Below are 72089 nucleotides of genomic sequence, written 5' to 3'. Positions count from 1 at the left end.
ATGTTGCAGAGCATGAATGGTTCCTGATGGCCAAAATATCAGAGAAAATTAGAGGGAATAAGACTCAGGGTCAATGAAGTGTTGAGAATCAGCCAGGGAGGCAGCTGTTGCCAGTAGCAAAATGTAAGGAAATGAAAACATTTCCGTTTTGCTGACGTTTATCGTACATCACATTTTCATCACTAGTACCCATCTCCACGGCAACAGCATAAAAAGTAGGTTATGGGAGGAGGGCGAGATAAGAGCCAAATGCACTAGTGTCTAATCTGTCCCTACAACACAAGATATAATGAACTTTTATTCTCTGTTTTATCCTCTTCCCCACTCCTCCCTCTATCTCACCTTCTCCTGTGACACAAATGATTGTAGAGAAAGACATTACATATGACCCTATAGAAGTGCATGATAAACACAACACATTGGGTCTGTTTTGGGTTATGTGTGGGGGGGGGGGGGGGGGGGGGGGGGGGGGGGCTGGTAGTGTCATTGGCCATTTATGTGCATTCAGCTGTCTGGGTTCAGCTGGCTGGAGAACAGGAAGTGGATTGTATTTGAAGTGCTAGATCTTTTGACGACAGTAACCCAGTATGCGTACTAAGCAGGGTCAAAACCACCTCATGCACTGACGTGTTACAGATCGTGCACGGCACGCATGCAGAAACAAAACACGGGTGCCATGGTATCGTCAGACTTTTTTTCTGCTGTGATTTCCTTAAATCTAGAAGTAATCTCACTCCTTATCTATTTTTTTATTTGAATGTGAGGGGTTTCTTTTTTATATATCTGTGTCCTGCATTAAACAGATCCCAAATACAGTCTGACATTGCGCTCAGTGATGACCTGGTAGTATCCACTGATTAATTTTGTTTCAGTCATCAAGAATTCTCCAAGGAACAGCTGGGAGTTTCTACAGAATGGAAGAGGGCACGCTGCTTACCCACCAGTGTTCTGTTGTTCCGGTCGCTGACGTGAGCTGAACATGACTTATGTGCATCATGGGTCCAGTGAGCAGGAATGAGAATGCCAAGTACTTCAGTTTATTGGTTAAATATAAACCAGACCAACACAGCTTAGAATATAGCAGAAGTATTTGCAGGAAGAATGGATTTATTAATGTGCATATATATGTAAAAAAAAAGAAATCTGTGCGTCTATTAGATGTTATTGGTGTTCAGAGCCTTATTCTGTGAGTGCCCTTGAGCCCAGAAAAGTCTGGTAAATTGAGAGGAATATTGTCCAGAACTTTGAAAAGAGAATGTCTGAATTACTTTTACAGTATATCAGATTATAAACCCTAAAGATAACTTTTTAAATGTAAAAAATAGCTATTTTACAATTGTATGCATATTTTTATGCAAACAGCTTTTTCTAAATGCATCTTCAGATAGCTAGGTTATATATATATATCACAGTAGTAGTAAGTATATTTTTTCAAAACAAAATATTTATCAGGAAAGTTGAATCTAAACAGAATGGTAACTGCAGGTTTATTTTTTTTTGTGCTATCTTATTTAATTTACTTTTTGGAGTAGGGGTTTTAGATGTTTTCAGAGGATGGGCAGGGAATGTGCTGGCTTTGACTAGGCTGAGTGGCCACTGATCCCGTGTAAGAGATGCAACTGCCAAGAGACTACTATTGTGTATATTTAATTATTTGTAAATAAGCAAAAGAGAAAAACAAGTGGCTGTTTATGCAAATATTTATTAAAGTAAATATGAAACAACTTAGCCAATATATAGATGTAAAACAATGTATAAAGGATATCCTAGAAATCAATAAAGTGACTTTAGAAGTCAATAGTCAACAACAAGAAAAACATTTGTAGTTCTGCTATGTTATAAACAAAATACAAGAATAAATATTTATGTCTGCAAAGGGATTTTTTTGTTTCTATCCTCAAGATGAGGTGTGAATACTGTTTGCTAGCTATGAAGATAAACACAGAAGTAAGAACTGTACCAATGCACAAGTACCTTCAATTACCATTGAATCACTATTCAGTACCTCACCTCACTCTTCAGTCCTTGGTCAATGTTTTCAGTTAGCCAGTCAAATCTGAATAAAAGTTGCCTCTTCTATCAAAAGACTCTGTTTGAATCAGAATTCATAAACAAATACAACATGGAAAAAAAACATTGTTTCCATCCTTTTAAAAAGGAAGGACAGACTTTCTCTTTTGAAAGCATCTCAAATTCAAAAGACCTCCTGTCCAGAAGTCTTCGGCAGTAGCAAAGGAATATATCTGAAGAAGAATATATCTAAAGTGATGGATTCAACACTGCGTCATAGCTCATGTTCTAAACTTAGCTTAGCTAGGAGGCGTGAGCAACATACTGTAACCAGCCAGTGCCTTTTATATTACTTGGTATAATTCTTTACAAAAGGCATCAAATGTATACTGTAGCCACATATGTATATATTTGTATGTAGACACATATTGTCAAGGAAAATGGCCTCTACGCACACAGGAGCAGCTTGGAAATCAGTCCAGTCCAGTTTAGTTCAATTAGCCCTGTGTTTAGCAGAATTGGAGGAAAAGGGGTGTATGCAAATGCCAGGAAGGGGCGTACATGTCTCTGCTTCTCCTCCGGCCCCGCCCCTCACTGGGCAGAGTCAGAGTCACTGGAGTCCAGGCTTTGCTGAGTGGAGGGAGTCGTGCGACTGACGGTCGTCGGGGAGTGGAGCGCTTGCGTGCTTCGGCGAAGGTTCTCCAGGGACTGCAGGAAAGACCGGCGTGCCCTCTCCTCCTCTAGGGGCGAGGCGCCCTCCTCTTCCACCTCGGCGATCTCGGCAAAGGTGACGGGCTGGGTCTTAAAGCGGGCCTCGCGGGGCCGGCGGGGGCGGCTCTTGCCCCTGGCAGGACCCTTTGGGACGGGCAGCTGCTGGGGGAACTCCTCCATGGCCGCCGAGAGCAGGTGGGCCGGCAGCATGTGGTGGAAGCCCTGGGTTGTCATGGGCATCTGGCGGACAGCAGCCATGAGAGAACAACTAGTACTTGAAGCAGGTGGGAAAAGCAGTTGTTCGCGCTTCACTTCCCAAAGTTTTTTTTCCTCTCTCTGTCGCCTCCTGTTCTGTCAGAGGCTCTTTCTCGCGGCTAAGGTCTAGAACACGCCAAACTGTCAATAAATCTCCCAATGTCCTGGATGGCGAAGCTTAGTGTCTGAAGCCTACGACTGAAAGAGCTGCTTTGTTAGGTGTTGGCTTTTCAAATTCACGAGACCTCCAGTCCTTGGCAGAGCTGCAGACCTGGTGTGAGGGGAGAAGGCTATATCTGGTCAGCTCGTGGCGTAATCCGCTCCTTGTTTCTCTCTGTATCCGTCTCAGTCAACAACAACTACTGACACAGACATCTCCGGCACTGGCTTTTATACCGCTGTCTCCCTACCCACTTAACATATCGAACCCTCCCTCCTTTCCTCTCTCATTCTTTATGTGTGCCATGATCAAATCCCTCCCTCCTTCCCTCTCAGTCGGGCTTCTATAGCAGTCAGTCGCCCTGAATAAACAGAGACTGAGTAAGAGAGGAGCGAGCGAGAGGGTGGTGTGAGGTTGAGAGAGAGAAAGGGAGAAAGGGGTGGAGAGAGGGAGCGAATTAGAGTAAAGTTTGAAACAAACAAAAATATTTAGAAGGTTCGGAAGATGCACAGGCAGAACTTCTCAAACTCAGGGAAACGTGTCTAGTTACCGGAGTTTGCCGTGTATACAGTGGACATAAAAAGTATACACACCCCTGTTAAAATGCCAGGTTCTTGTAATGTAAAGGAATGAGACAAAGATAAATCATGTCAGAACTTTTTCCACCTTTAATGTGACCTATAACGTGAACAATTCAATTGAAAAACAAACTGAAATCTTTGAGGGGGAAAAATAAAAAACTCACAAACATTATAGGTCACATTAAAAGTGGAAAAGGTTCTGACATGATTTATCTTTGTCTCATTCTTTTACATCACAAAAACCTGGCATTTTAACAGGGGTGTGTAGATTTTTTATATCCACTGTACATGCTAATACGTAAAGATGAACAGAGGCATTAGAAGCAAAGCTCAGGCTTTTTGCAATGAGGCTCTTTACTGTCTTTACCTTCAGGTGAACATCTGATCATTTTTATGTCTGTGTGTGCAATTTGACAAATGTTCAAAAAAATTATAATCTCAATTGCAAACTAGCTTCAGTTCAGTGGCAGAAGCTTTTTAGTCACAGACAGATTGTTAGCTGTTCTTATACACAGTGGTTGCACTAAGAGCAGAAAGCATTGGCTCGCAAAGCTACCAAGATTAGTATAGCGTTTAATTAGTTGGAATCCTTGTTGGTTATTGCACATGGAGCAATTACTCATCCCGGGGACAATAAAACAGAGACTGAGCACAGAACATTTACAGACAAGAAAGAAATACATTTAAAACAAAAAGATTGAAATTATATTTCACATACAGAGGGGAGAATTTGATACACTGCCGATTTTGCAGGTTTTCCCACTTACAACGCATGTAGAAGTCTGTAATTTTTTATCATAGGTACTCTTCAACTGTGAGTGATGGAATCTAAAATAAAAATCCAGAAAATCACATTGTATGATTTTTAAGTAATTAATTTGTATTTTATTGCATAAGTATTTGATACATCATAAAAGCAGAACTTAATATTTGGTACAGAAACCTTTGTTTGCAATTACAGCGATCATATGTTTCCTGTAGTTCTTGACCAGATTTGGACACACTGCAGCAGAAAGGCATAACTTAATATTTGGTTCTCCCCACTGTATGTTCTGGTCTATCAATGTGTGAGTGTTCTGTGGTTTCTTAAGTTCAGTGTTCTCTGTGGACCCTGTGGGGAGTGTTTCGGCAGGAGCTAATGGGGCCCAATTAAGCAAATAATCCCCACACTAAAGGCACGTTTGGATGTGTGGGACATGCAGAAGAGTGGGTGACAGAAACTGGCAGGGTCAGGGAAGTTCTTAGTACCAAATAGGAAAATATAGCCAAACAGTCACCATCTTTGCAGTCCACATTTGCAAAGCTGTCCTCATCCTCGTCATTATTACCATCACCAAAGTAACGCACTGGGGGTAAGAACAAAAATTATCTCACCTGGCTTTCGGTCAAGGAACGACATCACTAAGGCACGTTTGTCTGTGTCAACATGACAGTGGCCTCAAGAGGGTTATGGCTAAGATGTCATGCTAGAGTTACGGCACTGATGTTAGCATCTAAAACTGTTTCAATTTCATCATGTATTCTTAGAATGACATTTCAGGAAAACTGGACACAGTCCGGGTCGCCATGTATGAGTCCCCTCACACACGCCCGCCCGCACGCAGAGCCGACTCAGTGAGCACAAATCAAAGATATATAGCACTTGTCAAAAGTTTGGAACCACTTACCCATTCACTTGAATGTAAAGTTCAGGAGACACCCTCTACTCTGAGCTCTATTTATGGCAACAGTAGTAATGTCAATCTATCCAGCCACCAGCTGCCAGTCAAGTGACATCAAGTTCACATTACACTCTTGTTTGGTGGTAAGGATGTATGCTTGTGTGTGTGGGTTTTTGCATTAACGCGTTTTACTTTGGTTTACGTTTTACACTTTAGGGTAGAAGTTACAATTGACGTTAGGGTTAAGTTCAGGGTTAAGGTTTTTCAGGGTTGAAGTTAGGTTTAATGTTAGGAGTTAGGGAAAACAGGATTTTCAGTCCCCTCAAGGATAGATATAGGGAAAATGTGTATGTCTTAGCCTCTTATCATAGGTGTGTGTATGTCTTAGCCTCTGATCATAGGTGTGTGTATGTCTTAGCCTGTGATCATAAGTGTGTGTATGTCTTAGCCACTGATCATAGGTGTGTGTATGTCTTAGCCGCTGATCATAGGTGTGTGTATGTCTTAGCCTGTGATCATAGGTGTGTGTATGTCTTAGCCTGTGATCATAAGTGTGTGTATGTCTTAGCCACTGATCATAGGTGTGTGTATGTCTTAGCCGCTGATCATAGGTGTGTGTATGTCTTAGCCTGTGATCATAGGTGTGTGTATGTCTTAGCCTGTGATCATAAGTGTGTGTATGTCTTAGCCACTGATCATAGGTGTGTGTATGTCTTAGCCGCTGATCATAGGTGTGTGTATGTCTTAGCCTGTGATCATAGGTGTGTGTATGTCTTAGCCTGTGATCATAGGTGTGTGTATGTCTTAGCCTCTGATCATAGCTGTATGTTTTAGCCTCTGATCATAGGTGTGTTTGTCTTAGCCTGTGATCATAAGTGTGTGTATGTCTTAGCCTCTGATCACAAGTGTGTGTATGTCTTAGCCTGTGATCATAAGTGTGTGTATGTCTTAGCCTCTGATCATAGCTGTATGTTTTAGCCTCTGATCATAGGTGTGTGTATGTCTTAGCCTCTGATCATAAGTGTATGTATGTCTTAGCCTGTGATCATAGGTGTGTGTATGTGTGTACAAATGCATATGATTAACAGCTTTTATATCCACCCATAGTCGTGGACAAATAAGCAGTGTTGGGCAACATTGGCTGAGAGACAGGTCCGGTCTGGGGCAAGAGTTTATTTGTCCTCTGTGGCTTATATTTTTCCCTATTACGATCCATTACATGGTGCTGCTACATGAGGTTCTGTTGCCACACTGTAAAAACTAGGACTCTTAGGGCCTGCTCTGACCCATTCTCAAACCAAGTTCTGGTTGCGCAGTCATGAAACTTTATTTGTTAACAACAAGGCTGAAGGACAGATGGAAAACAAATGGCCTTGTTTTAATTAATGTGGAGGCTTGGCTTTCACTTTCCATTGGGCAGCTGTAGTGTTGCCAGTGGCCTGGAGTACAGGGGTCTATGGGGGAGTAATGTTTCAGTAGGAATGATGCTCAGCTCTGAGCAGAGGGGCTGCAGAGATGGAAAGGATTGTTTTCCACTCTAGGCTCATCAGTCAGTGAGTGGGTGTGTGTGTGTGTCATACTAACGAGGCCATGTTCACCAGAACTATTGCAGCTCCAAGTCAACGGATGCTGAACTGTGTCAAAGTAATTTCAAGGGGAAATGACAGGCCAAGGTGTGCTTTTTACAGAATGTTGTTTAGAGCCAAGACCCAACTGATGACCTTTCACCTGAGCTCCAGACGAAAACAAATCTCCAGACGAAAACGAAGAGGCAACCCTGTGCCATTGAAACGAATTGTGTGCTGTGAAAACAAAGTTGACATCACCACCCCTGACAGCCCTGGTCTGGTGACACCCCTTGTTTGGAGGCAATTGTTGGGTTTATTTTCAACTGGGGGAGATTACGGTCTACGCAGTTCTAGGCTAAATTAATAAAAATGCTTACAATGTATAATTGCCCAGCGACCTGGTTTTTAGTCCTGTTATTCTGTACAGTTCTAACCCCTCCGTCTAGAACATGGTAATGTAACAAACATTAATACATAGGTTGGTCAAGAAAAGACCAAAGAGGAGTGGAAACGTGCATGTGTAAATGTGAATGAGTTAAAACTATACGAGCACACACTGAGAGTGTTTCAAGACATAATCACCGCCCCAAACACCTATACATTACCGTACATGTTATCCCAGCCCTAATTTAACCAATAGCCACAACGGTAAACTTAACCCAACCTTAACCTCAGAAACCTAATATTTATGCCTAAACTTGATCTAGCCCTAAAGCCTAACACTGAACCTAACCCATCATGCCTAAACCTTAAAGTAACCTAAATTCTAAAACACTAGCCCTAATTGTAAGTTTGACCCTAAAACTAACCCCTAACCTTAGAATTGTGGGGACCAGTACTAAAAAGGGCAGGTTTCTGATTCTTTATTTCTGATCTGTTCAACCACAACACACACAGGTTCAGACAGAGACTTTGATCCAGACTGTGCGTGTGAAAAGCCTTAACCAACCAGGTTTGGTCCATAAGGTCATAGGTGAGGAACACACCACAGGCCATATTCTTGTTTCAGCAGTTCTCCCTGTACCCACCACATCAACAGAATCCATCGTCATGGTAACCCTGCAAATGTCAGCACACCAAGAAGTTGAGGGGATGGGAACAGTGGGGATGGTGAGACAGACAAACAGACAGAGAGAGAGAGAGAGACTGACAGGAAAAGGGACAGACAGAGAGCTAGAGAGGGAGGGAGGATCTAGCAAAACATATCTATGGAAGTAATCAGGACAGGAGAGCAATCATGTATATTATTTTTGTTTTGACCAAACTAAGTCATTTCAAAAGTATGGAGTTGATCTCCGGCAAATTCTTTTATTATAATATTTTTATTAAATGCGCACACACCCAGATTAGTTCCATCGGTTTTTAGCTAGCCGTACTAAATTTAACTTAAGCTCGTAATGGTGTTCCAAAGAAAAAGAATCATGACTTACAGTTTGTATTGACACCCTTTTTTAGAGCAAGAAGCTATGTGTGTAAAAAAATACTTTTCAACATTTTCCTTTAACGTTTCTCCATACCCTAGAATGGAGAAATGAAAGGACAGGGACTTGTGGGGAGAAATGATAAACAGTAGCGGCCCACTAGGGAGTAAGATTTAGTCCGGAGACCAGCCTCACCCTGGAAAACACCAGTGATGGACTATACTATTTAAAGACCAGGGCTCCATGCAGGGGAGGCATTCCCACGCTAGGCCAAATTTACCGAAATCATTCTAATAACATACTACCGTGCACTTACGTTAACCTTACAGTTAATTCTGGATCAGACGTCTGTCACTTGATTCTCGTCTGATCCACTAACAAGACTGTGAGTGTTGAGAAAATAACTAAATGGGAATGTATCACTCTAATATGATTTCTCTATCGAGTTGCAAAATCCTGTTAATTTCCCCAAAATCACGGTTTATTCCTTTCCGATGCCTAATGTTTTCCTAGTGTCATTTCTGTAAGAACATTTCTACCCTATTTCTTGGATATTCCTTTTGGTCATCCACACTGCTGGTGACTTCTCTCACCATTATCACTGAGATTAGCCAGGTGACAAGAAGAAATCACTTTTCTAGCCTTGAGGCCAAACAGAGTGGAGCTGTCTTCTATGAGAAAATCCTGGAGCTTGGAAGTCAACAGAATGTATACCACAAACATATGCATACCTATATACAATTTGACACAGTTAATGCATATTTACATTACCTGTCCCTTTTAACACACACGAGAGATCAACATTCTATCCTGAATGCAGGTTAAACCTAATCCTGGACTGACAAGCCTTTTCAAGAGATACAATGTAAACATTTACTTTTCATCCAGGGCTAGGCTTAATCTGTGTCTATGAAACTGCTCCCAAGAGCTATAATCTAGAATGTAGCTGAACCACACTCTTATGTAGCACCGTGCCCATTAAGCTCATCCAACATTGAAAGACTTTTAAGTGTTCACTGCAAAAGTTGGTTACATAACAAATAACTGTGTAATTCCATTTACAATACTGAGATGGCCCTGGGCTTCATGGTTCAAATGCTTACAGTTTGACGTAAGTTTTCATGGTCCCCTCAGTGGTTCTTAAAGTTCTCTCAGGGACCCGTAGACATCTCACCATGTTGTTGTAGACCTAAGCTAGCTCACCTGAATCAAGCAGTCAAAGGCTTGATATTTAGTTGAAAAGTTGATTTATGAGGGCTAGCTCTGAGATTCATCTAATACATTGAACGGCTTGGAGTCCCCAGGAGAGGTTTGAGAACCACTGCCCTATCGTAATATCAAACAGGAGGCTATTCAAGTTCACGGTTAATGAAAAGACCGGCCTTGGTTACCTTGTGAGGGACATGTCTGTCAGTGAAGGCTAATGATATATCTCAATAGAATGTAAAGTCCCTGTGGTGAGACCAGACAAGGTAGGAATCCTCTGGCTCCAGTGACCAAAGCTAAAAGGGGTCTGAGGAGAAACTGAGGAGGGGCAGCCCTGGTCTGATGTATCATGCAAAAACAAAATAAAAAGCTGACCCGTTTCCTGCTCGCAAAAACAGGTGTCAGGATTGGGACACTGTGACTAACGTAGGAATTCCCAGTACCAAGTTACCGTACGCATACCAAGAGGAAACATCCAAAACATGATAGGGCTAAACACCCACTAGAGGAACTGGAAGGCTTGATTAAAGTGTTCGGAGAAGTGAAATTAGATGGCCTTTCTTATGTTTATGATCAACTTCCTCTTCATGTATATTTTCCACAGTATATACCTAAATATACTCCATATTATTAGTATAACATAAACACAAAAAACAAAGGGGATGAATAATAAAATATCTCACTGGTTGAACATATTGGTTTTACACTAAACCCAATGGTGCTTCTGTTACACTTGCATTTTTCTTAATGGATAATTCCCTAGTACCCGTTTCATTCCCCAACAGCTCTTGTTGGGGAATGAACACTTAACCTTCCAGAACTGTACTGTGGTTTGGTGTATCTCTGTTAATTCGGTCAGAGTTCCACATGCTCATTACCACAAAAGGGCGGGGCCACAGTTTGCACCAAAACGCCACACACACTAATCATTCCACAAGGGATGTTAATTGCCAAGGTGGCGCCCACTGAACCCGTTAAACAGCAAGCGTCCGTCCCACAGGAGAGCACACAGCAATGCCTCTTCTCAGTCTCCCCTCTCCATCTCTTTCACTCTTTCCTCTCCGCCTCTCCCTTATCTTTAGGTCAGCCAAAAAGCAGGGTAGGCCAGGGGAGGGGCCCTGAGTACAGGGGAAGTGGTTTGGGTGCCACCTAAGAGAATTACGTGTTTGGGAACACATTATTACTTTCATTAAAAGCTTCAACAAATCACTGCGGGAGAATAACTCCGGGGACGACGGCTGGTGCCGGGCAGTTTACACAGGTACTGAATGATATTGAAAAGGCAACTGTTAGGCCACTGTCGGCCGTGCCTAGCAATGGTTGGAGTCACTAACAAAGTCCTTGATCACTGTCAAAATAACCTTTGGTTGTATCAGCCAAGTGTCTTATCGTGGCATAGTTTACAGGACTACTCAGGACAGGGTTTCTTTTATTATTCCAAACTGGCATCCTCTATCTGAAAAGCCCAAATATAAGAGAGGAGGGCCCAGTTCAGTTGGCAGAAAACTGAAGGACTGGAATGGGGGCAGTAAGCATGAAACTTTTTTGATAAGGAACACTAGTTTTGGATTTCTTTTTGCAACCATATGTCCTAATAACTTTTTTTGGATTAGATACCAAAACCAATAACAATAACAAAGGCAGAAATGGGCAAAGGTTTAGAATTTAAAAAAAACATTTTTAAACAGTCTTTTTAAAAGGTTACCATTACAAAGCATGTTGTTATTAAGGTAGTCCTTGGAAATCTATCTTCCTGCTACACATTTCTGTTTCTGTATTAATTACAACTCTGTTTCCAAAAACATTGGGATGCTGCGTGAAATGCAAATAAAAAGAGAATGCATTGATATGCAAATCATTTCATCCATATATTTAATTGAAAATAGTACCAAGACTACATATCAGATATTGAACCAAAGAAATGTTATTGTTTTTGGAAAAATATACACCCACTTTGATGCTAGCATTTATATAATTTAGGTTGAAATGATTTGCACATCTTTGCCTTCTGTTTTTATGTCCATTTTACACAGCGTCCCAAATCTTTTGGAAAGTTGAGTTAGGTAGTATTTCATTTTTTTTAGACATTTGATTTTATGTTATTTTGTTATTATAATTTGTGCTTATTTTTAGTTAGTTCTGACTTGAACTCCAGTAAGAAATGCTATATTGTGTTTTCAGTTGGAAAAATGTGTGTTTATGTTTAAACATATTGTAGCAAACCATGCATGCATATTGTTTTAAACATATTGTAGCCTACAGCCCTCAAAGCCACCCTGGCTTTTCTATAACACTTTTTGCTAGCCTTTGTTGAGTGTACACATAACAAAACAGATTTTTTTAAATTTTAATTTGTGAAAACTTAAATGTGGGACTATATAAAAGTGGACTAATCAATAATAATAATAACATTAAAAAATGGTTTGAGTGGAAACCTCCAAGAAAAGTATTATCTGGGATTCAATAATGTTCTATACATTAATATCTATTATCTATAACATACTAATAACTGCTGACATGAAGTAAATTATAGACACAGGTGTGGTTGGTGCCACATTTAGCACTCTGAGGGCAATTAGGGTTAACAACCTTGCTCATGGGCAGAACAATATGTATATTTTTTTGATGTTTAGTTACCAATTTGTGGCACAGGGGATAACTCTGGTGTCCAGGCTAAATTTTCTATTTTAGCTAGTAAAAATGTATAATGCATACTTTTGGAGTAGTTTTAGGTCATTAGAAGCACTTGAAAGTACTTTTTGGTACCCATTTGGGGTAATTCAGGTTTAGGGATTAGTATGACGCGTCTAAAATGAAACATTGTACTGAGGTGGTGTACCTAATGGAGAGGTAGTGCTCCAGGAGGACTGTTAAATGTTCCTGTGGTACTGAATACATGGTATTAGTTTTCAGCCCTTGAATATCTCAGCATCAGGTCCAAACTTTGACGTGTGCAAAGACGACAGGGTAATTCATCTCTACATAAAAACTTCCCAGGCACTCCAGTGGAACGGCCACATACTGAGGGTGAGTTGGCTATACTCAACTTACCACTCTGGAGTGGAATAAGGTTTCCCTGTTTATACAGGCAGTCGCATTATGATCATTGTTCCACTTACTGGTATGGAACTGCCTGTTTAAATGCAGTATAAGATATGGTCTCGGTACAATATTAATCCAGGACACACTGATAGGCAACTGTGCTCCTATCCAGCCAAACTGAGTTGGTTGATAACGCCTTATACAAAATAATAAAAATAATACCTTATAATTACAAAATGTCATGGAAATGGATGCAAACATAGGGCAAGACCTGCTACCAATGTGTATTTTCTTCAGATACATGTTGATAATGAAAGTTAAAAGGGATCTGATCACACAAGTCTGGAAGCTTCACATAATTCTCTTAATTCCAAGTTGGCTCAATTTTGTTTATTTACCAAACACTCAAAACATAAAAAATACAGTTTCATCTTTTAGCTTCAATAAACAAATAATCTTCTCTCCCAATGGGGCTAGCTGGACAAGTTTGCAACTTAAATTGTTCTTTCACATTTTGTATAGCTGGGATGTTCTCCCAAAAAGGCAACAAAACGAAGGTGCATAATAGTAAACAGAACAAACAATGTGATTAACAAAAAAAGTTTTTAAGCCAAATAAAGCAATAAAAAAAGGAAATAAGTAAGAAAGCCAAAACGGTTACACACTTTACTTGTCCTGAAGTGTCTTTTCAAATTGATAAACATTTGTAACCTTTTTTTTTATATTTCATATGGCCTTTTATACAACCTGACCATTGAGATTTTAGTCCACAGCAACAGCAGCAAATCTATTAAGTTATGGCTTAGGGCAAAACCTACAAAATGAGGCAATTTTAACAAAGTTGCTCTCCATGCATTTAATGAGCACATGTGAGCATGTCTAACTTTCATGTTGATAACACCTTACAAAGCTTGTCTAGTGGTTTTATCTTTTATTTTCTTCTCATTGTCCACTCCATGTGAACACAACTTCCTCACTTCCTTCCTTACAATAAAACTCATTTACACCCATCTATCACTATTTCGCAGTGGATAGTCTGGATTGTAGCCCTCTCCCTAGTTCTAGCTGCTTCTTTTTCTATTACCTTGGCTCTTTTCCTTACTATTAATTTCGACAGATTCGGGAGCTGTGCCAGTAACAGTGGCTGGTACAGTCTCCCTAGTCGGACAAGGCCGGAACCAGACGGACAGGGGAAGGAAGAAAGGTAACAGTGGCTTGACTTTGGCCTTCCGGGACTCTCCATTCCACACACTACCTGGGACCCCTGAAGGACTAGGGAAGATGCAAAGCTAGCAGCGACTTGCCCCAACAGTCGCAGACCCACCAGGCCACGGACCTCGATTCAAACCTACAGACCTGGAACCTCCTCACCAGGAGTCGGACTGGAAGCCTGAGGAGACGACAAGCCTCTACCTTGGCCTGCAGCCCCCTCCCTCCCTTTTCCATCTGCCCACCACAGGCTGCTCTTCCATTAACCCACCCTGGAAGCTGAACAAGGGACAGAGCCACATGCCAGCCAATCAGGCCAACAAGAGGAGAGAGGGACCCATGAACCCCCGCCAACACTAAGAGCAAGCAGAGCACAGGAAAGTGCCATCCAAGACCCCAGTTAGTCAGAATGCTCTCGATTGTGCAGCGGTAAAAGTTCACAAGGATCTTGGTGGACAGGGGGGCTTACTTCAGCCTCCTCAAAAAGTACAGATGCTGCTGCACCTTTTTGACCAGAGCTGAGGTGTTGACGGTCCAGGAGAGGTCCTCGGAGATGTGGACACTCAGGAATTTGAAGCTGGACTCATGCTCCACCTCAGTACCATCGATGAGGACTGGGACGAGGCTGCAGCCTTTAGATTTTCTGTAATCCACAATGAGCTCCATGGTTTTCTTTGCATTGAGGGCCAGATTGTTGTCAACACACCACGCCACCAGGCGCATGATCTCTTCCCTGCAGGCTGACTTGTCATTGTTACTGATCAGGCCTACCACGTGGTGTCGTCTGCGAACTTGACGATGGTGTTGGAACTGTGTACAGGAACGCAGTCTTGGGTGAAGAAGGAGAACAGGAGGGGGCTCAGCACACAGCCTTGTGGAACACCAGTGTTCAGGATCAGGGTGGAGGTGGTGAAGTTGTCTAACCTGACAGACTGGGGTCTGTTGGTTTGGAAGCCCAAAGTCCAGTTGCAGAGAGAGTGGCTGATCCCCAGGTCATGGAGGTTGTAGACAATTTGTGGTAATTTTTAGCCATCTTTATGCCACTTTTCAGGTTGGTCCTGGATGAGCTGTAGGCTTCCGCATCGCCGAATCTGAAAGTAGCGTTGTGTGCCTTAAGCAGTTGTCGGACCTGTCTGTTCATCCACAGCTTTTTGTTGGGGAAGGTCTTCATTAGTATATGGGTGGTGACACTGTTGGTGCAGATGTTGATGTAATCCATAACGGAGGAAGAATTTGTTTCAATGTCCGTATGGGAGTCAAGGGTGGCTTGAGTGGCGAACAAACTCCAGTCTGTGTGTTGAAACTGGTGCTGTAGAATTGAGTCTGACCCGTCTGGACAACCTTTGACTGTCCTCACTGATGGTTTCACATGTTTGATGAGGGGTAAATACTTGAGGAGTAGAAGAAGTGGAAGGTCAGACTGCCCCAGGTGGGGGAGGGGAATGGCTTTGTAAGCCTCTGGAATGTTTGTGTACACATGATCTAGTGTATTGTCTCCTCTGAATACTGGCTGGAGCAGCAGAAAATCAAACATACCAGTAAAATATGACACATAGAAGAGGATGAGAATACTTTTTCAAACACAAAAAATGCAAAAGAAAATTCAAAAAACAAACCATAGACTCACGGAAAGACCACACACAGATGTTACAAACTTATGAACATACCATCACTGGCATCATCACAGACTTCTATACTAACCTGTACTCAACCAAGAAGACAAACGACAACCTGACTGACAGAACACGTGGTCACATCAACCCAGTAACAGAAGAGGAGGTGGGGAACCTGTCACTGGAGGAACACACATGGGCTATCCTGGTGTACAAGACAGACCAATAAGATCATTTACATTTCATCTGGGGCAGCAGCCAGTAGCGGGTAAATCAACTGACGATGTGTAGAGCAGAAAACAGAAGGGGTTAAGGGATCCCAAACATCCCCCTCATAATGGCAGTGCAGGGCCTCGCCTACACCATCATTCATATCTGAAAACAGCACAATATAGCCAGAACCAACATTTTCTACCTCTCCACTGCAATAAGACCACTGGGGCTGTGCACCCTAGATCACAGGACTGCTTACTCATGGGACCCCCCAAAACACTACAAAAAATGGAAAACAGTTACATGCTCATACAAGTCAAGATTAGCAATTCAAAACACTTAGAAAACACATTACAGATAGGAACATAGTCACCTCAATTCCAACATTAACACAGAAAAATGCACAACAGTTTACCTTGCTTTACCCTAGTTTGTTCCATTTAATATGCATTTATTTCCTTTTAGGTTTTGTTTTCTTTGCTTTTACCAAACCCTTTTTCCATTAACTGTAAACCAACTGAATGAATGACTGGATGAATGTAAAACATCATGCCTTCACATGAACATGGCCCTTGTCCTGGCAATGTCACAAGGGAGGCTTCCTCTAGCCTTCCACCAGTTGTAAGAGATCATACACCTATCAATTACAACAGCTTCAAATGACCTGAATTGATGTAATAGAGATAATAAACCTATTAAGAATGACAGCTTCTAAAGACCCAAGGTGCTGGGCAATTAAAGAACTCTGTGATTTAATGATGAAGTAACATAGTAGCCAGTAATTGTTTATATATGAATATATTGTAGCAAACCATGCATGCATGTTGTTTTAAACATATTGCAGCCTACAGCAGTGGTTCCCAACCAGGGGTACTAGGACCCCTGGGGGTACTTGGCCTCTCCACAGGGGGTACTTGAAAACACTCATGACACCATAGACTTACTAGTGAAATGAACATGAGGGGGTACTTCAGGGGTACTGAAAGCAGTGCAAAAACATTTTGGGGGTACAGTAACTGAAAAAGGTTGGGAGACACTGGCCTACAGGACTCAAAGCCACCCTACCTTTTCCATAACACTTTCTGCTAGCTTTTTTGGAATTGTACACATAACAAAATAGATTGATTTTTGAAAAGGTAAATTAAAACTTAACTTGAAAACGTATATGTGGGACTATATAAAAGTGGACTAATCAATAATAATAATATGGAGAAGTTGTCTGAATGAAATCCTCCTTCAAGAAAAGTATTAATAATGATTCAATAATGTTCTATACATGAATTTCTATTATCTATAACGTACAAATAACTGCTGAAATGAAGTAAATTATAGACACACATTATGGAGGTGCTGCCACATTGAGTACCCTAAAGGCAATTAGGGTTAACAGCCTTGCTCATGGGCAGAACAATATGTATACACTCACCTAAAGGATTATTAGGAACACCATACTAATACTGTGTTTGACCCCCTTTCGCCTTCAGAACTGCATTAATTCTATGTGGCATTGATTCAACAAGGTGCTGAAAGCATTCTTTAGAAATATTGGCCCATATTGATAGGATAGCATCTTGCAGTTGATGGAGATTTGTGGGATGCACATCCAGGGCACGAAGCTCCTGTTCCACCACATCCCAAATATGCTCTATTGGGTTGAGATCTGGTGACTGTGGGGGCCATTTCAGTACAGTGAACTCATTGTCATGTTCAACAAGGTATGATGGATCTATGTTCTCATTCTGTTTACGCCAAATTCTGACTCTACCATCTGAATGTCTCAACAGAAATCGAGACTCATCAGACCAGGCAACATTTTTCCAGTCTTCAACTCTCCAATTTTGGTGAGCTTGTGCAAATTGTAGCCTCTTTTTCCTATTTGTAGTGGAGATGAGTGGTTCCCGGTGGGGTCTTCTGCTGTTGTAGCCCATCCGCCTCAAGGTTGTGCGTGTTGTGGCTTCACAAATGCTTTGCTGCATACCTCGGTTGTAACAAGTGGTTATTTCAGTCAAAGTTGCTCTTCTATCAGCTTGAATCAGTCGGCCCATTCTCCTCTGACCTCTAGCATCAACAAGGCATTTTCGCCCACAGGACTGGCGCATACTGGATGTTTTTCCCTTTTCACACCATTCTGTGTAAACCCTAGAAATGGTTATGCGTGAAAATCCCAGTAACTGAGCAGATTGTGAAATACTCAGACTGGCCCGTCTGGCACCAACAACCATGCCACGCTCAAAATTGCTTAAATCACCTTTCTTTCCCATTCTGAGATTCAGTTTGGAGTTCAGGAGATTGTCTTGACCAGGACCACACCCCTAAATGCATTGAAGCAACTGCCATGTGATTGGTTGATTAGATAATTGCATTAATGAGAAATTGAACAGGTGTCCCTAATAATCCTTTAAGTGAGTATATTTTAAGAATGTTTAGTTACCCATTTGTGGTACAGGGGATAACTCTGGTGTCCAGGCTGCCCCCCCCAAAATTTAATAAATAAATACATACTTCTGAAGTAGTTTTAGGTTGTTAGAAGAACATTTTCGCACCCATTTGGGGTAATTCTTGTTTGTTGGGGGCAATTAGTAGGACCCATCTAAAAAGAGACATTGTACTGAGGTGGTGTACCTAATGAAGAGGTAGTGCTCCATGAGGACTGTTGAATGTTCCCATGGTACTGAATACGTGGTATCAGCTTTGAGCCCTTGAAGATCTCAGCATCAGGTCCAATCTGTGAAGTGTGCAAAGACGTCATCTCTACATAAAAGGCACTCCAGTGGAAGGGCAACAGACCCAGTTTACCATAATCATAAATCACAGTCAATATCATCATTGTTACAGTATGTTATTGTTAATGTGAGTTGCATTAAAAATGCATCAGAGTTCTATATATTACAGCCTTGTTGCGTTGTTTTATCTCCATCCTTGCTCTGACGCAACATCACTTATCTTCCTCTCTTGACTTCCTTCAGCTGGACTTGGCTCAGTGTCTTCACCAGTGTCTTCACCATCGGAGTGTACAGAAGGTGCAGTTGCACCCAGGCTCGCAGTGGGCGTGGCATAGAAACACACAACATGAAATAAAAATACAAAATAATGACTGGACCTGTAAGAACATCTTGCACCTTGGCCCGGCGTCATCAAGCTACACCAGTGGTCTTCACGTTCATTTATATATATTGTTAGTCACTTCAATATGTTTATCAATATATTGCATATGCAGCTCCAGTTCCTCACTCAAAACTTTCCTTTTCAACTTTTTTGGAAAGGAAAGAAAAAGGTGCAGTGGACTCTTAATTTTTTCCAGAGCTGTATAATGTCATTGGGTACTGCAGCCTACATACCCTAAACTAATCGTCTTTTCACCAGTAATTTTCGTCTACCACATTTTATGTGGATGGATGCAGCGTACAACTCTCAAATGCAATTTTTTATATACAAACCTATCTGTAAATTGACCCACCCAAGTCCATTAACAATTGCCCAATTGCGGGGGAAACCTACCCATCTGGCAACACTGCCAATATGAAAAACGTTTCCTCCTACAGTCACATTTGGTGTCAGTATTTTGCTGGTAGGATACAGTACAAAATGTTTTACCATGCCAACACACAGAGGCGGTACGAAATTTTGGGAAGGCAGCCGCCTTGGAGTTTTAAATGCCGGAAACTCCCTGGATAGGCAACTGAGCTCTTATATTTTCAAACACAGGGTGATCACTACCCAAAAGTCAACTGAGTTGGTTGATAATTATACAAAATAATAAAAAAGAATACCTTACCCTTCCATAATGGCATGAAAGTGGATGCAAACATAGTGCAGAACTACTACCAATGTGTATTTTCTTCTGATAAATGTTAATGATGAAAGTTAAAAGGGATCCAATCCCACAGGTCTGAAAGCTTTACATGATTCTTGTAATTTCATTTTGGGTTGCATTTTGTTTATTTACCAAAATTCTGTTTCATATTTTAGTGTAAATAAATGAATAATCTCCTCTCCCAATGGGACTAATTGGCCAAGTTTGCAACTTAAGCTGTTCTTTCACATTTTGTATAGCTGGGATATTCTCCCTAAGACAACAAAACGAAGGTGCATAACTGTAAACAGAAAAACTATGTAATTAAGAAAATAAAGAAAAGGAAACAAGTGAGAAAGCCAAAACGGTTACACAATTTCTGTTGCTCCTTGTTCTTAGTGCTGCCTTTGACACTACTGATCCCTCCCTTCTCTTAGAGAGACTGGAAACCCATATTGGGCCACGTTCTAACCTGGTTTAAATAGTATTTTATGAAAGATATGAGTATGTATGTTAGGATGGCATGTCCTCAGACAACTCAAAGGTATGTTTTGGTGTTCCTCAAGGCTCGGATTTGGGCCCATTATTGTTTTCAGGCTACACCAGTGGTCTTCACGTTAATTAATTTATATTGTTAGTCACTTAAATATGTTAATCGGAAATTGTTACACTGTATATATTGCATACGCAGCTCCGGAAGAAATTAAGAGACGACTGCACCTTTTTGCTTCCTTTCAAAAGTTTTGACAGAAGCTTAATTTTTCTTAATTTTAACCCTTTTGTTCCTTACTCAAAACCTTCCTTTTCAACTTTTTTTGGAAAGAAAGAAAAAGGTGCAATGGTCTCTTAATTTTTTCCGGAGCTGTATATTCTGCCTCTGGGTGATGTAATCCAGAATCACAATGTCCATTTTCACTGTTATGCTGATGGCACACAGCTGTATATTTGGAGAAGACCCAAAATTAGCTACTGTGGAAGCATGCGTTTCAGATATGAGGCAAATGACGGAGAACTTCTTGTGGTTAAACTCCAGAAAAAACGAAATGGTTATTTTAAGACCCAAGATCATCTTACACTGAACCTCGACGGTTGTATGGTCATATCCCAAAAAACGGAGAAACCTTGGCGTTACCCTCAACCCTGACCTCTCCTTTGAAAAACATATAAAACATATTTCAAGAGCTGCTTTTTTCCATCTTCGGAAACATTGCAAAAAACTGAAACAGAGAGGTTTTTTTAATCAAAAACTGATGCAGAAAAACATATTCATGTTTTTGTTACTTCTAGATTAGATTACAGCAAGGCAGTACTCTCCAATAACCCTGATGGATCAAGAATCAAACTTCAATTAGTGCTGAACACGGCTGCTTTAATGTTAACAAATTTTTTGACACATAGCTCCAATATTGGCCTCTCTACACTGGCTGCCTGTTAAGGCTAGCACTGATTTTAAGGTTTTATTATTAATCTATAAAGCAATACATGGACTTGCTCCTACTTACCTCACTGAAATGATCCAGCCATACATACCTACACGTAACCTACGATCGCAAGATGCAGGCCTTCTCATTGTACCTAGAATTTATAAATAAACAGCTGGAGGCAAGGCTTTCTCTCATAGAGCTCCACTACAGTGGAATGATCTGCCAATTAAGGTTAGAAATGCAGACTCAGTGCAAACTTTCAAATGTCTACTAAAGACTCATCTCTACAGCATGGTCTATGATTACAAGTGTCATAAACATTCATTATTTCGTTTTTCAATCAAACTCCTGGATGGTATTGTGTCTCCGGGCTCTTTGGATCACTGAAATCAATCTCAGACACCTGTGATAATTCGTTTTCCAGGTGAGCCCAATTAAAAGCACACTATGTAAGAAGGATGTTCCACAGGTTTCAAGTGGCATGGGAAAGAAAAAGGACCTATCTGCTGTGGAAAAGCATCAAATAGTGCAATGCCTTGGACAAGGTATGAAAACATGAAATACTTGACCAAAACCTAAGCGTGATCATCATACTGTAAAGAGATTTGTGGCTGATTCAGAGCACAGACGGGTTCGTGCAGATAAACATTACATGTTGGTAACTCCTCATCCAGTGTTTTTAGGCTTTTATTTACTTCTCCATGTGAACATATCTTCCTTACAATATCATAAACAGTCTTTTGTAACGTCCATCAAGGGCCAAGGTCATTATATTTTCTTGTCCAAGAATCCACATCTTCCTTTTCCTTTTTTATTGGGAGCTGAGAAGGAAAGAGATTATGGCAACAAATTTTTTTTTCTCCATTCCCCAAAGACAGATAAACTTTTTATGGCTCCACGTCAGGCATTAAGTTAGAGGTAGTTTTTAAAGCCAATGCTTGGAATACTAGCAGTTCCAATTGATTTCCAGTCATTGTGCAAGTTTTAGTCAACAACTTTGCTAATACTAGTTAACAGCTTCCATCAAACCGAATGTGAAGACATTAAGAATTGCCTTTACAAGTTCACCTGACTCTTGGGAAGTAGATAATGGTGGATCGGCAAAAATACACAACTATCCCTTTAAGTTTAAAAGGTGCATGTGATGACTGCCGGCCTCTGGTTCTAGTGTCGGTATGGTGGTCTGATCCCTGGTCTTTGACTTTCAAGGCCTGAGTGCATGGTGCGGAAGGTCAAGTTGATACGAGGCCCTCGGTCGTGGTACTCTTTGGCCACCGAATGCTGTTGGAGACACCGATCAAATGAAGAGAGAAATTAAAGGTGTTGTATATTGCAAAGAAACTGGATTTATACTGAACAGTCATGTACTTTGGAACCTAGTCAATGTTACGTCATCTGATGTGGGAACCTTCCCTTTCACTTAGTTGTCATCACACGTGTAACGGAGCAAATTAACTTAAAGTTCCCACTAAGTACACTTGCCAGCCAGATGTGTCCTTTAACCCACTGCTCCTTTCCCCACTGTTCTGACCTCAGAGAAAACAGACAGTGACATCTCAACCACTTATGCAAAAAAAGGGCTTAAAATACATAACAGGCATAACAGACTAATAAATTAAATGAACACGCAGACAAACAGGCAGAGCACACACACACACTGTGCATGTCTGACTAGTGATTTTGGCAGACAGACGCACATTTCACCCACAAGATCCAAATCCGACACTGCTGTTTATCTAAAAACTGTCACCCGGGAACAGGTCCTGGCGAAGAAGACCTTTCAGTCCGGATTTAGACGGGAGAGTTAAAGCGCCAGTTGCACAACAAGCTCCACATTTCGGCCTAAATGTGTTGAAATAAACAGGCACTGGGCTGTTAGTGTGTAGAGCAGACTGAGTTTGTGGGAGCCAGGTGAGTTGTAGTGGACACGACTGTGTCATTCTCTATGAGTGGGAACTCCTGTGAGATGTCGCCATAAAACTCTGCTGACCTTTTTTGTCTCAGCTTGTTGTCTCTTTAAATTGAGCAGTGGGCTTTTAAAGTGACACTTCTTTAGGGCCTGGGAAACCATGGCACCTGACTGTGTAGTAAGTGCAAGAGAAAACACGGGGTCGATGGTAAGATTTCACGTCTGGCTGGATAATGACTTCTAATAGTCCGACTGACAGAGACAGGTGGTGAAACCCATCTCACACAGACACTATTCCCATTATATGTAAATCATGGTTAAGGCCATAATTCATTGCATGAACTTTTAGTGGACTAGGGACAGTTGATAGAGATGTGTCCCCTCTAAAGCCAATCCAACCAATGTGGTTCTGGTTCCTAACACACTGCAGGCTCAATCTGGAAGTCTAGACTGGGATCTTTGGGGGCCGGGGGGAACACATTATTTGGCCTTCTACATTGACTGAGGCGCCCAAAGCACCACAAGGGGTCGCTTGAGCCCCAGGAAGCAAGGCAAGCCAATCAGAATACAAAGCCCCAAAAACAGGGACGGTCCTGGCTACTTGCACTGCCCTCTGCAGTACCACCAGTCTAATCCCCAAGCAGGACTGAAACCCTCGTCTCACCCCTAACCCGCAGTAAAATCCTTATAGTAAGCCTAAAATAAATAAAAAATCTAGTGAGAACTGCCCAAAATTACCTCACTTTACATTACTTGGTTAGTCTCACACACACACAGTTTCCTTCAAATGGATACTCTCAGCCACTATCTGGTGCTTCAAGACCCTGCTACAACGACAACTCTGTTGCAATGCCAACCCTTTAAAAAAAAAAAAAATGTAATCACAACAACTCTGTTACAACAACACTAACACAGGCCTAACATAGGTCCCTGCCCATTTTCTTTTCTTACAGCACACACACACACACACTTTAGGAATCTATATCCTTCCAAGAAAGGTATTCCACCACCTATTTTCCCTCACCAAAATCCCAAATACGTTACATTAACCAACCCTAAACCTAAGCCAATTTTTGTACTTCTTACTCAAACTGGTGACTGGTGAAGGATTTTGGTCCCCATCAGGTTTGTAAAGCGTGAACACACACAGCTTGACAGTGTTAAAATGTAACTACAGTGCATCAAATTCAGTCGTGCACCGATATATTCCTTTATTCTCAAAGTGTATTGTCTGTCACCAAGGAACACAATCTCCCGTTCTTTGTTCACGCGAAACTCCCACTCATGTCAGTCATCCTTATCCAACAGAAAAGTCTGGAACGCCAGATAGAGACACAATGTTCTTTCCTTTAGAGTCGTTGTTGTTGGATACGTCTCGTTTCCCATAAGAACTTCAACCAGTGAGAGTAATACCAGCAAACACACAAAGTCACCTGGTGTGGGACATGTATGGTGTTGTTAGGGCATGTGTTTTATTGGCCAGTCTTACCTGCCAGTCATCCCTAGTGGGACATGTATGGGGTTGTTAGGGCATGTCCCTGTGTTTTATTGGCCAGTCATACCTGCCAGTCATCCCTAGTGGGACATGTATGGGGTTGTTAGGGCATGTCCCTGTGTTTTATTGGCCAGTCTTACCTGCCAGTCATCCCTAGTGGGACATGTATGGTGTTGTTAGGGCATGTCCCTGTGTTTTATTGGCCAGTCTTACCTGCCAGTCATCCCTAGTGGGACATGTATGGTGTTGTTAGGGCATGTCCCTGTGTTTTATTGGCCAGTCTTACCTGCCAGTCATCCCTAGTGGGACATGTATGGTGTTGTTAGGGCATGTCCCTGTGTTTTATTGGCCAGTCTTACCTGCCAGTCATCCCTAGTGGGACATGTATGGTGTTGTTAGGGCATGTCCCTGTGTTTTATTGGCCAGTCTTACCTGCCAGTCATCCCTAGTGGGACATGTATGGTGTTGTTAGGGCATGTCCCTGTGTTTTATTGGCCAGTCTTACCTGCCAGTCATCCCTAGTGGGACATGTATGGTGTTGTTAGGGCATGTCCCTGTGTTTTATTGGCCAGTCTTACCTGCCAGTCATCCTGTGTTGCTCCTTCCATCATCAGAAGAGTGCCATGAGTCAGAGGGATTCGCAGCCTTTCCACATAAGTGTAGTCGCCATTCTCCTCCTAACAAACAAAGACACACACACACACATATATATTTACATAGCTATGTAAACAGGGACACCAACTCATTGCCCTTAATCCTAACCCACATATTTTGACTTTTATTCCGAAACTTAACCTACCACTAACACCTAACCGGTAATGCTTAATCCTACAAGTAACTCCAATTCTAAATGTTTGTTTTTCCATAAACCTGCCAAAAAAACTTGTGGGGACCAATTTATCTGGTTTTACTGTCTTTGAGGGGACTTCATGGATCTCACAAACACAAACACACACACAAACCCACTCATTAAGTCTAGAGCAGAGTTTCTCAAGCATTTTTGTTCCAGGAAGTAGCAAAGCACAGCATTTTCCCTGTGGGCACCTCTATTATTTTTAAATACATTTCTATAAAACTTTCAACCACCTTTCATTTCAATTTCATCCGTATTTTTAAAACAGTCATTCCATGGCCCATCAAGCATTTTAATTTAGGGGAAACATGGCCTATTGGAAACAATTATGTACTTCAAAAAAAGTGTATTTGGCCGTCAGGCTTTTCCCATATCAAGCTAAACATAGCTAGATAATGCACAAATAATTGTAATAGTAGATTAACTACCGTTAAAAAGTTTGGGGTCACTTAGAAATGTCCTTGTTTTCCATGAAAACATACATGAAATGAGTTTGAATAGGAAATATTGCAAAATGAATAGGAAATAGACAAGATTAGAAATAATGATTTATATTTAAATAAGTGTCCTTCAAACTTTTCTTTCATTCGTTTTGTCAATTTGCAGCAAATACAGCTTTGCAGAACTTCGGCATACTAGTTGTCATTTGTTGAGGTAATCTGAAGAGATTTCACTCGATGCATCCTGAAGCTCCTCCCACAAGTTGGATTGGCTTGACGTAACATATGGTCAAGCTTCTCCCACAATAGTTCAATAGGGTTGAGATCCAGTGACTGCGCTGGCCACTCCATTACAGACAGAATACAAGCTGACTGCTTCTTCCCTAAAAAGTAGTTTTAATAGTTTGGAACTGCTTTGGGTCACAGTCCTGTTGTAGGAGAAAACTGTCTCCAATCAAGTGCCATCCACCGGGATTGGCATGGCGTTGCAAAATTTAGTGATAGACATCCTTCTTCAAGATCCCTTTTACTGTGTACAAATCTCCCACTTCACCGATACCAAACTACCCCCAGACCATTACACTGCCTCCACCACGACAGATGTTGTCAAACATTCCTCCAACGTCTCTTAATTTGGTCTGCGTGTCCCAAATGTTCCTCTTTGTGATCTGAACAACTCAAACTTAGATTAGTCTGTCCATAACTCTTCCTCTGTCCAATGTCTATGTTCTTTGCCCATCTTAATTTTTTTCTTTTCATTGGCCAGTCTGAGATATGGTGTTTTCTTTGCAACTCTGCCTAGAAGGCCAGCATCCCGAAGTCACCACTTCCCTGTTGACGTGGAGACTGGTTTTCGGTGGGTACTATTTAATGAAGCTGCCAGTTAAAGATCTGTGAGGCGTCTGTTTACTAGACACTAATGTATTTGTCCTCTTGCTCAGTTGTGCACCGTGGTCTCCCACTCCTCGTTCTATTCTGGTTACAGCTAGTCTTTGCTGTTCTGTGAAGAGAGTAGCACACAGCATTGTACAAGATCTTCAGTTTCTTTGCAATTTCTTACATGGAATAGCCTTCATTTCTCAGAACAAGAATAGACTGACGAGTTTCAGAAGAAAGTTATTTGTTTTTGCCCATTTTTAACCTGAAATTGAACCCACAATTGCTGATACTCCAGATACTCAACAAGTCTAATGAAAGCAAATTTAATTGCTTCTTTAATCAGCACAACATTTTATGCTGTGCTAACAAAATTGCAAAAAGGTTTTCTAATGATCAATTAGTCTTTTAAAGTAATAAACTTGGATCAGAAAACACAATGTGCCATTGGAACAATGGGCCTCTGTACGCGTAAGCCATTTCCACCTACAAAAGTCATTTATAACATTAACAATGTCTACACTGTATTTCTGATCAATTTGATGTCATTTTAATAGACAAACATTTTCAATCCATCTAAATGTTTTTAGGAAGTTCAAGAAAACATCAGGTAAGATCATCAGGTAATAATTGTGTAAAGAAAACTACATGTATTGCTTTCAATTGTGATATTGCCACAGACCCTTCGAATGTTTCCTTTAAATACTGTGACCATCATAGAAGGAAACAGAAGATGTTTGTCTTCCTTTCATTAGCCAATAGCTCAAAACTCTCAAAATCTAGAGTGAAACTTGAACTGCCACCTTAACGTGGTGGAGGGGTTTGAGTACCCGAGTGACCCTAGGAGCTATGTTGTCTGGGGCTATATGCCCCTGGTAGGGTTTCCCAAGGCAAACAGGTCCTAGGCGACGGGTCAGACTAAGAGCGGTTGAAAACCCCCTTAATGATAAAAATAATTATGAGTTCTGTGTCGTTGCCCGGTATGGCGCAGCCGGGGCCCCACCCTGGAGCCAGGCCCAGGGTTGGGGCTCGTACGCGAGCGCCTGGTGGCCGGGCCTTTCCCCATGGGGCCCGGCCGGGCTCAGCCCGAAGGAGCAACGTGGGGCCGCCTTCACATGGGCTCATCACCCACAGGAGGGACCATAAGGGGCCAGTGCGGAGAGGATCGGGCGGCAGTCGAAGGCGGGGGCCTAGACAACCCGATCCCTGGACACGGAAACTAGCTCTAGGGACGTGGAATGTCACCTCGCAGGCGGGGAAGGAGCCTGAGATCGTTCTACTGTTCGACTCGATCGTTCTACTGGGGGAATTCAACGCCCACGTGGGCAACGACAGTGACACCTGTAGGGGCGTGATTGGGAGGAACGGCCCCCCTGATCTGAACCCGAGCAGTGTTCAGTTATTGGACTTCTGTGCTAGTCACAGTTTGTCCATTACGAACACCATATTCAAGCATAAGGGTGTCCATCGGTGCACGTGGAACAAGGACACCCTAGGCCGCAGGTCGATGATCGACTTTGTTGTCGTTTCATCTGACCAGCGGCCGTATGTCCAAAGACACTCGGGTGAAGAGAGGGGCGGAGCTGTCAACTGATCACCACCTGGTGGTGAGTTGGATCCGATGGCGGGGGAGGAAGCTGGACAGACTCGGCAGGCCCAAGCGTACTGTAAGGTTCTGCTGGGAACGTTGGGTGAGTCTCCTGTCAGAGAGATCTTTAACTCCCACCTCCGGCAGGATCCCAAGGGAGGCTGGAGATATTGGGTCCGAGTGGACCATGTTCTCCACCGCCATTGTCGAAGCGGCCGCACAGAGCTGGGGCCATAAGGTCTCCGGTGCATGTCGAGGCGGCAATCCCCGAACCCGGTGGTGGACACCGGAAGTAAGGGATGCTGTCAAGCTGAAGAAGTTCCTGGTTGGCTTGTGGGACTCCTGAGGCAGCTGACGGGTACCGATAGGCCAAGCGGACTGCAGCCCGGGTGGTTGTGGAGGCAAAAACTTGGGCCTGGGAGGAGTTCGGGGAGGCCATGGAGAAGGACTATCGGCTGTCCTCGAAGAGATTCTGGCAAACCGTCCGGCGCCTCAGGAGAGGGAAACAGTGCCCTACCAACGCTGTTTACAGTAGAGGTGGGCAGCTGTTGACCTCAACTGGGGATGTCGTTGGGCGGTGGAAGGAGTACTTCCAGGATCTCCTCAATCACTGGACCACCTCTATACCCTCTACAGGGTGTTGGAGGGTTCATGGGAGTTTGCCCAACCAATCCACATGTGTTTTGCGGATTTGGAGAAGGCATTCGACTGTGTCCCTCACGGCATTCTGTGGAGAGTGCTTCGGGAATATGGGGTCCTGGGTCCCTTGCTAAGGGCTGTCAGGTCCCTGTACGACCGAAGCAGGAGCTTGGTCCGCATTGCCGGCAGTAAGTCAGACTTGTTCCCAGTGCATGTTGGACTCCGGCAGGGCTGCCCTTTGTCACCGGTTCTGTTCTTAATTTTTATGGATAGAATTTCTAGGGGCAGCCAGGGGCCGGAGGGTGTCAGGTTTGGGGACCACACGATTTCGTCTCTGCTCTTTGTGGATGATGTTGTCGTTTTGGCCCCTTCAAACCAGGACCTTCAGCATGCACTGGGACGGTTTGCAGCCGATTGTGAAGCGGTGGCGATGAGAATCAGTACCTCCAAATCCGAGGCCATGGTCCTCAGTCGGAAAAGTGTGGCTTGCCCACTTCAGGTTGGTGGAGAGTGCCTGCCTCAAGTGGAGGATTTTAAGTATCTAGGGGTCTTGTTCACGAGTGAGGGAAGGATGGAACGGGAGATTGACAGACGGATCGGTGCAGCTTCTGCAGTAATGCGGTCTATAAATCGGTCTGTCTTGGTGATTTACCGGTCAATCTACGTTCCTACTCTCACCAATGGTCATGAGCTTTGGGTCATGACCGAAAGGACAAGGTCCCGGATACAGGCGGACGAAATGAGCTTTCTCCGCAGGGTGGCTGGGCGATCCCTTAGAGATAGGGTGAGAAGCTTGGTCACCCGGGAGGAGCTCAGAGTAGAGCCGCTGCTCCTCCACATCAAGAGGGGTCAGCTGAGGTGGCTTGGGCATCAGTTTCGGATGCCTCCGGAACGCCTTCCCGGGAAGGTGTTCCGGTCCCGTCCCACCGGGAGGAGACCCCGGGGAAGACCTAGGACACACTGGAGGGACTGTCTCCCGTCTGGCCTGGGAATGCCTCGGTGTCCCCCCGGAAGAGCTGGAGGAAGTGTCTGGGGAGAGGGAAGTCTGGGCATCTCTGCTTAGACCACTGCCCCCGCGACCCGGCCCCGGATAAGCGGAAGATGATGGATGGAAAGCACTCAATATGTGGCAAGCGCTTAATAGCTGACATAACCTGTCATCACTTGTATAACTTAAGTTCTGTGAAGAAAGTGTCAATGCAATCAATTGGACTTTTGAGGGATATGTCATACAGCAGCAGGCATCCCTCTATGGACCGGCGCCTGCTGGCAGATCTGGGTTTGAGAAACACTGGTCTAGAATACATCCTGTAAGGCCACAGACTGCTACCAAAGAGTTACCAGGAACTACTCCATTATACTGTAGTCATATACACTCACCTAAAGGATAATTAGGAACACCATACTAATAATGTTTGACCCCCTTTCGCCTTCAGAACTGCCTTAATTCTAAGTGGCATTGATTCAACAAGGTGCTGAAAGCATTCTTTAGAAATGTTGGTCCATATTGATAGGATAGCATCTTGTAGTTGATGGAGATTTGTGGGATGCACATCCAGGGCACGAAGCTCCCGTTCCACCACATCCCAAAGATGCTCTATTGGGTTAAAATCTGGTGACTGTGGGGGCCATTTCAGTACAGTGAACTCATTGTCATGTTCAAGAAACCAATTTGAAATGATTCGAGCTTTGTGACATGGTGCATTATCCTGCTGGAAGTAGCCATCAGACAATGGGTGCATGGTGGTCATAAAGGGATGGACATGGTCAGAAACAATGCTCAGGTAGGCCGTGGCATTTAAACAATGCCCAATTGGCACTAAGGGGCCTAAAGTGCGCCAAGAAAACATCCCCCACACCATTACACCACCACCACCAGCGTGCACAGTGGTAACACAGCATAATGGATCGATGTTCTCAGTAACATTGTTCGTTAATTAACGAGTTCCCCGGACCACACCTAAGTCATTCATAACAGGACCCTTACTGTTTTTGTGAAATAGCGCCTCTTTCAACATGTGAGGAGTGATGGAAAACTGTTAATTTTAAGGCAATAGAAAAATTATAAAAACTGTTTCATTATATAATAAGTGCGTGAGTGGATGTGAATGTAATTAAATGAAATTGTCAACTGAGGATAAAGAAAAACATTATACAAGAAATAATTAAGAAAAAGTGTTCAAAATTAATGGTCACAAGTCTGAAAACCCACATTGTAGGCTACTGGTACTGTCTTTGACGTATAGGTGCTAGTGCCTCTACATTTATATATTCAGCTCTGAATGTTTGTTTTCTCTTGCCTTAAATTCTTTTTTCAAACAATAAGAATGGATTTTTCCAACTAGGCTTTATATTCCCAGTTAACCAAACGTGTTGATTGCTATGTGATTTAAGTAACATTTTTACATATATGATACATGCTTTTATATGCATACATGCTACTAGAGGAACTGAATTAGATTTCCAGAGTTATGACTTTGATTGGGGAAGCATCGTCAATCTCCATGGCAGAAGTCACTGAGGTAGTCAAACAACTCCACAGTGGCAAAGCTCCGGGGATTGACGAGATCTGTCCAGAAATGTCTTCAACATTGCGTGGGAGTCGGGGAAAGTGCCTAAGGAGTGGCGGACCGGGGTGGTAGTTCCCCTGTTCAAAAAGGGGGACCAGAGGGTGTGTGCCAATTACAGGGGTTTCACACTTCTAAGCCTCCCTGGGAAAGTCTACTCAAAGTCGAACCTCAGATTGAAGAGGAACAATGCGGATTCCGTCCTGGTCGCAGAACAACCAACCAGCTCTTTACTCTTGCAAGGATCCTGGAGGGGGCCTGGGAATATGCCCATCCTGTCTACATGTGTTTTGTGGATCTGGAGAAGGCGTATGACCGGGTCCCCCGGAAGATACTGTGGGAGGTGCTGCGGGTGTATGGGGTGAGGAGGTCCCTTCTGAGGGCTATCCAATCCCTGTACGTCCAAAGTGAGAGCTGTGTTCGGGTTCTTGGTAGTAAGTCGGACTCGTTCCAGGTGGGGGTTGGCCTCCGCCAGGGCTGCGCTTTGTCACCAATCCTGTTTGTAACGTTTATGGACAGGATATCGAGGCGTAGTCGGGGTGGAGAGGGGTTGCAGTTCGGTGGGCTGGGGATCTCATCGCTGCTTTTTGCGGATGATGTGGTCCTGATGGCATCATCGGTCTGTGACCTTCAGCACTCACTGGACCGATTTGCAGCTGAGTGCGAAGCGGTTGGGATGAGGATTAGCACCTCTAAATCTGAGGCCATGATTCTCAGCAGGAAACCGATGGAGTGCCTCCACTGGGTAGGGAATGAGGCGTTACCCCAAGTTAAGGAGTTCAAGTATCTCAGGGTCTTGTTCGCGAGTGAGGGGACAATGGAGATTGGCCAGAGAATCGGAGCAGCGGGGGCGGTATTGCATTCGCTTTACCGCACCGTTGTGACGAAAAGAGAGCTGAGCCGGAAGGCAAAGCTCTCGATATACCGGTCAATTTTCGTTCCTACCCTTACCTATGGTCATGAAGGCTGGGTCATGACCGAAAGAACAAGATCGCGAGTACAAGCGGCTGAAATGGGTTTTCTCAGAAGGGTGGCTGGCTTCTCCCTTAGGAATAGGGTGAGAAGCTCAGCCATCCGTGAGGAACTCGGAGTAGATCCGCTGCTCCTTTGCGTCGAAAGGAGCCAGCTGAGGTGGTTCGGGCATCTGGTAAGAATGCCCCCAGGACGTCTCCCTAGGGAGGTGTTCCAGGCACGTCCAGCTGGGAGGAGACCTCGGGGTAGGCCCAGGACTAGGTGGAGAGATTATATTTCGACACTGGCCTGGGAATGCCTCGGGATCCCCCAGTCAGAGCTGGCAAATGTGGCTTGGGAATGGGAAGTTTGGGGTCCCCTGCTGGAGCTGCTGCCCCCGTGACCCGATACCGGATAAGCGGATGAAGATGAGATGAGATGATGACTTTGATTGGCTGAAGTCCACCTAACTGGTTGGATATAATGTTTCATCCACCCTATAAATTTCACTACTTCTTTGAGTTTCCCATTTTCCTATTGATGCCTAAGTATGTGTAGAATACATCGCCAGTGATATTATATGCTTCTGGTAAGTAATCAAGCTCCATCGAAATGCAAGTCTATATTATAAAACGTATTCATGGCCTAATTCCATTCCAAACGACCGTAAGGTGGCACTTATGATGCATTTTATAAAGAGTGACGTACGTGATGGTTTGGGAAACAGGCATAAGTGTCGTAACAAAGTCCATTTTAAGGTTATGTGCATTGTTAAACCATTCTTAGTGCCACGTTATCGGGAAAACATAACGAAATTCAATAAAAAAAAATGGCAAAGACCTATTAGTGTCTATGGGAGACATTATTAGGATACTTTTTTTTGCAATTGCACTAATTCCTTTTGAATTTAGTTTATCAATTAAACGAATGATGTACTCTAATGCAACATACGGAATTGGTAACAATAAACCTATTATGTCAGATGGTTCTGATGAAATAAAATCTGATGCTGAACACAAAAAATAGATATAATTGCACATGGTGTTTCAAGTAGCACTTTATCTCTGTCTCTGTCTCACCGGTGGGGGCTTCTTGCGGAGGCTAAACACCCTTGTGTCCCCCAGGCTGAGGGAGGCGATTGTGGGCTGAAGGCCCAGCGCAGCCTCATCATCGCTGTGCCAGCCTATGCTGTCCTTGCAGTTCCTGTACAGGTTACACAGCAGGGAGTTGAAGTGGGGGCCACTCTCCTTCTCTACTGCAGTGCGCAGGGTGACAAGCAACGGGTGCCACTGAGGGAGGGAATGGGGGAGATGGTCAGACAAGGGAGAAGGTTTTCTGTGGTCTACCATTTCAAAGATTTTAGCACGCCTAATGTTTTGGATAGGATTCTGATTGATTTATTCAGATTTTATCTGCATCATGCTTGATTTGCACTGTCACTTCTTTGATCCTCATGTTGTCAGACATCAGCAACAGACTCCAAATGCCAAGCTTAGACTCAAAATAAGACATTAACAACTCTCTTGTACCTGCACTATTGATGCAAACACCGTTGCCTAACAAAATAATTGCTGTGACGCCTGATTTTAACTTCATGATCATTGTATAATTTTAAAGCCAATGTTCTGGAGTGCAGATCCAACATGTGTGTCACTGTCCAAATACTTATGAACTGTCCAACTCCAGGTTAATGTGTTGGGGTCGATGGCTTGTGGTCATGGTGAGTGGTTTTCAGTATGCACAAAAACATAGAACCATACAAACAGTAACAACCTACACCCACATGATTAAAGTTACAAGATACATTGACAAGACCTAAAGCTGTCAACAGATATACACTGAAGGTCAGAGATTAGATTAGACTCAACTTTATTGTGATTGAACAAGTACAGTACAGTGAAATCCATTTGTCATCTAACCAGCAGTGCAAATAGAAGAGGGCAGAAAAGTATTAAATATACAATGGATATAAAAAGTCCCCTGTTAAAATGACAGGATCTTGTAATGTAAAAGAATGAGACAAAGATAAACCTTTAATGTGACCTATAACGTGAACAATTGAATTGAAAAACAAACTGAAATCTTTGAGGGGGGAAAGAATAAATAAAATAAAAGCACAATAACCTGGTTGCATAAGTGTGCACACCCTTAAACTTGGTTGAAGCACCTTTTGATTTTATTTCAACACAGTCTTTTTGGGTAGGAGTCTATTAGACCGCCACATCTTGACGTGGCCATATTTGCCCACTCTTCTTTGCAAAAACGCTCCAAATATGTCAGATTGCGAGGACAACTCCTTTGCACAGCCCTCATCAGATCACCCTACAGATGTTCCGGTCTGGATTCAGGTCTGGGCTCTGGCTGGGCCATTCCAAAACATTGATCTTCTTCTGGTGAAGCCATGCTTTTGTGGATTTGGATGTGTGCTTTGGGTCGTTGTCATGCTGAAAGATGAACTTCCTCTTCAGTTTTCTAACGGACGCCTGAAGGTTTTGTGGCAAAACTGCCTGGTATTTGGAACGGTTCATAATTCCCTCCACCCTGACTGAGGCCCCGGTTCCAGCTGAAGAAAAACAACCCAAAAACTGCTTCACAGTGGGCATGGTGTTCTTTTGGTGATGTGCAGCGTTGTTTTTGCTCTAAACATACCTTTTGGAATTATGGCCAAAAGGTTCAACCTTGGTTTCAGACCATAACACATTTTCCCACATGCTTTTGGGGGACTTGATTTTTGTTTTTGCAAACTTCAGCCGGGCTTGGATGTTTTACTTTGTAAGAAAAGGCTTCCGTCTTGCCATGCTACTCCATAGCCCATTCATATGAAGAATACAAGAGATTGTTGTCACAGAGCACAAAATACAGCCGCATCCCCAGTTATAAGAGGGTGTGCACACTTATGCAACCAGGTTATTGTAAGGTTTTGATTTAAAAATGTTCCCCCTCAAAGATATTTGTTTTTCAATTGAATTGTTCACAGGTTCTGACATGATTTATCTTTGTCTCATTCTTTTACATTGCAAAAACCTGGCCTTTTCACAGGAGTGTGTAGACTTTTTACATCCACTGTATGTATGTTACATACAATGGAATATGTAACTAATACAGTTACATTCACTGGAATATGTAATTAAGTGAAATGTATACAGTGGGGAGAACAAGTATTTGATACGCTGCCGATTTTGCAGGTTTTCCCACTTACCAAGCATGTAGAAGTCTGTCATTGTATGATTTTTTAAGTAATTAAAATTGCATGACATAAGTATTTGATAAATCAGAAAAGCAGAACTTAATATTTGGTACAGAAACCTTTGTTTGCAATTACAGAGATCATACGTTTCCTGTAGTTCTTGACCAGGTTTACACACACTGTAGCAGGGATTTTGGCCCACTCCTCCATACAGACCTTCTCCAGATCCTTCAGGTTTCGGGGCTGTTGCTGGGCAATACAGACTTTCAGCTCCCTCCAAAGATGTTCTATTGGGTTCAGATCTGGAGACTGGCCAGGCCACTCCAGGACCTTGAGATGCTTCTTACGGAGCCAATCCTTAGTTGCCCTGGCTGTGTGTTTCAGCCACGACCCATCTTCAATGCTCTTCAATGCAATACATGGCCCCATCCATCCTCCCTTCAATACGGTGCAGTCGTCATGTCCCCTTAGCAGAAAAGCATCCCCAAAGAATGATGTTTCCACCTCCATGCTTCACGGTTGGGATGGTGTTCTTGGGGTTGTACTCATCCTTCTTCTTCCAAACACAGTGAGTGGAGTTTAGACCCAAACGCTCTATTTTTGTCTCATCAGACCACATTACCTTCTCCCATTCCTCCTCTGGATCATCCAGATGGTCATTGGCAAACTTCAGACGGGCCTGGACATGCGCTGGCTTGAGCAGGGGGACCTTGCGTGCGCTGCAGGATTTTGCAGGCTTAGTGTGTTACTAATGGTTTTCTTTGAGACTATGGTCCCAGCTCTCTTCAGGTCATTGACCAAGTCCTGCCGTGTAGTTCTGGACTGATCCCTCACCTTCCTCATGATCACTGATGCCCCACGAGGTGAGATCTTGCATGGAGCCCCAGACCGAGTGAGATTGACCGTCATCTTGAACATCTTCCATTTTCTAATAATTGCGCCAACAGTGGTTGCCTTCTCACCAAGCTGCTTGCCTATTGTCCTGTAGCCCATCCCAGCCTTGTGGAGGTCTACAATTTTATCCCTGATGTCCTTACACAGCTCTCTGGTCTTGGCCATTGTGGAGAGGTTGGAGTCTGTTCGATTGAGTGTGTGGATAGGTGTCTTTTATACAGGTAACGAGTTCAAACAGGTGCAGTTAATACAGGTAATGAGTGGAGAACAGGAGGGCTTCTTAAAGAAAAACGAACAGGTCTGAGAGAGCCGGAATTCTTACTGGTTGGTAGGTGATCGAACACTTATGTCATGCAATAAAATGCAAATTAATTATTTAAAAATCATACAATAGATTCAGTCTCTCACAGTTGAAGTGTACCTATGATAAAAATTACAGACCTCTACATGCTTTGTAAGTGGGAAAACCTGCAAAATCGGCAGTGTATCAAATACTTGTTCTCCCCACTGTAGATGTGCAAAGAAGGCAAATGCAGTTCAAATGGAAATACTAAATGTGCAATTAAGGCAAATAGGAGGGCAGAAAATGTACACGTATTAAGTACAGTGTATGTTACAAGTGAGATAAAGAGTTGTTCGGATACACAGCCTCTCTGGGGGGAGTTCAGCTTTAATGGCTGGCTCTATGTTGTCCCTGTCCAAGCGTGCGTAGAACCTGTTTAACTCGTCGGTGAAGGAGACATCGCTGGCTGTGAGGTTAGGGTTCTTTGGGCGGTTGTCAGTGATGGCTTGGATGCCCTGCAACATGAGTCAGGATTCTGAGTTGTAGAAGTGTTCCTCAATCCACAGTTTGTGGTCATTTTTAGCCATCTTGATGCCACTTTTCAGGTTGGTCCTGGATGAGCTGTAGGCCCCCACATAGCCGGATCTGAAAGCAGCGTTGTGTGCCTTTAGCAGTTGTCGGACCTGTCTGTTCATCCACAGCTTCTAGTTGGGGAAGGTCTTTATTAGTTTATGGGTGGTGACACTGTTGGTGCAGAGGCTTGAGTGGCGAACAAACTCCAGTCTGTGTGTTGAAAATGATGCTGTAGGTGTGTCTGACCCTTCTGGTGACACTTCGTCTTCACTGATGGTTCACTTCAGCTCTTCGCCTCTCTATTAATGTGCTTGGACACAGAGCTCTGTGAACAGCCAGCCTCTTTAGCTATGACCTTTTGTGTCTTGCCCTCCTTGTGCAAGGTGTCAATGGTCGTCTTTTGGACAGCTGTCAAGTCAGCAGTCTTCCCCATGATTGTGTAGCCTACAGAACTAGACTAAGAGACCATTTAAAGGCCTTCGCAGGTGTTTTGGGTTAATTAGCTGATTAGAGTGTAGCACCAGGTGTCTTCAATATTGAACCTTTTCGAAATATTCACATTTTCTGAGATACTGAATTTGGGGTTTTCATTAGTTGTCAGTTATAATCATCAAAATTAAAAGAAATAAACACTTGAAATATATCAGTCTGTGTGGAATGAATGTATACATTATACAAGTTTCACTTTTTGAATGGAATTACTGAAATAAATCAACTTTTTGATGATATTCAAATTTTATGACCAGCACCTGTACATGGTCTAATGTCTTGTCTCTAGTGGAGCAGGAGACATTTTGGTGGAATTTGGGAAAAACTTTTCAGATTTGAATGGCTGAAATCCGGGGGTATGCAGGCTGCAGGAACAACAATAGACGTACACTTCCAAGACAAGTAAAAAGGCCTGCACTTAATCATCATGTATTCCAGATTGGTGGAGCAGTGCCTCCTGGTTAAGTTAGTGTTTGAACACCATGTTTTGTTTACATCCATCCACAGCCCACCTCCTCTGATCAGTGTCCTCTGCCATCAGATGTCAAACCCTTCCAGCCCAGAGGTAAACAGCCTCCAATTGTCAAAGACTAAAAGCTGCTTTGGTGACACTGATAATGTCACTGCAATCTATTCTCAAAATACACATCTTTTTAACTAATTCAGCAACAGGTTTATATTTTCCTAAAGTACTTTAAGACAGCTATTGCTCCAAGGTAGTAATTTCATGTATGGGTTCTAGAGAATAGCATTTAGCTTTTCTTTGCATTCATTAAAAAATCTCAGTGATGTCTATAATACTTATACCTGACAGTCATTGAAAAAATGCTTGATTACATAGGGTGCAGGGGAGTGCTATCCCATCAGCATGTACTTCAACAAAATGCCACAGTACTTCCACAGTCATATATCTGCACAGTGTGAACAGTAAATTCAGCAAACAGAAATCATGCAGTACTCCTTAATGTACATCATTCTGATGGAAACACAGTCTGTGCCATCAAACAAAAAAAGCCTGCTCTTAGTGAAGCTGGTCACCTAATTAGACCTGGGTCCAGCTCATTGGCCCCTGAGTATTTCTTTGGGTCTATAGCAAGCCATCAAGGAAAAACCTTGACTATTATGTTGGAAGTTATGGTGCAAATAAAACCCTATCAGTGCTGGACCAGACATTTTAAAGATAGATGCCAAGCTGTTGGCTGAGGTACACATCATTACCAAACTACATCTAATGTAACATTTAAAAAACATCACGTCATGTTAAATACAGTATATACACAATGAACATCATGCAATTCCATACCTGGGTGTTGGCTTCCATAGTGGAGTGGGCATATGTGTACGGCACTTCTCCATACCAGCAGGTCAGCCTGGGTTCCTCATAGGCCTCACCTAAACACACACACATTCATGTAGGAACACCTTAGGCAGCCTGTGCCCTTGAATAGCCAAGTCATCGGCAGATATTACATACACACCTGTACAAAGACGCAGGCACTCACCCACAGAGCCACCCACTCGCTGTACGCCCAAACGCACAGCCACCACATGCCCAGTCCAACAGAGCCACCCACTCGCTGTACACCCAAACGCACAGCCACCACATGCCCATTCCAACAGAGCCACCCACTCGCTGCACACCCAAACGCACAGCCACCACATGCCCAGTCCAACAGAGCCACCCACTCACTGTACACCCAAACGCACAGCCACCACATGCCCAGTCCAACAGAGCCACCCACTCGCTGTACACCCAAACGCACAGCCACCACATGCCCATTCCAACAGAGCCACCCACTCGCTGCACACCCAAACGCACAGCCACCACATGCCCAGTCCAACAGAGCCACCCACTCACTGTACACCCAAACGCACAGCCACCACATGCCCAGTCCAACAGAGCCACCCACTCACTGTACACCCAAACGCACAGCCACCACATGCCCAGTCCAACAGAGCTGCTTCACAAGCTCTCAGCAGTCAGGGACTCAGCTGGCTATCGGTACAGTATTTGGATTGAGGCAATTGGACAAATTTGGAATGGTTTGGCTGTAACTAGAATAGTCCAGTGATATATAACCCAAATAAGGCCTGTAAACAAAAGCTATTTACTTTCAGATCTTAGGAACATCATTGGAATGGTGATGTTTGCGTGTAATCTATTTCCTGAATGTATTTGTCAGATATAAGTGCACTTTGCGTCATTCGATGCTACATGTACAATTTGTCCACCGATCCCCAAAGCAATTGTCAAGCAACAAAATCACTATTCAGCCATAAAAAGTGGATTGTGTGTGTAACAGATAACCCTACTCAGATGAAAAAGCCATGTGTGTGGATAGTGAATAGAATGATTGGGCAGAGCTTGTCGAAGTGAGGGTCTGCTGCATAGGATTAGATGGATTATTTATTCGGATTGTCCCTCCATAACTGGGTGCCAGCGGTTATGAGTCTGTAAAGCTGATTATTTAATGCATGTTTACTGAAGTATAGCAGTCCTGATCTTGCTCTGATAATGAACCGTAATAATCCAGAAAACACAGTGGAAAAACTCAAACGTTCCCCCACTGTCTTACTTACTAGATGCAATCAGGTTTATCGTTACTAGTTCTGTAACTATGGTGTACTGTGTTGGCTTGGTGATGTTTTATGCAACCATGACGCATGCCCATCCCCCGCTCCAAGCAATGTTTGTGACCACAGGAAAAGGGTCTGAAATGAACTTTAATCTCCAAGTCACTGTTTCATTTCAATGTGCTGTAGCACAGAGCTAAAACAACAAAACTTGTGTCACTGTCAAAATACTTAATGAGTGCATGGAAAATTATTTCACAGTAAATAAAAGACTGTATCGTTTCCATGGAAACAAGTCTTTTAAAAGAGTTCTGGTTGGGCATTTAACCAAACAGCCACAAAGCCAAATCGTCATCCCACTAGCCCATGAGTCGAGACTTCCCCGTTCCAAATCAGACCTAAAACAAATATTTACATGTGATTTCATTTATTACAGTTAAAATAAAGCCTTCGACTATACCCATAAACAGATGAGATCAGGAAATGAATAAACCAAACTCTTCTTAGTCACGGGGTGCAGGCCAATTGTTATCCCCTACCGGACACAGTGCACTCCATTTGACTGTGTACACAAGCCCATAATAGGGTGCATTTTGGAAGGCAGCCTCGGTGCAGTGCCCATTTATTTTTGGGTAGGAAAAAGTGAGTCAACATGCAGTAGTTGTGTTTGTCCACAACAGTTGGCTGCACACTCATTTGCACTTGAACCAAGATGGGTAAACCCAACACAAGACATTAACATTTTCATACACATTAGAGAATAATACAAATATTACACACAATCTTAGAATTTTTAGAGCTATCACATAACGAAAAAGCAATTCCTAAGATTGCAGAATGCATGCTGAAAACCTTTTATTCAGGAAGTAATGTTGGGAACCAAGCCAAACTGTTCACTAAAAAGCAAACTCTGATATACATGTCTTAAAATGTATACAAAATGTACAGTTAGGTCCATAGATATTTGGACACTGAAACGATTTTCATAATTTTGGCTCTGTACGCCACCACAATGGATTTGAAATGAAACAACCGAGATGCAATTGAAGTGCAGACTTTAAGCTTTAATTCAAGGGGTTGAACAAAAATATTGTATACAAATTTTATGGAATTGCAACCATTTTCAACACATGGACATCACCAAATGCTGGATTTCCTCCTATGAGATGCTTTGCCAGGCCTTTACTGCAGTTGTTTTCAGTTGTTTTTTGTTTGTGGGTCTTTCTGTCTTACGTTTTGTCTTCAGGAAGTGAAGTGCATGCTTGATCGGGCTGAGATCAGACGACTGACTCGGCCACTGCAGAATATTCCACATCTTTACATAAAAAAACTGGGTTGCTTTCGCAGTATGTTTTATGTCATTATCCATCTGTAATGCGAAGCGCCGTCCAATCAACTTCACTGAATTTGGCTGAATCGGAGCAGACAATATATCCCTATACACTTCTCTTATTTGCAGGCATTATTATTAGTTACTTGTCACTTGACCAATAAAAGTCAATAAAGGGATCTGAAAATGTAAAATACAGAAACTGTATGGTTTAGTAAAACAGCCCAACTTTGAATTCTAAAAAAGGTGACTTCCCCCAAATCAGAAAAAAATAGTTTCTAGGTGAAGATTTTTCACAGAAATATCCAATATAGGTATATATCTGGGAGGTGTAGTCTGTTGGAGATTCACACCAGTACTTCCCCTACCTCTGACTGTCCATTAAGTGATGCTGCTGGCAGCAAAGCTAGCTTGCTATCCAGTCAACAGTAGAATAGTAGTTCAATAATCCATAGGCTGTAAGGAGCACATGACAAGGCAAACAACAACCCAGGGGCTAACATTAGCCAGCACAAGCAAGCTAGTGTTAACCTGCTCAATAGGTTCTCTTAGTGAGGTTGACAAAGGCTAGCAGCATACTGTAGCTCCCTTCATCCCACTGATGAATAGCCTCTGAAGCTAAGTAGGGTCAGTCCCCAGACGGGAGTCTGCATACTGCTGGAAGTGGTGTTTTATGGCCAGCAGGGGGCAATCTTCCCTATGCTCTAACAATAAAATCCCAGCGCCCATCGTTATGGTCCCACTTACATATGTACAGAACATTCCAGACCAATAACCTCCAATGCCAACTTGGCACCCATAAAATAATAATCTGTTTGCCCACCACTACAGCTTAAACATTGTACATGTACAATATGTCTTTTGTGGTGCAACCCACAGAGGCATGAGTGTCAACCTACCCTGTCTGTAGTTGGTCTTCTGGGACCAGGGCAGCTCTGTTTGCAGTTTACTGAAGGCCCAGTCAGCCTCCTCTGTCGACAGGAAACCAGGGATCAGCCTCAGCCTAGGGGGTATTGTTGAACGGGGGTGCACGTAAAAGTTTTTTTTTTGTGCAACTGTTAACATCCTTTTGCCCAATCTGTAGTCAGATTTTCAAAACTCTAAACACAATTAGCACAACTTCCATATTTTGTTGGACCATACCATTAACACAATTCATGTTGTTTTCACAGAATATGCAGCCAATGAACACGTCTTTACACACAATCTTACCCAGTACTAAAATAATACATTGTCTTATTTACAGATGATTGCACACAGCATGCCAGAAATGAACACTTAATGTTCTAAACCCTGAATATAGTAAGGAGGCTCTACTTCTGCAAAAACAGCAGCTCAAAAGCTATATTGAAACAGATAAGCATTTTTGAATGAACAGATCATTAAAACATTAGAGAAATTGATAATTTATTGTAAGTTGTGCTTTTTTGGCAAATTCAGAACCAAAGGCCATGTATGTTGAATTTGTTTGTTGATTACTGGCAGTAATTTCATGTTGTTAAGTAAAGATGACTGATTCACTTTTAGATAGTATGTTGCCAAAAATGCACACAATCAACACTCAATCAAAATGTAAGAGTGGTTTACAGTAAAAGGAAACTGAATAATAAAAAACAATGGATTTCTTATTGTCTGTGGTATGCAGGTAAAACTGAAACATGACAAGTAATGCAGTTTTGTAATGCCATCAACAGTTAGTATTTTAAAAGTCGTAGTGCTTTGATTGACTATATGCTCCTTTTGGATAGAAAACATTTGCTAGCGTTTTGACAGAATTATCAGATATTGAGTTGAGTTTGCTGTGTTTTGATAGCGTTAGTGTATGCAGATAAATGTTTTTTGCATTTTGAAATGTAAAGTTGGCATCTAATGAACAAAATGTGGTTTTGAGCCGAAAATTAAGTATTTGGCTAATTTTGTGATATAGGTGTGTTGCTGTGCTAAGAATTTAGAAAAAGTATCTTAAGTGTAGGTAAATGCTTTTGTTAGAAATTGTAAAAAACTGTAAATGGGCGGGAAGCAGATTATGCTGTAATTTCTATACTTATTTTGGAGAGTATGCATTCGATAAACATGGTACCATCTAACACCATGCTCGTACTAAAAAACAATGCAGAACCACTCAGGTTAGAACTCACCTAGACACGCCTGATGGGCCTTTGCTGATGTCATAATCACCCCTCTTGCTGGGAACAAGTTTTAAAAAAAACATGTTATTATGCTGTGGCACATCCACTTGGCACAGTAAATGGAGTATTAATACAAGCTTGATGTCAACATGTCCTCGGAGGACTTGTTTGAGGACTTGTTTAAAACCACATTTTAATAAAGGTGGTTTTAATGATTTGGTTGTTGGAACAAGTGACTCACTCGATCACCTTCTCTGCAGGGACATCTCTGAGGGACTGAGTAGTGGCAGAGGGGAAGATGAGAGGAAAGGACGGGGAAGGAGAGTACAATTCAAATGACTCATGTCCGATAGAACCTCACTTGTAGGAGGTTGCATGCTCAACAACTTGTTTTAAGAAGATCTCTATTTGTAGCATTATAACTTTCTTTACCTTGTCAGGCTGTTGATACTCAAACATGCTCTGTCCAACTCCCCATGATGCAGATGGCGGACTGGCAGTTGGCCTCACAACACTGCTGGTGGGAACTGCTCCTGCCAAAGAACATGTACATGCCTCCATATCACTATTTTAAAACACTCTTATTATCATGATGGAACATCTCAAAATAACAGAGAGTGGGTTTGTTTTTACAAAGTGTGTCACAGAAGAACCCTAATTTGGTCCGTATGACAGAAAGATAACCTGTTGGGCGTGGTTGTTTGGGCAATGGTTTTGCCCAGGAACCCTGGACCCTGGCTCGTTGACGTTTATCCGACATCACATCTAGTTCAGAACAAGAATTAGAGGTCCAACGAGGGTTGAAACGGGTCTGAAATAAGCAGTCACTTTTAGCTTGCATATACCGCCACCAAGTGTAACAACGTCAAACTGCAGGTTCTGCGAAGCTTATTTGGTAATCATGTGCACGAACAAATCTTCCAACAAAGATACAAATCTTCCAATTAGACTAAAAGCATTTTATTAATTGCATGCTTTTACCAGCTAACTACCTATGTGCTTGCTTGCTAACAAGCTAGCTAGCAAAGACCATAAATAATAGAACACTGCTTTATATCTAAGGTTGACTCAGTAGGGGAACACTAGGAGTTCAGCTACTAGCTAGTAAGTTACTTACAAAACTTGAGTTAAATGTATGACTAAATCTGTACATACACTATTAAATGAGGCCGAGCTATCTGAAACATATTTTTATTTTCAATATCGCTTTATTACTTGTTTTTACTTACATAAAGGATTAGGGGAAAAGGTCACCGTTTGCTACATAGCTAACAAATTTTACAGACCTATCTCGCGTTACCAAAAAATATGTCCCCTTGGAACTTAACACATATTTATGGTTCCTATTTATTAATGCCGACAGAGCAGTTGAAATATTTTAGTGTAGTCTCGAAATAATATGGTATTTCATGCTGTAAATATTTTCAGAAGTATCAAAAGTACATAATAGGGAAAAGTGTAACTTATTCTGAGTGTGTGTTCAGCCTAGAGTACTCAAATTCAGTATGAGATTTGAAAACACATTGTAAAGGATCTTTAGACCAGTCCTCCATAAACAAATTGACTGTGCTAATCTGTGTTTGATTTGCACCCACTGTAAAATTATTCAAATACTCTGTGCTCCTTTATCACAGCTGATTCTGGCTTATGACCCATCTCCATAGCTGGGAGAGACTAATGAGGAACTTCAATCAACAATAATACAACGTTTCCTTTATCAGTAACTATGGATGCTGGCTTTTGCAAACCATAGAAACTATGGTTTCTTCTTTGCACTGAGAGTTTTAATTTGCATTTGTGGATGCAGCGATGTATGACCATCCAGTATTGTATTTTGGCTTTCTCCCTTGCATACAGAGATTTCTCCAGATTCTCTGAAACTGTTTATGATATTATGTACCATTTATGATGAGATCCCCAAACCCTTTGCAATTTTATGTTGAGAAACCTTATTCTTAAATTTGCTACTGCGCAGTTTTTCACAGAGAGAGCAAGACCTCTAAAGAAAAAAAGGGCTTTTAAACAAATCAGTAACACTCTTCGGGACATAGGTGCCAATGTGTGAGCCATTACCATCCACAGAAGACTTTACCAGTAGAACTACAGAGGCTGCATTAAAAAGTATAAACCTTTAGTTAGCTTTAACAAGATAAAACGGTTATAGTAGCCAAAAGAGCCTGCAGAGTTCTGGAAAGAAAGTATTGTGGACATTTGAGGCATAACGTGTATCAGTGTGATGAAAAGACACCCAGAATCTGGTGTGGTCATTACAAAAGTATGCAACCAAATATTAATTATAAGAGCATAATTTGGACATTATATTAATCGTTCTCAATACTTTGGTGGCCCGATATGGGGGACCTCGGTAAAGAGTGTCATAATTTTAAAATATTGTTGTGGCACATGAATCAATTAAAACACACAACACTGAATTGAAAATCAAAGCACCTTAAGTAAGAAAGAGTCATAATCTTTAATTATACATTAAAATAATATATATTTTATTTGTATTATGCATACAGTCCATTCATGGGTGATGTCGTATGTCAAGTTCCTATCTTGAGAAGTTCAAAATGCATTCTTTGTAAAACTAAATATTTTTAGCTGTTCCCTCCGGAGCATAAGGATCTAAGGAGAGAAGGGTGAAAGTAAAAAACAATATGTATATATCTATACACTCACCTAAAGGATTATTAGGAACACCATACTAATACTGTGTTTGACCCCCTTTCGCCTTCAGAACTGCCTTAATTCTACGTGGCATTGATTCAACAAGTTGCTGAAAGCATTCTTTAGAAATGTTGACCCATATTGATAGGATAGCATCTTGCAGTTGATGGAGATTTGTGCGATGCACATCCAGGGCACGAAGCTCCTGTTCCACCACATCCCAAAGATGCTCTATTGGGTTGAGATCTGGTGACTGTGGGGGCCATTTCAGTACAGTGAACTCATTGTCATGTTCAAGAAACCAATTTGAAATGATTCGAGCTTTGTGACATGGTGCATTATCCTGCTGGAAGTAGCCATCAGAGGATGGGTACATGGTGGTCATAAAGGGATGGACATGGTCAGAAACAATGCTCAGGTAGGCCGTGGCATTTAAACTATGCCCAATTGACACTAAGGGGCCTAAAGTGTGCCAGGAAAACATCCCACACCATTACACCACCACCACCAGCCTGCACAGTGGTAACAAGGCATGATGGATCCATGTTCTCATTCTGTTTACGCCAAATTCTGACTCTACCATCTGAATGTCTCAACAGAAATCGAGACTCATCAGACCAGGCAACATTCTTCCAGTCTTCAACTCTCCAATTTTGGTGAGCTCGTGCAAATTGTAGCCTCTTTTTCCTATTTGTAGTGGAGATGAGTGGTACCCGGTGGGGTCTTCTGCTGTTGTAGCCCATCCGCCTCAAGGTTGTGCGTGTTGTGGCTTCACAAATGCTTTGCTGCATACCTCGGTTGTAACGAGTGGTTATTTCAGTCAAAGTTGCTCTTCTATCAGCTTGAATCAGTCGGCCCATTCGGCCCATTCTCTATGCAGCAGTCCTGTGGGCGAAAATGCCTTGTTGATGCTAGAGGTCAGAGGAGAATGGGCCGACTGATTCAAGCTGATAGAAGAGCAACTTTGACTTAAATAACCACTCGTTACAACCGAGGTATGCAGCAAAGCATTTGTGAAGCCACAACACGCACAACCTTGAGGCGGATTGGCTACAACAGCAGAAGACCCCACCGGGTACCACTCATCTCCACTACAAATAGGAAAAAGATCCTCCCGTGTAGTTCTGGGCTGATTCCTCACCATTCTCATGATCATTGCAACTCCACGAGGTGAGAGCTTGCATGGAGCCTCAGACCGAGGGAGATTGACAGTTCTTTTGTGTTTCTTCCATTTTACGAATAATCGCACAGACTGTTGTCACCTTCTCACCAAGCTGCTTGCCGATGGTCTTTTAGCCCATTCCAGCCTTGTGTAGGTCTACAATCTTGTCCCTGAGATCCTTGGACAGCTCTTTGGTCATGGCCATGGTGGAGAGTTTGGAATCTAATTGATTGATTGCTTATGTGGACAGGTGTCTTTTATGCATTTTTCAAGATTTTCTTGTTGTTATTGTATCTCACTGTTCAAATAAACCTAGCATTAAAATTATAGACTGATAATTTCTTTGTCAGTGGGCAAATGTGCAAAATCCACAGGGATCAAATAATTGTTTCCCTCATTGTTTGTGTTTTGCCTGTATGCAGTGGGGAGAACAAGTATTGGATACACTGCCGATTTTGTAGGTTTTCCTGCTTACAAAGCAAGCTTAGTCTGTAATTAAAAAAATCCAGAAAATCACAATGTGTGATTTTTAAATAATCAATTTGCATTTTATTTCATGTGTGATGGTTATTCCATCGATCGACACTCTTAAAGGATTAAGAAACAGAGACAAAATTCTCTAGGCACAAGTTAACCATTTTAATATAATTTGCAAATAAGAGAGACGCGTCAACCGCTTACAAATGACATAAGTATTTTATCACCAACCAACCAGTAAGAACTACGGCTCTCATAGACCTGTTAGTTTTTGTTTAAGATGCCATCCTGTTCTCCACTCATTACCTGTATTAACTGCTCCTGTTTGAACTCGCTACATGTATAAAATACACCTGTCCACACACTCAATCAAACATACTCCAACCTCTCCACAATGGCCAAGACCAGAGAGCTGTGTAAGGACATCAGGGATCAAATTGTAGACCTGCACAAGGCTGGGATGGGCTACAGGACAATAGGCAAGCAGCTTGGTGAGATGGCAACAACTGTTGGCGCAATTATTAGAAAATGGAAGACGTTCAAGATCTCACCTCGTGGGGCATCAATGATCATGAGGAAGGTGAGGGATCAGCCCAGAACTACACGGCAGGATCTTGTCAATGACCTGAAGAGAGCTGGGACCACAGTCTCAAAGAAAACCACTAGTAACACAATACGCCATCATGGATTAAAATCCTGCAGCGCACGCAAGGTCCCCCTGCTCAAGCCAGCGCATGTCCAGGCCCGTCTGAAGTTTGCCAATGACCATCTGGATGATCCAGAGGAGGAATGGGAGAAGGTCATGTGGTCTGAATCTGATGAGACAAAAATAGAGCTTTTTGGTCTAAACTCCACTCTGTGTGTTTGGAGAAAGAAGAAGGATGAGTACAACCCCAAGAACACCATCCCAACCGTGAAGCATGGAGGTGAAAACATCATTCTTGGGGATGCTTTTCTGCAAAGGTGACAGGATGACTGCACTGTATTGAGGGGAAGATGAATGGGTCCATGTATCGCGAGATCTTGGTCAACAACCTCCTTCCCTCAGTAAGAGCATTGAAGATGGGTCGTGGCTGGGTGTGACGGTGAGGTGACGGACAGCCACGTCATCCCCCGCTTTCCCCGGTTTACTTTTCATTCACAAACACATCCCGGACTTGTCTTGTCTCTGATTATCACCCACACCTGGTCCCAATCCGGTCGTTAGTATGTGTCGTTAGTATGTGTTTAAATGTTGCTCCTCTGCTCCCGTCATTTGTCGGTAATTGTTGCTTGTCTACATTGGTTCATGTATGTGGTGAGTGGGCTGTTTTGGTTTATCCCTTTTGGTTTGTATGTTTTCGGTGCTCTGTGTTCTTTTTGATTAAAAACACATCATGGACTGCCACTCTGCCTGCGCCTGGTTCCTTCCTCTCCACCCCTACGCCAATCGTGACATTGGGTCTTCCAGCATGACAACGACCCGAAACACACAGCCAGGGCACACTGGCCTAGCCAGTCTCCAGACCTGAAAGTCTGTGTTGCCCAGTGACAGCCCCAAAACCTGAAGGTCTGTATGGAGGAGTGGGAAAAAATCCCTGCTGCAGTGTGTGCAAACCTGGTCAAGAACTACAGGAAACATATGATCGCTGTAATTGCAAACAAAGGTTTCTGTACCAAATATTAAGTTCTGCTTTTCAGATGTATCAAATACTTCTGTCATGCAATAAAATACAAATTAATTACTTAAATCATACAATGTGATTTTCTGGATTTTTGTTTTAGATTCCGTCACTCACGGTTGAAGAGTACCTATGATAAAAATGACAGACTTCTACATGCTTTGTAAGTGGGAAAACCTGCAAAATCGGCTGTGTGTCAAATACTTGCTCTCCCCACTGTGTATATATATAATGATATTTTAACTTGATGGGTGCTGCTGGAATAAATATCTCCTATCTGCTAAAACCTCCATTTTGCCTTGTCACTTTTCCTCTTGGACCCTATTGTCCTTCCTGTCCACATCCTAAGACTCTCACTGTACCCTATTCCCTGTACCCTATTCCCTGTACCCTATTCCCTGTACCCTATTCCCTGTACCCTATTCACTGTACCCTATTCACTGTAACCTATTCACTGTAACCTATTCACTGTACCCTATTCACTGTAACCTATTCACTGTACCCTATTCACTGTAACCTATTCACTGTACCCTATTCCCTGTACCCTATTCCCTGTACCCTATTCACTGTACCCTATTCACTGTACCCTATTCCTCTGCATATCGAGGCAGTAGAACTTAGCATCTGTACCAGGTGGGGCCCAGCTTGCCACAGCACAAATATCAGTCACCCATTTGAACAGTGTCTTATGGAGTGAGCGTGTACCCTGACACATGGCTGTCAAGTGATAGCCTCCAGTCATGTATATACTATTAAATTATGCCTTTCAAGGCAGCTGAATATATATTATAATGGCTCAGGCCTCCACAAATGAAACGTACTCTCTTCCACTCAACAAATGTCTCGCAGTTACCATTATCATTTTATAAGATGTCCACTTTTTCAAGAATTTGTTGGAAATAGTCAGGTGAAACATATTGGAGACATTGAAAGCGCAGTGGGCCTTCAAACCCACACTGCAGCAGAACATGTGCAAAGGAGATGGCAGCCTAGACCTCCAGTCAGATCAAGCTAATTAAGGCTTTTAAGGCGTATTCACATTCTAGGCTGTATTGTTTGTCATGCAGCTTTGTGGATTTCTTTTCTCCAGCTGTGCTCAGTTTCACTTGAGAGATGGACTGTGTTTGTGTAAAACTTGAAAACAGACATGGATGCCTCTGCCTTCCCCAAAGTTTGGCTTTGTTCTAGTCAGTGCTTTCAGTTGAGGCAGAAAATGGTCTAATATTCTAACATTGTCTTGGCCAGTAAGCAGTAAAACAGGCTAGTTGGATGACGTTCTCATTGGGCAGCCACCAAAACAATTTCTGTGACGTAGTCAGGGAATCTATTACTGCCTCATCACATATTTATAGATTTGCGCTACGTAGCAGAAGAGTCTTTGAAAGAGGAATGACTATCCCCCCTCAGCAAAAGCAGTGCAGATTCAGCTGGCTGCCCAAACAGTGTTGTCATGTTTCCTAATCTTATAGACAAGCTGAAGGTTACCTGGTCCTTTCCACACTATGGTAAGCTCAAGTGCCAGCCATATTCCTTAGAACTGGATGGTATGGTGGAGGCAGGTTTAAAATGCCTCATATAGACGAGAGGCTAGCTGGCTAGCAAGGGGCAAACCACTAATCATAGTCCTTACTCTCTACCGAACAGTGTTTGCATGTTTTTTGTTGGCAGGCCAGCTGCAACAGGTATCGCACTGCAACATGCTCCCTCAGACCATCACTGTGCCGACCTCATCATGTGTTGTACCAAAGTCACTGACTGAAAGGGATGAAGATGGATTAGACCAAATGGATTACAGGCTCTAAAAGAGTTGTTTTTGCAGCCAGCGGTCTAACAATTAATTACAGAACCTGTCATTGTGTAATTACATATAATAACACTGTAATAAGAGCCCATTAAACTTGTGTGACTGAAAATTTACTGCAAATGTACAGCTCTGTGGTGTAGTGGTCAATGTCACAGCCTTTCATGTGGGCGACCCGGGTTTGAATGTCGAGATGGCAGCACTTTCTATTGCTGGCTGGCTGAACTATGCTTGCCTGGTTTCTTGTTCAACAACATTTCTAGAGACCTTATGCAGGGACAATCGCCGGTTCCAGGTGTAAGCAACATAAGCGGTCGCTTAGGGCCCCTGACCGCTAGGGGGCCTCTGACTGCTAGGGAGCCCTTGACCAATAGGGGAGTGGGGGCCCAAAATAAAATGTTGCTTAGGGCCCCCAAAAGGCTAGAGCTGACACTGTGTAGAGACAAAATGTTTCACCACACAAATTCATTATGCATCAGTCGCTCTGGGAAGGGTTTTCGGTTCTGCTACATCGACTTTTCATGACATGCCAGATATTACCTCTATGAGGACGCTGTTGTTCCTACATGAAGCCTTTATAAGCTGCATTTAAAGTGACTGGATACAGCATCACATTGTCCCAATGCCATGGATTGTACTATTGGTTCTCTGTAATTGAATTTAATGTTCATTATATATAAAACATGTGCAATGCCATTGAGTGTATTTCTTATTTTGTGTAAATAGCATGTTGCCAAATGTTCCAGACAATTAATTTTTTAGTGCTTTATAAATTTTTTGAGGCACATGTGCACAAAAATGTGCACTGTTCTGAAAGAAACGTCTTCTTTATTTGGATGTGACGCGAGTCGTTCTTGTAATACAACTGTTTCTACATGTAGCCTGCTGCTAGAATTAAAAAAACTTCTGGGACTGAACACCTCTCTCTACTAGTGGACCTGGGAGATCCTGACTCAACATGTCCTCCACCCTGAGCACTTAGTCCCCTCCAGTATCAACACGAACACACATACAGCACTGAAGCACACGCACACAGACACACACACACACATACTTCCACTGCTACCCTAACCTATATGTACGGTATATTAACAACTAGTACCCATTTTTAGGGAAAAGTGTTTCAAGGTTAGTTGGCAGCTGTTTTTAACAAGGCACCTGAGAAATGCCATTTTATTTGATTCACTGCACCCTTATTATATAAAATTATGAATTATAGTTGTCATTATAACAATTTTCAAACAGTAATTTTAAAATGTACAAAAAAATTTACAAATCAGAAATACTTTCATTGGTTTAACAGAAAAACATAATACATTTTTTATTGAAACATAATAGTGGTCTAATGATTTTCGTCCTGCATAATTTCTGCACAAATTTCATATTAATCTGAATGTTGTGAAATTAGATAATGTAAATGTTGTGCCTAAGTGTTGTGAAATTTAGATAATTTTATATGAAGTTAATATAAATTAAAAACGAGACCTGTTCTTTTGGATCTCTTTTCCAACTTGACATTGAACAGGTTAACACTGTTTATTCACTCTGAGAAGTTAGATCATATGTGCAACAGTTTTTTAACTAGTGATTTTTTTTTTATACATTTTCCTCCTTTCCTTCATAGATGTGAGTTGTGAAGCTATAGAGATTCATGAGTCTGTGAAGGGTGAAAGGAGTTCCATAGAATAATGCATGTATGAAGTATGGCCACAAGCTACAGTTCGAGTGTAGCAATCCTAACCACCTTCTGAAGGGGGAAGCTGTTGTCTGTTTAGCCAACAGAAAGTGGTGCCACTCACTTCCACTTTTTGAAGGTAAATTATAATATAATAATAATAATAATAATATGATATCATATATTCCATTTAGCAGCTGCTTTCATCCAGTGTATACACATTGTAGTTCTTATTTAAATCATTGCAGATAAAAAATCATTCTTAAGGAATAACAGTTTGTCTTTACATTGTAGTTTGCTTTTGTCCATAGAGGGAATAACAAGATGGTTCCATTTCATCACTAATACTCATGTCCTCGATCGTGTCTTAGAACCCATGTGTGGACCGACTCCTCATCTCCTGGATGGAGACATGCTGAACAGTACAGTACCAGTGTACAGAAAATGTGAATCAGACGATTATGCATGCCAGCATTACTACACCCTTGCTGGGCCAAGATACAAGACATGTCATAACGGGATCTGGTTTGGAGAGATTACCTGCTTAAGTAAGTAATCTTTTCAAACTAACATTTGCCCTGATGCATATCCAAAACACATGCTCACTTCTTTGAACAGGTAAATGTGGGTCTTATGTGTTGAAGTCCATTTCAAGCTTACTAGGACTACTTACATTATTTTTGACAAGAGATTAAAAAAAGTAAAGGGCTGAAAATAAGAGTAAAACAGTATATTGGAAATACGGGTGTCACAATATACCAGTATTGATGTGTAATATTTTAAAAAGGAAATATTGATTCCCTGTTAATAATGCACATATGATAATATCGTATTAACTAGGTGAAAATGACATTATATTTATCCCCAAAAAAATTTCACCTATAGACAAACGATGCATGTCCTTAAACTATGAGTCTGGACCGATGCATGTCCTTAAACTACAAATCGGGAGCGATGCATGTCCTTAAACTTCGAGTCTGGACCAATGCATGTCCTTAAACTTCGAGTCTGGACCAATGCATGTCCTTAAACTACAAATCTGGACCGATGCATGTCCTTAAACTACGATTCTGGACCGATGCATGTCCTTAAACTACGATTCTGGACCGATGCATGTCCTTAAACTACGATTCTGGACCGATGCATGTCCTTAAACTATGAGTCTGGACCGATGCATGTCCATAAACTGAACAAACTTCACTTGCTTTTGGGGAAAAACAGAGACCTCTCCTTATCTTCCGCCTTGTGTTTCACGGAAGCGTTGCTGTGTGAACCTATCCCTGACTCAGCACTGCAATTGCCTGGTTTCTCAATCTTCCAAAATGAAGGGAGGAGGAATATGTTTCTACATTAACAACACCTGGAGCAATGTACTGTTCTACAGTACTGTTCTCCTGATCTGGAATAAATTATATTAACAATGTGACAGTCATACTACAGTACTGTTCTCCTGACCTGGAATACATTATATTAACGATGTGACAGTCATAATACAGTACTGTTCTCCTGACCTGGAATCAGTTATATCAATGATGTGACTGTCATACTACAGTACAGTACTGTTCCCTTGACCTGGAATCATTTATATCAATGATTTGACTGTCATATTACAGTACTGTTACCTTGACCTGGAATCAGTTATATCAATGATGTGACTGTTATACTACAGTACTGTTCTCCTGACCTGGAATCATTTTTTATGAACTCTACAGCCTGAGGGAATTCTCATAATTTATCCTGGTCGGTGTCTACAATACACTGTCAGCCAACATACATGACACATCGGCAACTGGCCGAACAGATTCTCCTGGCGTGCCAGTCACACCCACATTCCTTAGTAATTGTACTCAGCGACTTCAACAAAGGTAACCTAAGCCATGAACTCTCAAAAACAGTTTATTAAGGTCCCGACCAGGGAGGCAAACACTCTGGGTCACTGCTACATTACAGTCAACACGCTGTGCCCCGCTGTCGTGCGAAGGCCAAACATGTGGAGCAGGGAAGCAACAGAGGCTCTGGGTGTGTGTCTGGAATGCTCTGACTGGGACATTTTTAGGTCTGCTACTAATTGTGTGGATGAGTGCATTGTTGTTGTGACTTCATCAGCTTCTGTAAGGACAGCTGTGTACCAACTCGGACCAAGGTGAGCTACAACAATGACAATCCCTGGTTCATTGCCAAATTCAGATGGATGCGTTTGGAAAAGGAGGAGGTGTTCAAGACCAGGGACAGAGACAGGTACAGAGAGCCTAAAAGGCAGTGAAAGAAGTAAAGCACCTATATGGAGAGAAACTAAAACAGTTGTTTTTCAACCGGCAACTCTGCTTCTGTTTGCAGAGGCCTCCAACAGATTACCAATTACAAGCCTAAATCCCCCCACTCCATTAATAACCTGCAATTTGCCAATGACCAGAATGAGTTCTACTGCAGATTTGAAAGATAAAAGGGCAATCATGACAACATACCTTCTCCCATCCATTCCAGCCATCAACACCAACCCCCACCGTTGGGGCCCATTCACCTTCACCCACCCCTATCATCCCCACCATTGGATCAGCTTTCTGCTGTGTTTATGGACATCTTCAACACCTCACTGGAGACATGCTGCATCCCGGCTTGTTTCAAGTCCTTCATCATCATTCCAGTCCCGAAGAAGCCAAGGATCACAGGACTTAACGACTACAGACCAGTCGCCCTGACCTCTGTGGTTATGAAGTCATTTGAGCGCTGTGTGCTGTCCCACCTCAAGACCATCACTGACCCTCAACTAGACCCACTGCTTTGCCTACAGAGGCAACAGGTCAGTGGACAACGCGGTCAACATGGCTCTTCACTTCGTCCTCCAGCATCTGGACTCCCCTAGAACCTATGCATGTTTGTGGACATCAGTTCCACATTCAACACCATAATTCCCACTTTGCTCAAAGACAAGCTCTCCCATCTGGGGAGAGCTTGTCTTTGAGCAACGTTAATCTTCTTCTGGTGAAGCCATGCTTTTGTGGATTTGGATGTGTGCTTTGGGTCATTGTTGTGCTGAAAGGTGAACTCCCTCTTCATCTTCAGCTTTCGAACGGACGCCTGAAGGTTTTTGTGGCAAATGGCTGGTATTTGGAACTGTCCATAATTCCCTCCACCCTGACTAATGTCCCGGTTCCAGCTGGAAAAAAACTGCCCCTAAGCATGATGCTGCCACCACCATGCTTCACTATGGGTGTGGTGTTCTTTGGGTGATGTGCCGTGTTGTTTTTGTGTCAAACATACCTCTTGGAATTATGGCCAAAAAGTTCAACCTTGGTTTCATCAGACCATAACACATTTTCCCACATGCTTTTGGGGGACTTGATGTTTGTTTTTGCAAACTTCAGCCAGGCTTGGATGTTTTTCTTTGTAAGAAAAGGCTTCCGTCTTGCCACCCTAACCCATAGCCCATTCATATGAAGAATATGGGAGATTGTTGTCACATGTAGCACACAGCCAGTACTTGCCTGAAATTCCTGCAGTTCCTTTAATGTTGCTGTAGGCCTCTTGGAAGCCTCCCAGACCAGTTATCTTCTCGTCTTTTTCGTAAATTTTGGAGGGACGTCCAGTTCTTGGTAATGTCTCTGTTGTGCCATATTTTCTCCACCTGATGATGACTGTCTTCACTGTGTTCCATGGTATATCTAATGTTTAGGAAATTATTTTGTACCCTTCTCCTGACTGAGAAGGGTACAAAACAATGAGATCCCTCTGATGCTTTGGAAGCTCTCGGCGGACCATGGCTTTTGCTCTGAGATGCAGTCAGGAAAATCCTACTAGAACAGCTGAACTTTATTTGTGATTAATTAGAGTCACTTTAAATGATGACAGGTGTGTAATGACTTCTATTTAACATGAGTTTGAATGTGATTGGTTAATTCTGAACACAGCCATATCCACAGTTATAAGAGGGTGTGCACACTTGTGCAACCAGGTTATTGTAAGGTTTTTTTTTCATTTTTCATTTTTCCCCCTCGAAGATTTCATTTTGTTTTTCAATAGAATTGTTCACATTCTTAGGTCACATTAAAAGTGTAAAATGTTCTGACATGATTTGTCTTTGTCTCATTCTTTTACATCACAAAAACTTGGTTGCATTAGTGTGCACATCCTCTTATAACTGGGGATGTGGCTGTGTTCAGAATTAACCAATCTCATTCAAACTCATGTTTTGACAGGAGTGTGTAGACTTTTTATATCCACTGTATACAGAGTGAAATTAATGACAATTAATGGTGTCATGATTTTATATCATTTAACAAAGTACCTCTGGTTCAATGCAATCTACTGTTCCTTTTTTAGTAGTTTGTTTTGTGATGTCAAATTTGTGATTAATCAATCAATCACATTTATTTATAAAGCCCTTTTTACAAGAGCAGTTGTCACAAAGTGCTTTTACAGAAACACCCGGCCTTAAACCCCAAGGAGCAATCAACAGTAGTGTTGAATTAAGGCCCTGCTTCATCGCAGCAACTTTCAGTGAACTCAAAATAGTCGAGATGTGTCTTCAGAAGCACATCCAATACATTTCAGTTTTTATACAGTAGTTCGCTCAACCAGGAAGTAAATCCCAGGATTCTTAGGAGCAGGAAGGAACGCACCCCCCGGCATTCTACCTCGATTGAGATCTCAGGCACAAAAGCCACCACAAGGATTTGTTGAGTTGTGACAAGGCAAGGCAACCATATTCAATTGCCCCTGACACCTTCCAGAGGCTCATGCAGAGGTGTCTTTGAGGGGTGACTGAGAATTGTGTGAGTGAGAGACACCTGATACAGGCTTTACAGAAAATTTGTCACCATGGGCTGAAACTCCAGCTCCGTGAGTGCCATCGGTTCCAACGTGAGGTGACATAACTGGGCTAGCTACGCGTCTAAAACTGAAGTGGTGCGAAATGGCAGGTCCCCGAGACAGGAAAGTGAGTTTTTCATGGTTACTACTGATGCTTCATTCAGGCCTTCTCTATAGGTCGCTGCACAACACAATGCATTGTTACAGGGCAGGCCATCCGATGCAATCTTTTGTCTAGCGACTTGGACTACAGTATGACAAAGAGCCTTTGAGTGTTTGAATGAAACTCTGTTGAGCGCCCCCATCTTGGTTAATGACCACTTCTTTTTGACTTTACACAGACTAAAGCTTAGAAGGCCTTTGTGCTGTGCTGGAACAAGTTGAAGATGACCAAAAACGAATAATTGCTTATGCCCCAGTTTACATCCCACAGAGAGGAATGACCAGAACTCCAGCTCCTTCAAATTGAGTAACTACCTCTACAGATAACAACCTCTTGGTCCACTTGGGCACTGCCAATAATGCAATCCGTCAACTTCAGGTACAAACTCAAATACAGGCCAAGGGTAAATAACCGCAGTGCCAATGTTCTTTCTATGGTCTGTTATGTGCCAAACAGGTTGAGACTGGAAGAGTCATGGTGAGTAATGAACAGCCAGAGACTGGGCCCTGACTTTCTCACTGCTTTACTGAAGGGAAAAAACAGTATAGTCAGGGACACAACCAGCACCAAGCTCTAGTTGTTCTTGATAATTGTCTCATCGGCGGCCACAGGAGGAGTCAATGAAGAGCATCATGGTCACTGGAGTAGGGAGGGAACTTCACTGGAGTAGGGAGGGAACTTTACTGGAGTAGGGAGGGAACTTCACCGGAGTAGGGGAAGAACTTCACCAGAGTAGGGAGAGAACTTCACCGGAGTAGGGGGAGAACTTCACCAGAGTAGGGAGAGAACTTCACTGGAGTAGGGGGAGAACTTCACCGGAGTAGGGGGAGAACTTCACCAGAGTAGGGGGAGAACTTCACCGGAGTAGGGAGAGAACTTCACCGGAGTAGGGGGAGAGCTTCACCGGAGTAGGGAGAGAACTTCACCGGAGTAGGGAGAGAACTTCACCGGAGTAGGGGGAGAACTTCAACGGAGTAGGAGGTGAACTTCACTGGAGTAGGGGGAGAACTTCACTGGAGTAGGGGCAGAACTTCATCAGAGTAGGGAGAGAACTTCAATGGAGTAGGAGGAGAACTTCCCCAGAGTAGGGAAAGAACTTCAACGGAGTAGGGGGAGAACTTCACTGGAGTAGGTTAAGAACTTCACCAGAGTAGGGGGAAAACACCGTTGATGCTACTTCAATATTTTCTTCTTTGTGTTTTGATCTTTGCTTCCCTCTGCCTGTTCAACCCAGATTCTCAAGAACCTGTCATTTTCCCACCTAATTATGAAAGTTATGATAACTTTAGTATTTACACAGGCTTTCAGCTGGGTGATATAGTAAAGTTTTTGCTTGCTATGGATATCTATTAGAAGGAGCAATAAGTAAATTATTTTGAATTGTATTATCAGAAATATACAGTTGTATTTTCACCGTTCACCAAATGATTTTGAAATGCATCCTACAATGCAGATGGATGACAGAAGCAGTGAACTGGAAATCTGCACTCCCCTTACATTGCATCAGAGTCACTAAGAGTTGCGACCATCTCCTCCTCAAGCACATCGACAAGCAATGGCTGAACAAAATGCCTTTGAATTTCCTGTTTGCTCAAATTCCACACAGTTCACTCAATTTCTGTGTGAAAACAAGCATTCAATAATGCAATTGATCTAAATTATATAACATCAACAAAATGCATACATTCCTATAAAGTATTGTTATAATACATACAAAATATTGTATTTACAGCATAACCACAGTTACTATGAGGTTAAAGGATTTAACCTTTTTGGAAGTTATTTATTTAGATATTGTAATACGCACTTTGCTAGGGGAGAGGTAGTGGCTTTTGGTCCAGCCTCAGTCTGCCACTAAAGGTGGTGGCGCCCTCAAGTGGCTCAGCATAGTGGGTTATGCTGCCTCACTGTTGTAGCTTTCACTGAGTTCCCAAGTAGTTCTTCATATGTTTAAGCTCAATAGCAATGTTCTGTTGTCTCACTGTTGAAGTGATAACTTGGTTCCCAAAGCACTGCCCATATGGGTCGGCTGACTCAAGCCACCGCCTTCAGCATTCCGCCTCTCTGACTTATGATCAGACAGTTCCCTCTGAAGTGTCATACTGACTGACTGGAAGGGGACATTGCATTATATTATAGAATTATAGGGTTATAGATATAAGCTAACATTTTGAGGTATTTTTGCCTGAAGTCTCGCAACTGAAAGGCATGTTTAATTTGATTTATTTATTTAAGTCAAAAACATTCAACTTTTTGGCACTGAAAAACTAGTCATCAGTTGTATAATCAATGCAGGCAAGTGCCAGTACAATTTTTGGGTTATATTATAGATCAACATTCTTCAGTTATCCATTTTCTCCCACCAGGGCATTTGCAATTTGTAAATGGTAAAAGCAACATGTACACAAATAAAATACAATTTGAGAAGCAGTTGTTTAACCTCAAAATTACAATTAGATTTCAGATCTAAACTTTTGGAGTATATAAAAATTAAATATCGAATCAGCCAAAACCTATGAATTAAATGTATTTTACTATAATGACTCATTTCTATAGACTTGCAGTGAAAAATCATTACATTAAAAATGTTTTGTTAATGGCTGATCAGTCTGTCCACCACTTTAGAACCTCTCTGTGGAACTGGGTGAATTTCAAAGTGCAAGGAAGTCAGTTTAGAATATCGAGTATGCCTTCAAAATAATATGCTCATATGAACTTTATTTCTTCTTTTTTTATACTGAAATGTTTTTTCTTCAGATGTCTACAAGATGAAATAAACCAAAAAACCTAAAACCCAATGTCTTGCTCCACAACCCTGGTAAACAAGTGTGGAGTGAAGAAAAAGGGTTTACTCTACCTAAAGCTATTCACCTTAAGCAGATCATTGAGCAAGTGAGATGTTTTTTATGCAATGAGACAATGATGAATACATACAGATATGTTGCCAGGAGAGGCACATTTTATGTAATAGACGTTTCGTAAGGCCTCAGTTATTACGTCATTATGGAAATGTCACGGCATTGTGTGTAGAAAAGATGACGTGGAAAAGCTTGTGAATCTCCCCTTTAATAGCCTGTGATTTAGCCTATTAGTTACACCCCCACGCCCCACCCTTGGACTCATTGACCTCTTTGCTAGCCTGGCTGAAACTTGGCTGACGATTGACTTTAAATTCTTTCTGAGTCTGGAAAAGGTGTTTTTATGTTGTTGGCATGAGGTGTTGCTAATGAGGGGAATGTGTCCCACTGGTTGGATATCCCTGTTTCAAATTGAATGAATCATAATGTTATACTAAAGCACTAACACACAAAGCCAAACTGTCATGTTTATTGCCAAAATCTCTGCCGTGGAAAAGATGAGGAAGCTTGCTTGTGTTAACTCTACAAAAATATATTTTGTATATATTTACCAAATATGGATAAAAGTGATAAAAAGTATCTCAAATATTTACACGGTTATGAAAATGGCAAGGTTGTTGAAGCCTACAAAGAACATAGACCTTATTTGAAGTGTATCAAAAATTCTCCTGTGCAAGAAATTAATGGGGTAAGAACTCAGACGTTTTTCAGTTTTAGTGCAAGGTTTTATGGGGATTATGAGTCATACTATTTCAGTCAATTGCAGTAACAATAGGTTCCTGTCCAGACCAGTGAGTTACAGTTCTCCCCGGACTGTGATTCAGGTAGGCCGTGTCAACAAGGCTTACTCTTTACAGCACTGCTGATCAATTAGAAGGATATCTATATTGAAACAGCCTATACGACATCATATTCCATGTTCCATTTAAGAGTTTAGAACACTTAATTGCCAAGGTAGTTGAACCTCTGTTGGCGGTAATCATATAGTAGTCTTGTGTTTCCAGATCATGTTACCGACTGATTCCTTTTATCATTATCAACCCAACATAATATACAAACAGTATAGGCTATGCTGACTCTACTGACCCCTGCTACCTCCTGAAATGAATTTGCTTCTTTCAAATGAATGATGCATTCCAGTAAGTTTTTTACACTGGTGGTAAGGTTGGTGCAGTACCAGAAATGTTGTGCCCTGTCATGTGTGTGACAAACATGCACCGTGTCATTAAAACCACTTGCTTTCAAACTTGGAATTTCATGAGGTACGAGTCTTCTGGGATGTTATTATTCACAAAAGTCATAGGGTGCATTTTAAAGTAGCACCAACATAGTTGGTTTCATTAAAACCAGGCAACTAGTTTTAACTTCAAGAGTTATTTCTAATTTCTCTCCTGCCAATTCTGCTAATTTATGAAATCCAATTGTTGCTTATGGCCATCAAAGTTATTCCTAGCCAGGTTTGGAGATACAACCATAAATATATGACCTCCAAAGAACATCTCGCCAAGCTCTTCTGCTTATCACACATATTGCTTAACGAGGAAGTACTCTCCAGCACCTATGCACATGGAGGAGTCTTGAAACAATTTCTACAACACCAGTGGAATCAAATCAAATAAATAATTTTATAAAGCCTTTTAAACATAAGCAGTGCTTATACAAACACCCAGCCAACAGGCTAGGAAAAACGACCTAGTAACGCCAGAATCTAGGTACAAAACTAGAGAGGAGGGAGTTACGGCTGTAACTTGCATGTTCAGACCAGTCTGGTTTACCACTGGTTCGCAACCTAATAAATGTCCCGGTTTGTGGGTTCCGGTGCAGACTCCCGACTGCAATGTTGTGGTTGGCACTGTCCATTATAGCTTTTGTTTGCCGGTGTGTCTGTGTGAAGAGGGGGTGCGTGGGGGTGTAGGTGTGCATGCATTTAAAAGAACGGAGCTGAAATTATGCTAATATATTTAGACTTTTTTTTTAGATAATGTCTGCTTGATCACAGCTGATGGGGAGTGACAGAAGCTAGATCTGCAACACAACTAGGTGGACTTAAGACAGGGGCCGCAATGAGTCTCCTGGCTGAAGCCCTAAGATAACAAGACCAGAGGAATTAGAGGGAGCATTCATTAGACGCCAAAAAGGACAGAATTCAGACAGACCGTAGTTCCCCAGCACAAACTAATACAGTGTAACGACTAGGGACCGATACACTGTTGTTTCATCCAAATGGGCGTGATGGTGACAGATTAGCTTGGAGGCATCCTCCCCTGGGTTTGGTCTAGGGGACAGTCCTCACAGCGAAGTAAAGGAACCACAGACTACACTTAGACTATTGCAATATATAAAACCTAGGGACAAAGACATGGATAGGGGATCTGCAGACACTGCTGCCCTGTCCGAAGGGTAGCTGTAGGAAACCAGGAGCCGTCCTTCCAGCTGAACATGTAAACCCCAAAGATACACTTAATCATGAACCCACTGAAGAGATGCGTTCAGTAAGTCAGGTTGAGACAGCCTGCATCTCACGTGGATCGGTAGATCATTCCACACTAATGGTGCTATGGGAGAAAGCCACACCTCCAGCTGTTAATTGAAAAATTTTAGGTATAGCCAGGCAGTCTGCATCATGATCTTAGCGCAGTGATATTCAAATCAGGCCTACAAACACAGCCACCCCCCCACTGCAACCCCCAATCAGGGACTTAGACTTGGGACACCAGGTGGGTGCAATTAATGATGAGCAAGAACAGAAGATGTCCCTGCGTGTTGCAATGGAAAACATTTAGTGTAACTGGCTCCAAGGGCCAGATTGGAATGCAGCTGCATGTACAGTAGGACCAATTCAGAGAGAAGCAGGTCATAGGAACCCATGATGTGGTGTCAGTCACTAAAATGTCTTGCCCCACAAGTCACTGTAAGGATACAATATAGTACACATTCTTTATCATACAGTATTTATTATCAAATTATAAAAAGCTCACATACAGGTGCAAAGCAACGAGAGCGACAGCAGTACATGGCAATTCCTTGCTCGAAATTCCTGATATTATAAAACTGTTACAGCTTCACACCTGAGAATTTTTCATAGGGCAATGTAAACACTGGACATTGGTCAGAACAAGTCATACAGAGATCCAAGGCACACGTAGACCAACACCCAGATAAACAGTTGTACATCGTTGGAAAGATCCCCCAGCAACCCAAAAGACCATTGTGCACAGTATACTGAAAGATACTGAGTCAGTATATAGTATACAATCTTCGGCATCCACGTCACAGCATGAACATAAGGCAACAGGTGTATCTTCAGTTTCTCAATGAAACTTATGGGTCTTTAGCTGGTTCACTGGTCCATATAAAAATCCCCTCATTGCACATAACCAATACCAATGTGAACTGGAAGGAAGGTGGATAAGACATAAGGGAATAATATGCATTTTTTTGGAACAAACAAATACAAAAGCAACTTAAAAAAAAAATGAAAACAAAGCATCAAGTCAGTGCAACAAATCCCACCACATTTTTCCATACACAAATACATATGCACAAAATGCCAACAGTCATGATTGAAAACACAGCGAAACAAGTCTAGACCAACAAGCTGGGGTGGAAGAGCGCTCCCCCTTAGAAAGGCCGTATGAAGTGGACATTCCATCAAAGCTTTGATTTCTCAATCCCTTCCTCTCAAAGCACATTGAGAGCCAATGGGGAGGAACGGTGGAGGGTCGCCTCCAATCAGCGGAGACGCTTCCAGACACAGCCGACACGTGAACAGCACTTCATACTGTGCATGGGCAGCTGAAGATTGTGTGGCTCGGTTGTACGTACATAAAAAAATAAATAAGAGATAATTGGCCAGCCACCATTTCCCTGCTTACAACAGCAGAGTCAACGAAAATCACCGTGGTTAAAGATTCTTCTCACCAATTATTTGTGTCACAGACAAATTAGGATTTTCTGTTCAGAGTCCTTTGCCTGACACACACACACACACACGCGCACACACACACCGTACGGTAGTTCCATTTCAGTTTCTATCCTCTATCCCTCTTAATGGGGACTCTTATTCACGCTTGAGCCCCTCACTCTTCCCGTTGCTTTGATTGGCCAGCTCCCTCATCTTCCTCCTCTTCAGGTATCCAGTACGCTGGGCTCGGTTCATTCTGGCCCCGAAGTATATGACCAGGTTGATGGGCACCAGGACCGTGGTGAGCCAACCCTACGAAGGGCAGAGTTTAAATTACAGTTAGTGCTCAGGTCACACATACAGCGGAGAGTAAATCTATTGAAAAGTACACAGAATTTCAACACCAATCTGTAAAGATAACCTAGAAGGTCCCCCGATGAATCAACAGCAGATGTTGCCCCCCTTCGACCAACACAAATTCATGTAGGCCCATTTGCAAGGCTGTTGGCCCTCAGACTGATAAGGAATTTTCGTTCCAGAACTGTATCTAGTGGGCGCATGTGGCCTCCCTCTAAGCAATTGTCTTTATAATCTCCATTTTACACCGTTCTTTCTCCACCCGTCTCATCTTTTGTGACGTCCAATTCCGAAACACACTGCGGTCTCATTGCAGCAAACACCAGTGGGTCCACTAAAGCCTGATGGCACATTACACTGCCTCCAGGCACTGCTGGGTAAGACTCAGCCAAACGCAACCAGAAACTGATCCAGGGAACATTCCTTTCAGCTGTAAAACATGGGTTCACATTCCCCTAAAATAATTCTGGTTCAAAGATGGCAAGCTGTCCGTGCTTTAGTCCGAGGAGGCAAAACAGGCCCGAACTACAAACAATTTCTCAGAATTAGCTTGGAAGTGGTTCCATGACCCCTTCCATAAGCATCAATCTATGGGCCTTGGATAGCTCTACTGGCATGTGCCAAATTGGTCGAAAATTTAACTTTAGGTGTTCTAGCTGCCTCCTCACAACCCTGGACACATACAGGATGCATTCACCCTTCAGTCAAACACATTTGAACAGATAACATCCACAACTTGCTTTCGCCAGAATGTTCTACACCAAAAGGCAAGAACAAGACAAACCGGAACAGGCCATGTGGACTCGCCCAACAGAAAACAGTCATTTTGTGGACAAACTTCTTTAACAAAAGCAAAAGAATGAAAACAGGTGAATGACAGGCACGTACCATGATGGCGTGGGGGAAGTAGCCGTTGGTCTGATCCTGTAGTCCAATCGTGCTCAGCTCAGCGGCCACGTAGCGCTCAGGCGTGGGCTTGTCCAGGGTTGGCTTCCTGATCCGGGTCATCTTGGTGGCGACAAAAAACGGCAGCACACTCTAGAGGAGAACATGAGGTCAGCAGGATTAAAACCAGTAAGGTGTACCATATACAGTGACACAATCCATGCTGACATATGTACTGGAACAGGTCACTAAGAACAGGCCTGATTCGCTACACCGAACTGTAAAAGAGCCAACATGACCATATTGTGAATAAGGCCTTATGAAGTCATACATATGTGGAGCTGACAGACATCATAATACAAAGCATTAAGCAGTGACCAGCAGGGCCATGTTCAGGAAACGTTGCAAGATAGAGATGTCATTAGAAGCGCTGACGATGATGATTCTCTCCTATAGGTTTTCCAAGTTTGTCCAAAATGATACAATTCTAAACAATGGCCAAGTCTGAGTCCTGCAGACAGACGCCCAAGGAAGAAGCTTCCCACCTGGACAATGATTCCCTTGGCTTTGTACTCTTCCTGAAGTCCACGAGAGAAGAAGTCCACAAAAGCCTAAAAGGGAAATAGGGATATCGACTATTATTACCTAGTAGAAGAGCAAGAGCTTTACCTAGGGCGCGTCCGGCTTTTACATGACAATCAGAACTCACAGCTTCGCTAAAAACAAATACACAATATCTATGACAAACAAATCCTAGCATGAACCATTTCCATATACAGGCACAAATCAATTTAGAACCACATGAGTGCATTTATTAATGGCATCAAACATTTTTAAAAACAATCTTGTCAGACAACCATCCAACAGAAACACAGCTAAACTGTTTGCAAGAATGAAGCGACCCTTGGCTTGCGAGTGTCTGTATGGTGGTCAGTAAGAACTTGCCTTGGAAGAAGAATATACAGTCAGGAGGGGTACAGGGTACATGCCACTGGCAGAGGAGATGTTGAGAACCACACCCTTCGACCTGAAACACACAAAAAAAACTGTAAAGGCACAGTGTGCCAAAAGGGCTGCCTGCCTGTCACATCGTACAAGCTGCCTAGTGCCACTGTAGATAGACAGTTGCCATGGCAGCCGCTCGCTCACGCAGTTAGCGCCCCTGTTGCTGCAGTGATGTAGTGAAGACGGGGTTGGTCGCTTCACACGGTACTAATGGGCCCGCCTTCCACTAAATTGGCTCAGAGATCCCATGTGACTCGCCTGAGCCAGTCAGAAGGTGCACTGTGTGAATTGAAAAGCACCTCGTCTGATCAAAGAGCAGAGTGGGACAGGCAAAAGGAAGGGAGGTGGAGTAGGTAAATTGCACCCTCTGTCAATCATTGTGGAACTCCCATTCCAAACCTCTCCTACATACACTACATAAACACTGCCGGCCATTTGTTTTCAACAAGGTCAATGTCTCCATATCAGGGACATTCATGGAGGACATTTAGTCTTTTCCCCTTTAGTTTAGCGATTAGGGGATAGACTTAATCACAGACTGTCTTAAGGATACTTGTGATCACTGTGATGGGCTTGGCACGCCCTTGACTTTTCCTCAATATTAGCACTATGTTGCATTGCTACGGCGTCTTAAAGCCAAGTGGGGTCGTTGTCAAGTCAGTGTGGCTCGTTTGCAATGCCAGGACTGTGGGTTCGATTACCAAAAGAAAGTTGATTCAATGGTAATGCACCAATGTGGCAAAGGCCTTTGGAAAACACTCACCTCTCCACCATTCTGGGCAGAACTAGACGAGTCATCTGCAAAGGAAATAAGAAAAGGGTCAGCTCCTGAAGGGACAGGTCAATGACCTGTGCTGGCATGTTGATACACAGCTTAAATTAAAAGAACAGGACAACTCGCATGCACACTTGTCATTTCCACAAATTATTCCTTAGACAAACACATCTTTAATTTTTTTAGATTTTTTTTGAAAAAGCATGAATTCGAATGGCAAGAGAATATAGGCAGGAAAGTCAAACTGGTTCCGCTACAGATGCATCCCACGGGCATGATGGGGCATGCATGGCACACGGGTACATCTCCACCATGTGGGAGGCAAGGGCGAGGGAGAGAAAGGACAGAGAGAACGGGAGAGAAAGCGGGGGAAGTAAAGGTTGTGCGTGGGTGGGGAACAGACAGCGTTGGTGTAGTTCACCGTTGCTCTGGGAACCACTGGAAAACAGCAGGTAGCATAGCAGCAACTAAGGAGGAGGAGAGGCGAGGAAGAGTGAAAGACAGACACCAATAAAAATGCCATCTGTGGTGGCGGTGCCGTCAGTACGTTGTACCAATGAAACCACCTGAACGTGTGGCTCGGGAAAGACAAAGAGCACACTTACTGGAAAGAGAACTATTCATGGATTTTTATGGTATTGATACAGACATGCAGAGAACTGCTCCTGAGGTGAGAGGACCCTTACCTGGCAAACTGAAGTTATGTTCACGTTGATCATGTTGGTTATGAACTAGAATAAAAAGGTAAGATTTGACACTAAACTCATCAATAATAATCTCAAAAATCAAGTGAGTGGCTGTCTGTTGTATGCAACAGTTCAGGTGGAGTATAGCAAGGAACACTGTAGCACTCAATTCATTTCTACAGAGCAGAAGCAATTTCAGAAACACTCACATTGTCCAGGTCTGGGATATGCAGGAAATATTCCGGGTAGGGATAGGAGATTCCCACATTGTTTACTGTTAAATCAAATTAAAAAAGACAAGAATGAGAGCATTGTCTCCCTCAATAAGGCAATTTAAACTGTGCTGCTGTTACACATCTTAACCACCAGGAGGCGGTAGAACCTTAGAAATGAGAGGCGATCATTAAAAGGGGCACAACCACACCTTAAACTGGAAGAGCCAGCCAGACAGGCAGCACTTACTGGCTCTCACAAAGAACAATGGGTTCCTGGATCTGACAGTCACTCACCAAGAATGTGGACAGATGGTACAGAAAGTGGTGTCCTAACACAGAAACCTGTGATACTTTTTCTTTACTAAGGCACACTAGGTGTGATTATAAATGACAACATTTAACCAACGGATTACCACTTGTATTACTTAAGATTAGAGTTGCTTCAGATCATCTTAAAACACCCAAATTGCGACAGCGTGAGATTTGTGGGGATCTATTGTGAAAGGAGTTACTTGTGGAGACATTACCCAGCACTCCAATTTCCAGGCCTGCCAGTCCAGCTTCAATCTTGGGGTAGATGTCCGATAGGCCAAAGTCCACTGCAATAGTCTTGGTCTCAACCCTGTACTGCTCCTCTTTGGAAAGTTAGAGGGGAGACTTTGTTAGCAACGGGAGGGTAACAATGTCACTACAAAGTCAACAGGGAACAAGACAGTGGTCCACATTCAAGGACAGACTAGCGTGTTTGTCTGACCCAGGTAAAGCTAGCCCAAACTGAGACAGTCAAACACTTCCCAAAATCTACACAGCAGTTCACACACACCAAAACGTACAATGTTATCACTCAGCACGTTCACCGGCTGCACTTAATTCCGGTCCATGCTTCCTTACCGGCGATCCCCATTTCAAAACCAGAAATGCCATAGAAAGTATTGGTGTGAAAGAGCACAACTTCCCTTCTTAAACGAGACTACACAGACACCCCTGTTGAGGCACGACAGGTACATTTGCAGCCTATGTGAAAGCGGAGATGGGAGCCTAGTCATTAATACAGCAGCTAATAGATGGCCAGAAATCAAAGAATAAGCACCACAAAAAATCGAGGACCGGCTTTTCACCTGAGCATTGACTCACATGAGTAAATATGAGTTTCAGCCACACTCCTCAATATAAAAAAACTATAGCCCCTTTAAATCAGTGTGCTGGGATTGTTCCAGCATAACATTTGTTAGACGCAGGTCCTGATGAATAGAAAAAAAACAGCTCTTCATTTCCACCATAATCCCCAAAGACAAGAGTTGGGAGTGAAACGGATCTCATGGACACACCTGAAACTTAACAGCATTCCATCACACACAGGCTAGCCTTCAGCTTAGGCCAGAGATATTTTGCCATGGCTATATCAGGGGAGCTGGAGACTTTGCTGACAAGGAGCAAATACACTGAGCATGGATCCCGAACTGCCAACCTTCAGGCCGGAAAGCCACGCGCATAGGCCACTGGGTCAGTCAATTTCTGCCCTTATAAACCAGGGCCTCTAGTCACTACACTGCACAACATTTTAGTAATGTTTTGACAAACAATTACATGGGGGTGACTCGCACACTTACCAAGCTGTCTGGCGACATCATCCAGCTTGTCCTGTGAGCGGCTGATTAGCATCATGGCAAACCCCTTTCGAGCGAGCTGTGAGAGGATGAGAGCTTGATGAGCACACCTGAACGCCATTAGCCCTACTGTTGCATAGATCTGCCATGTCTTGACTTGGACCTTTCGCTAAACACGACCCAGTGACAAGGGTACTCACATTCAGAATGAAACACTGTAGGGAACCTAGTGGTGGCATTGCTCGTGGGCAGTTCTACATGGAGAAAATGTTGTGAATAAATGGAACCTCCCTTGACTCACCTCCTCTGCATAGACCTTCCCAATTCCATCTGTGGCTCCAGTCACAACTAGAGACAGAAAGAGACAGAGTTAATTACATGTTCTCTTTACATTGACAGTTTAGAATAAAGCCAGAGTACATCACACCTGAAACACTGGTGTTGACTGCAAACAGTGGTAAATACAATACAAATACAATATACTGATGTCCATCAACTGTATCTGTGCGGGATGAACACACCGCAACACTTAGGTGTCCTCAGGCAATATCTGCTTTCAAAATATCAGAATCTGCTATATAATTCCTTTGTCTTAGCTTTGTTTCTGGATCGCAACGGAGCACCATTCTATGTTTATACTTATTAGCATTAGGCTGTGATAAGACAGTGGTGTCTTGACAATAGCAGGGATTAAGACATGGTCACTCGTAACCCCACGGCACAGAACTAAAGTGTTCGGGGTTGAACAATCTGCCATTACACCTTTGAGCAAGGCACTTAACCCAAATTGCTGCACAACAGCATTGTGAGTCTTCTAAATGACTCAAATGTTGGAGAGTCCATCCAAATGTTCTTGTGGCATTCTCTGCTCTCACCTTGTCAAGAGAGTCTTTCTATATTTAGCCAGCTTCTGCCCATCACCCCTATTCCCTGCCTGGAGAGAGGGGATAAAGAAGAGAGGGGGAGGGGGGAGAGATGACGAACAAGAAGCACGAGAAAGAGGGAGGGGGAGAGCAGGCATCCTAGGGCTAGCTAAAAATAGAAACACGTAGCAAAAGGAGGGAGGGAGAGAAGGGAACGAGAGAGAGTGGGGGGGAGAGAAGGGAACGAGAGAGAGTGGGGGGGAGAGAAGGGAACGAGAGAGAGTGGGGGGGAGAGCAAAGTCAAAAGTGAAGATTGAAGCAGATTTGTGCCCCCCCCCCTCCCTTTTCCATTTTAAGAATGAAATGTTCCTTGACAGAAAAGCCTCAAATGGGCAAACGACTGCATCTCATCCAGTTATCTGCAGAAATGACATAGTACAACCCAGTGATCAGCCCACTGGAGCCACATGATGGCCAAAGCTAGATGCTAAAGACGACAGTTATCACACCGCATCAATCACGTATTAATGGCATTTAAAAAAAACTTGCGTCAGCAGAGACTTGACCGAAAGACCTAAGAGATAACGCACGTACATCATGTTCAGCCATGATGTCAAGGAGTTCTCTTAACTGAGCACTGACAGTAATTTGACCCATGGCTTTGTCAGAGCCATCAAAGTGATAGGGAGAAAACCAAAGGAATGCCATGCTCCACAGGGTGCAGGAGACGTTGTGAATCTGCACCGACCACATTCCACAGAAGTACCAAAACGTGGAACGTCAAGGGTTTGAACCACACACTTAAAGTAAAACATGCATATGGAATTGCACAGGGTTTCCACGCACAGGAATCAATAGAGTAGTGCATTTGC

The 72089-nt window shown here is 42.6% G+C and overlaps 3 protein-coding genes across 5 annotated transcripts in view; all 3 read right to left on the bottom strand.

The window, feature by feature from the left end:
• Nucleotides 1-1485: 1485 nt before the first annotated feature.
• c19h11orf96 (chromosome 19 C11orf96 homolog) lies at nucleotides 1486-3417 on the bottom strand. Its single transcript, XM_010864472.4, has one exon. The coding sequence runs from the start codon at nucleotides 2977-2979 to the stop codon at nucleotides 2602-2604; it is 378 nt and encodes a 125-aa protein (XP_010862774.1). The 5' UTR covers nucleotides 2980-3417; the 3' UTR covers nucleotides 1486-2601.
• Nucleotides 3418-21497: 18080 nt separating this feature from the next.
• alkbh3 (alkB homolog 3, alpha-ketoglutarate dependent dioxygenase) lies at nucleotides 21498-44955 on the bottom strand. Of its 3 annotated transcripts, XR_003777422.2 has the most exons (11): nucleotides 44874-44955; nucleotides 44329-44455; nucleotides 44077-44177; nucleotides 43886-43920; nucleotides 43654-43701; nucleotides 42415-42518; nucleotides 38915-39003; nucleotides 33265-33474; nucleotides 24850-24948; nucleotides 21936-22148; nucleotides 21499-21688 (listed from the first exon to the last, which is right to left on the bottom strand). XR_003777422.2 is itself a non-coding variant. In XM_029114811.2 (10 exons), exons 2-10 carry the CDS (start codon nucleotides 44402-44404, stop codon nucleotides 22032-22034), a joined length of 873 nt encoding a protein of 290 aa, XP_028970644.2. In that variant the 5' UTR covers nucleotides 44405-44455; nucleotides 44874-44955; the 3' UTR covers nucleotides 21498-22031. The 3 variants fall into 3 exon arrangements, 2 of the variants coding, with proteins under 2 accessions (XP_028970644.2, XP_028970643.2); XM_029114811.2 differs by having other exon boundaries at nucleotides 21498-22148; nucleotides 44077-44171; XM_029114810.2 differs by having other exon boundaries at nucleotides 21499-22148.
• An 18899-nt stretch (nucleotides 44956-63854) lies between these two features.
• The window catches only part of hsd17b12a (hydroxysteroid (17-beta) dehydrogenase 12a), a 17141-nt gene continuing 8906 nt past the window's right edge, over nucleotides 63855-72089 (bottom strand). Inside the window, exons 2-11 of the mRNA XM_010864469.5 lie at nucleotides 70656-70702; nucleotides 70358-70433; nucleotides 69275-69382; nucleotides 68742-68806; nucleotides 68533-68577; nucleotides 67835-67869; nucleotides 67012-67093; nucleotides 66612-66677; nucleotides 66070-66219; nucleotides 63855-65136 (exon numbers count right to left, since the gene is read on the bottom strand). Coding sequence (XP_010862771.4) covers nucleotides 64981-65136; nucleotides 66070-66219; nucleotides 66612-66677; nucleotides 67012-67093; nucleotides 67835-67869; nucleotides 68533-68577; nucleotides 68742-68806; nucleotides 69275-69382; nucleotides 70358-70433; nucleotides 70656-70702 — 830 coding nt within the window. The 3' untranslated portion in view covers nucleotides 63855-64980. The remainder of the gene's footprint in view (nucleotides 65137-66069; nucleotides 66220-66611; nucleotides 66678-67011; nucleotides 67094-67834; nucleotides 67870-68532; nucleotides 68578-68741; nucleotides 68807-69274; nucleotides 69383-70357; nucleotides 70434-70655; nucleotides 70703-72089) is intronic.

Source organism: Esox lucius, chromosome 19, assembly GCF_011004845.1.
Source record: "Esox lucius isolate fEsoLuc1 chromosome 19, fEsoLuc1.pri, whole genome shotgun sequence".
Lineage (NCBI taxonomy): Eukaryota > Metazoa > Chordata > Actinopteri > Esociformes > Esocidae > Esox > Esox lucius.
Note: the sequence above shows the minus strand (reverse complement) of the source record. Positions and strands in the feature narration are given on the sequence as shown.

Excerpts from the sequence above, each read along its gene's own strand:
- c19h11orf96 (XM_010864472.4), bottom strand. The coding sequence starts at position 2,979 with ATGGCTGCTGTCCGCCAGATGCCCATGACAACCCAGGGCTTCCACCAC.
- alkbh3 (XM_029114810.2), bottom strand. The coding sequence starts at position 44,404 with ATGTCGGATAAACGTCAACGAGCCAGGGTCCAGGGTTCCTGGGCAAAA. Across the intron at positions 43,921-44,076 it reads AGTATCAACAGCCTGACAAG|TCCCTCAGAGATGTCCCTGC; the intron begins GTAAAGAAAGTT and ends GCCACTACTCAG. Across the intron at positions 39,004-42,414 it reads GAAGACCAACTACAGACAGG|GTGAGGCCTATGAGGAACCC; the intron begins GTAGGTTGACAC and ends GTGTGTGTTTAG.